The sequence below is a fragment of the Silene latifolia genome, chromosome 6 (genome assembly GCF_048544455.1).
Source record: "Silene latifolia isolate original U9 population chromosome 6, ASM4854445v1, whole genome shotgun sequence".
In the NCBI taxonomy this organism is placed as follows: Eukaryota; Viridiplantae; Streptophyta; class Magnoliopsida; order Caryophyllales; family Caryophyllaceae; genus Silene; species Silene latifolia.
Window position 1 is genome coordinate 92,310,434 of NC_133531.1, and position 72,089 is coordinate 92,382,522.

The 72,089-nt window shown below is 38.3% G+C and overlaps 1 protein-coding gene and 1 long non-coding RNA gene across 2 annotated transcripts; both read right to left on the minus strand.

The window, feature by feature from the left end:
• Window positions 1-28,393: 28,393 nt before the first annotated feature.
• LOC141588345 (uncharacterized) lies at window positions 28,394-31,098 on the minus strand. The gene is made up of 4 exons (XM_074409792.1): window positions 30,413-31,098; window positions 29,979-30,217; window positions 28,931-29,303; window positions 28,394-28,856 (listed from the first exon to the last, which is right to left on the minus strand). Exons 1-4 carry the CDS (start codon window positions 31,096-31,098, stop codon window positions 28,394-28,396), a joined length of 1,761 nt encoding a protein of 586 aa, XP_074265893.1.
• Window positions 31,099-59,623: 28,525 nt separating this feature from the next.
• LOC141658847 (uncharacterized) lies at window positions 59,624-61,516 on the minus strand. The gene is made up of 3 exons (XR_012549473.1): window positions 61,424-61,516; window positions 59,994-60,124; window positions 59,624-59,665 (listed from the first exon to the last, which is right to left on the minus strand). It is a non-coding gene; the product is annotated as an uncharacterized LOC141658847 (long non-coding RNA).
• Between the last annotated feature and the right edge of the window lie 10,573 nt (window positions 61,517-72,089).

Sequence of the window (72,089 nt, forward strand, 5' to 3'; positions counted from 1 at the left end):
ACGAAGCAAACACTAGCACAACTTGGAAGAGGATATCACCGACCCATTGCCGCCATAGCTGACGACGGAGAGTGGAGAGTAGGAGAAAGAAGTGTTCGATATTTTTGCGGAGTTTTACAGTTGAAGTGAAGCTGATGCAAAAATGGTGGATAGTTTGAAAGAATCTTCAATTTAGGGAGAAAATTAGGGTTTGTGTTCGTGAGAATTATTGGGGTTTACGAATTCCGACAATGGGGTCCGAAAAAGGAGCTTCGCCTGAGTTGTTTATGGAGGTTAATTTTTTGGAACAACAAAGGCGGTGAGTCGCTGGTGCGATTTGCGTCTCAAGCAACGTAAAAGGTCGTCTCCGGCGGTCGTCTGAACGGAGACGATGGGTGGTGGAGGGACAAAGGAATTTTGGGGGAATGAGGTGGATAAGGACGTTGGTTAAGGGGTAATGGAACTATAGCAGGGAGTTTGGAAAAATGGTTTTATCGGAAGAGTAAGTGAAGGTTAATGTGGATTAATTAGCTTGTTCTCACCGTTCTCACCGAGTGATCGTTCTCACCGGATCCTACCTCTCTCTCTATATATATATATATATATAGAGAGAGAGTAAAGTTCAAATGAGTTCCTTATATCTTTTGAGTCCATAAGTCCCTCCCACAATCCTTGGATCATGCATGGTGGAAGGTTGAGATTGAAAGCAAGAAACACACTTAACACTAATTAATTTACTTCTCTCTCTAGTTTTAGTAATACATTCACTAATTCATTATCATACACAATTAACACCACATTTTGTCTTATACTTCAAAGTTTGTGAAAATTTTGTTAACATTTTTCGTGGTTTGGTTTTTTCATTTTTTTTTCGAGACAAGTTTTCGACATTTTAGGATTTTACGAGTGTAATTCTAACAGCAAAAAGTGTAATTTTAAGGAATATTTTCGAGAATTTTGCGTTTTACAAGTTTAACTTCAATCTTTTCCGAGTGATTTTAACGAATAATATTTTGAATTTTTGTAATTTTATCACAAGTTATTGTAATTTAGCATTTTACGAGTGTTATTTTAACGACAAAAAGTGTTATTTTAGTCCAGGTAAGTGTAATTTCAGTCCAATGAGATTGTTATTTTTAGTCAAGGAAAATGTAATTTTAGTCCAAAAAAGTGTAATTTTAGTCCAGAAAAGTATAATTTCAGTCCACTGAGAATGTAATTTTAGTCCATTGAGAGTGTAACATTAGTCCAATGCGAATATGAGAATATGACCAAGTCCATTGAGAGTGTAACATTAGTCCAATAGAAGTAAGTGTAATTCTAGCAGAAAAAGTGTAATTTTAGCCGAAAAAAGAGTTATTCTAGCAGAAAAAAGTATAATTTTAACAGAAAAAAGTGTAATTTTAATGGAGAAAAGTGTAATTTTAACAGAAAAAAGTGTAATTCTAACAACAACGAAAAGTGTAATTTTAACAGAAAAAAGTGTAATTTTAATGGAGAAAAGTGTAATTTTAACAGAAAAAAGTGTAATTCTAACAACAACAAAAAGTGTAATTTTAACAGAAAAAAGTGTAATTTTAATGGAGAAAAGTGTAATTTTAACAAAAAAAGGTAGAGAGAGTGTAATTTTAATGGAGAAAAGTGTAATTTTAACAGAAAAAAGTGTAATTCTAACAACAACAAAAAGTGTAATTTTAACAGAAAAAAGTGTAATTCTAACAACAACAAAAAGTGTAATTTTATCAGAAAAAAGTGTAATTTTAATGGAGAAAAGTGTAATTTTAACAAAAAAAGGTGTAATTTTAACAGAAGAAAGTGTAATTTTAACAGAAAAAAGTGTAATTTTAATAGAAAAAAGTGTAATTTTAATAAAGAAAAGTTTAACTTTAATAATAGTGAAAAATGTAACTTTAATAGAAAGAGTGTAACTTTAACAGAAAAAAGTGTAATTTTAATAAAAAAAAGTGTAATTTTAATGAAAAAAGTGTAATACCTTAAAAATTCAACAAATAACCTTAGATCTAAGACTAAAATAAAACGATCTAATTTGTGTAACAACAATTGAAGAAAAATGAGGACATTTTAAATATATCTAAGATTAAAATTAAAAGATCTCACAAAATTAAACAACTTATGTGAGATCTTTTTTTTCGATCTATTTCAAAAACCTAGATCTAAAATTTAAAAAATAATGAGAAGCCAACAATCAGAAGAAAAAAAAAAAACTGAGAAACACAACGAAAGAACGAAAGAAACAAATTTATTTGTTTGTTTGGTGACACACAAAATGAGAAGATCTCCAAGATCTCTACCATCACACACAGAACGAAAGAAATAAATTTTAAAAAAAAATGAAAAGATCTCGTTTTTCTCAGAGATCTCGTTTTTTGAGCCCAAGTAAACAAGATGAGAAGATCTGATTTTTTGTTTGTTTGTTTGGTGACGGGATTTAATGTAGTCGTGTGGTGGTGGAGTTGTTTTGGAGGCCGAGTGATTAGATCCGTGGTGGTGGTGGTGAGGTTGTTGTCGGGATCAGGTGGGCGTGAGCAGGTGTTGTGAGGAGGTATTTCAGATCTGAAAAGAGGAAGAGAGAGGCGGCAGAGGAGGGTGGTGGTCGTCGTTCGGTGTACGTGGTTGTGCGTGGCTGTGGGGCGTAAGGGAGGGAGGAGTGAGGCAGGGGTGAGGCGTCAGATCTGGTGGTGTGGTGGTGAGGTGTGGGTGTTGTTGTGGTGTGTCGGGATGGTGGTCACGCGGGTGGTGGTGGGTAAGTGGGATGGTGGGTGACGGTTCGAGTGGTGTGGGTGCTGGTGGGTGATGGTTCGGGTCGGTCAGGGTGTGTCGGGGTCGCGGGTGGTGGGAGGGCGTGAAGGAGATGGTTTGTGGTGGGCTGGTGGTAGCCGTGGTGGGTCGGGGGCGTGGGTGGTGGTGTTAGGGGTGGTTGACGGAATAGGTGAGGGTGAGTGATTTATTTGGGTTTTATTTATTTGGGTTTTTATTTTGGGGGTTTTTTGAGAGAGAAGTTGAGAGTAATGTGTGATATGTATGAGATGAGAGATAAGTGGATGAGTGGAAAAATGATATATGGTGAATTAGTGATTAATTAGGATAACTTAGGAAAGGTAGAGAGAGATAATGTAAATTAGCTAATTAATCCTCTTTTTTTGGTTTTCATCCTACCCCTCCATTTCCCTCATCCAATGGTTCTCAAGAGAACTTATGGACTCACTCTTACAAGGTGGACTTACATGATCTTATTACTATATATATATATATATATATATATATATATATATATATATATATATATATATATATATATATATATATATATATATATATTAGGATCAAATGAGTCCACCTCCCTTAGGTGAGTCCATAAGTCCTAATTCTGACCATTAGATTTTAAAACAATCAAGGGTCAAGATTAAATCTGAAAATAGAGGCCCTATATAAAAACACAACTAAACCCTAAATATATCATTTGCCTCGCCTCACAACAACATTTATCACTTCTCTCTCTTCCTCCCCCACCTTCTCTCTACAACTCCGCATCCCACCACCAAAGACGCACGCCCCGCTCCCCACCACGGACCACCACCACCCACAAGATCTCCTTCCTCTCGTCCTCCTTTGCTCGCCTACCTCCTTTCCTCCTCTCATTTTTTTTTGTTGCTATTGGTGTCATTGTCTGCCAACACCGCCTCCCTCGCCTCTCGCCCACCGTGCCTCCGGCCGCATTCCCCGACACCCCACCGCGCGCCTAGTTCTGGCGCTCCTTCACGTTTCTCATTTCTCTCATTTTATTTTATTTATTCTTTTTTTTTTCTGGTGTGTGGTGTTGGTGTTTGTAGCCGTCGTGGTTGCTCCTGGTTGTGGGGTGTGTGGTCGTCGTGACTCGTGGTGGGTGTTGGTGCGTCTCATGTGTTGTCGGCGGCGTGAGAGGGAAGAGAGGTAGCAGTCGTGGGTCTCATAGACTGCCGCCTGCTTTTTTTTTTTTTTTTTGTTTATCAGATTTCTCGTGGTTAAGGGTGTTGGTGGTGGGTTACGTCGTTGGTGGTTGTGGCCGTTGGTGAGGGCTGCCATCCTCTCCATTATCTTTTTTTGTTTTCATTTTTTTTAGGATCTATCGTGTGTTGTTGGTGGTGGTTGGTCAGGGTGGTGATCGTGGTGGGTGTTGGTAGAGGTTGGTTGTTGGTGGTGAAGGTGTTTGTATGGTGGTAATGTCGTGTTGATTTGGATTAAAGTTTCAAAGATATGGACTAAAGTTTCACTGATATTGACTGAAGTTTCACTTGACATCACTAACAATTATTTCACTGGTATGACTAAAGTTTCTCATGCCATGGACTAAAGTTTTACAAGACATGGATTAAAATTACATTCCTAAGAGAATAAAGTTTCATTCGTCACCATTAAAGTTCCACTCGTTTAACATTAAAGTTTCATTCATAAATCAATGAAATTAAATAAATTTTAGTCACAATTACATCATTACATAAATTTAATTTTTATTTATTAAAATGGCCTAAAAAAATTAAAGTTTCACTTTTAAGCTTTAAAGTTGAACTCGTATACTGTTAAAGTTATATTCAAAAATCAGTTAAATTAAATTAATATTAATCACAATCACATCATTTCATAAATTTAAATTTTTATATTAAAAACGGCCTAAAAAAATTAAAGTTTCATTTTTAAGCATTAAAGTTTCACTCGTAAAACATTAAAGTTATATTTAAAAATACATAAATTTAATTTTTTATTTACAAAAAGACTTTAAAAAATTAAAGTTTCAATCATAAAGAATTAAATTTGCTCTCACATATTAAAGTTTCACTTTTAAAACATTAAAGTTTTATTTCAAAAATTGATTAGAAGTCTCAAATCTCAACCATCAATCTAAAAGATCTAATGGCTTAGATTAGGACTTAGGGACTCAATTATTTAGGTGGACTCATTTATATATATATATATATATATATATATATATATATATATATATATATATATATATATATATATATATATATATATATAGAGAGAGAGAGAGAGAGAGAGAGAGAGAGAGAGAGAGAGAGAGAGAGAGAGAGAGAGAGAGAGAGAGAGCAAAGTTCTCCTAAGTCCCTTGCATCAATTGGGTCCTTTAGTCCTATTATGGGCCTTTGGATGAAAGGGATGGAGGGGGGAGATTTCATCTCAATGGAGGGCTAGAAATGAATCTATCTAATTTCCCTCCCTAATCTTTCCTAATCCCCTCCTCATTCTAATCCCCTCTCTTTACCCACTCCCTCATCCCTCACTAATCATTCAGTCTCACAACTTTCATTTCCTCTCATTCTCTCTCAATAACAAAACCAAAACAAAACCAACCAAAAAAAAAAAACCCAAACCCACCCAAAAAAATTCCCCTCATCCCACCCTCACCCCAAACCCAACACCCACCACTGCTACCACCATCTCCCCCGACAACACCTTCCCCCGACATCTCACCCCTCTCTTCCTCAGTCACCCACTGCCACCACCACCCAACCGTGACCTCCCTTTCGTGCCTCCTCCCCCCTGTCCGTTGCTGCCCCACTAGCCACACCCACCACACATAACCACACACCACCTTTCTTCTTCCTCCTTTTCCGTCGCCCAGATCTGCCACCACCATTACCGAAACCACACCCCAACCCACGCTATTTCCTTTCTTTCTTTTTTCCAGATCTGGTTTTTTTTAATTTTTAATGTTGATTTTTGTTTGAGCCCTCTCACGCCTTGTCATTGCTTCAAGTCTGTTTTGAATCCTCATTTTCGATACATTGCTGTCAACTGTGCTCTCACACCATTGCTGTCAACTGTGCTCATTTATTTTGATTTTGGTTTTGTTATTAGTCATTTGTTATGAGTCATTTCTTCTATTTCTCTTTTAATTTTGGATTTTTTCCATTTTTTTTTCGTTTTTTTCCAGATCTGTTTTTTCGTTTTTTTTCCAGATTTTTTTTTCGGTTTTTTATTTTTTTTTTAATTTTCGTTTTTTTATTATTTTAGATCTAATATTGTTGGTGTTTATCTTGGTTTTTCATTTTTGTAATTACATATTAATGTTGTGGGTGTTGTATATTTTTTTGCCAGGTTATACGGACTATATTTTTTCATATTTTACAAATCTCGGCTTGTTAATATCAGTTAAAATTTTACTTTTTTTTTGTTAAAATTACACTTTTTTTTGTTAAAATTACACTTTTTTCTATTAAAATTACACTTGTTTATGTTAAAATTACACTTTTTTTCGTTAAAATTACACTTTTTTTTGTTAAAATTACACTTTTTTTCGTTAAAATTACATTTTTTTCTGTTAAAATTACACTTTTTTTCGTTAAAATTACACTTTTTCCTGTTAAAATTACACTTTTTTCGTTAAAATTACACTTTTTCGTTAAAATTACACTTTTTCCTGTTAAAGATTATCCTCTCAATGACTAAAGTTATACTCTTGGACTAAAGTTACATTAATTTGGACTAACTAATTTCGACTAATTTGGACTATTTGGACTGACTAATGGACTGAAATTACATAATTTGGACTAAAATTACACCAATTTGGACTGAGATTACATAATTTGGACTAAAATTACACCAATTTGGACTGAAATTACATAATTTGGACTAAAAATACACTATTTACGACTAAATTTGGACTAAAAATTACACTATTTACGACTAAATTTCGTATAAAGTTACACAATTCATTTATTTTGAGTCATTGATATTGTGCAATTTCAATCATTAACCACTAAAGTGTAACTTTAGTACATTGATAGTGTATATCTTTTATCATTTTATGAGTGTAATTTTAGTCCATAAAAGTGTAATTTTAGTCCAAAAAAGTGTAATTTTAGTCCACAAAAGTGTATATTAGTCCACGGAAGTGTAATTTTAGTCCATAAAATTGTAATTTTAGTCCAAATTGTATAACTATAGTCCAAATTTGTGTATCTTTAGTCCAAATTGTGTAAATTACAAATAACTCCATTAGTTAGTCCAAATTGTGTAATTTTAGTCCAAATTTGTGTAATTTCAGTCCAAATTCGTCTAACATTAGTCCAAAAGCGTAACTTTAGTCATTGAGATGGTAACCTTAGTAAAGATAAGTGTAACTTTAATAATAGAGATAAATGTAACTTTAATGAAGACAAGTGTAACTTTAACATAAAAAAGTGTAATTTTAACGGAAAAAAGTGTAATTTTAACAGAAAAAAGTGTAATTTTAGCCGGAAAAAAAGTGTAATTATAACGGAAAAAAGTGTAATTTTAGCCGGAAAAAAGTGTAATTTTAACAGAAAAAAGTGTAATTTTAACGGAAAAAAGTGTAATTATAACAGAAAAAAGTAATTTTAATAGATCCTAAATCACACAATACCAAGACAAAATTTTAAATAACCGGAAAACAAATTTGGTACTAAAATCAAACTATAATTTGTAAGAATGCCAATAACCGGAAAACAAAAGACCAAAACATCAAAATTGAAAAAAAAAAAACGGAAATGAAAAAAAAAGGTCAATGAAAATTGATCTATTTTAGTAGATCTAAGATTAAAATAAAAAAAAATCACAAATTTGAAACAATATTATATAGCAAGACGATATTTGAGAAAAAAACAACAAAAAAATAAAAACAACACCAAGATTAAAATTAAAACATCAAAAAAAAAATTGACGTCGTGGCGGCGTTGGAGGCGGTGGTGGTGGTGGCGGCGGCGGTGGTGGCGGCGGCGGCAGCGGCGGTGGCGGTTGGCGACTGTGGTGGTTTCCGGTGGGTGGTGGTAGGTGGATGGTGAATGAGGAATAAATGAGTAAATGATTTATTTGGATTTTTTGTGTTTTTTATTTGTTTGGTTTTTTGGGTTTTTTTCTTGATTTTTTTTGAGAGAATATGGAGAAGTGAGATCTAGAGAGAGAATGAGGAGATGTGATAATGAGATGATGAATGAAAGATGAGGAGGATTAATGTAGTTAATGAGAAAATTAAAGGAAGATGGCAAAATTAGAGCATTAACCTTAATTTTTTTTTTTCTCATCTTAGCCCTCCATTTTCAAGATCCAAAGGCCCATAATGGGACTTATGGACTCACATGTAAGAGGAGGACTCATTTGATCTTATATATATATATATATATATATATATAGAGGCCGGATCCGGTGAGGCACCTCATTATGGCGAGGGCGGCCGGTCTCACCAAATTCCTTAAACTTGGGCGGACTGATTAACATGGACTGATTATCAATATTCATTGGGCTGGATATTTGGGGTCATTCTTAACTTTTCATTTGGCCCAAATATTTTCTCTATCTAAAATAAACAATTAAGAGCACAAATACTGTACTCTCTCTCTAAAAAATATAACACACAACGTTTTAGCGACTTTCAAAATCTCGTTTCCAAAAATCCAATCAGCAACATCAATTGCAGCGATTTCCGGCAAAATTGTTCGTAGATTTCATCAGAACGACATGAAGCAACGCGATTTCAGCAATTTTCGAAGAAGATTTTGATTAATTTCCAGGTAATTTCATAATTTTGATCAAAATTGAGCATATTCATATAATTCTGTTAATTCACTCATAAATTGATGATATAAGGCTCGATTGATCAAAATTGAGCGATTTCCAAAAATATAAGGTTCAAATTTTATGATATGGTACACCAGTCATGGAGTTTGAGATTGTTAAGAATTGGAGTTTGAGATTGTTAAGAATTTTTTGTGAAATGGTACACTAGTGATGGTTATTTCATGTATTTGGATCTTTGCATAAACGCCACTTATTGAAGACGACCGACTACTAGAGCCGGTAAAAATGAGACCATGACTTGTTTGTGTTCGAACAAGCGAGGTTGAGCTCTGTCTTTTTGTTGCGAGGTTTTTACGGCGACATTCTCGTACCCACAAAGTTGCATCGAGTGTATAACAAAATTGGATAGAATGTTGATCATAGGAATGGAATGGAGGAGCATTTTACTTGGAACTAATTATAACTTGTGAGTTTGTACCTATTTGGTACAGTATTAACTAAGAACCGTGGTAGCCTCCTCGTTCTGCGACCAACAGAGAATGAAGCTTTTGGGTTAGTAGTTAAAACAAAGGTGTCAAATACAATAGGTGGTTATATTTTGGTTCAACAACCTTACACTCTTATTGGCCAAATGGCTCATTATGAATCCTGTTATCCTGCAAAAGTAGTAATATAGCGTAACTGGTACTCGTTTGTGGGTTGGGTAAGTTTTAGATTATGGCTTCTAATTTAGATCAAAGGGTGCATTCACCGTTCATGGGTATATTTTACATTATTAGGACAAATGTATCATCATGTTAGGGAATGGATCCAAAACAGCAAGCATGTGGAGTACCTGGTTCCACATTAGCGTACCCATTTTCCTCTCACATTTGCTATTTCTCTTATTTTGTGAATTTCACAGCCTGTTTTGTGAATCCTAGACCTTGTTTTGTGAATCCTAGAGCTTGTTTTGTGAATCTCAGACCTTATTCAGTGAATCTGAGAGCTTGTTTTGTGAAACTTGGTCATCATAAGTGGTTAAAATCACCTTTTTTGCTCTTTTGCTTATTTAGTGAATCTCAGACCTTATTTTGTGAATCTCATACCTTATTCAGTGAATCTTTAAGGCTTGTTTTGTGAAACTTGATCATCATAATTGGTTAAAATCACCTATTTCGCTCTTTTCTTTATTAGGTGAATCTCAGACTTTGTTTTGTGAATCTCAGACCTTGTTAAGTGAATCTTAGAACTTGTTTTGTGAAACTTGGTCATCATAAGTGGTTAAAATCACGTTTTTTCCTCTTTTCCTTATTTGGTGAATCTCATACCTTATTCAGTGAATCTTAAGGCTTGTTTTGTGAAACTTGATCATCAATAGTGGTTAAAATCACCTATTTTGCTCTTTTCTCTATTAGGTGAATCTCAGACTTTGTTTTGTGAATCTCAGACCTTATTCAGTGAATCCTTAGAGCTTGCTTTGTGAAACTTGGTCATCATAAGTGGTTAAAATCACGTTTTTTGCTCTTTTCCTTATTTGGTGAATCTCAGACCTTATTTTGTGAATCTCATGCCTTATTCAGTGAATCTTAAGGCTTGTTTTGTGAAACTTGATCATCATAAGTGGTTAAAATCACCTATTTTGCTCTTTTCTTTATTAGGTGAATCTCAGACTTTGTTTTGTGAATCTCGGACCTTGTTGGTGAATCTTAGAGCTTGTTTTGTGAAACTTGGTCATCATAAGTGGTTAATCACGTTTTTCCCTCTTTTCCTTATTTGGTGAATCTCAAACCTTATTTTGTGAATCTCATACCTTATTCAGTGAATCTTAAGGCTTGTTTTGTGAAACTTGATCATCATAAGTGGTTAAAATCACCTATTTTGCTCTTTTCTTTATTAGGTGAATCTCAGACTTTGTTTTGTGAATCCCAGACCTTGTTCAGTGAATCTTATAGCTTGTTTTGTGAAACTTGGTCATCATAAGTGGTTAAAATCAAGTTTTTTGCTCTTTTCCTTATTTGGTGAATCTCAAACCTTACTTTGTGAAACTTGGTCATCATAAGTGGTTAAAATAAATGGGGGTATGATTTCTTCAGTCGTTCCTCTAATGGCAGGGGGAGCAGAGATAAGGGAACAACTCACATGATGAAAACTAGTGGAATGATTTAATTATTTTAAAACCAATTAGCTCAAATGGCAGAGCGTTGTGCAATGCACAAGGTGTGGGTTCGACTCCCATGTTGGTTATTGACTGCTATTGTTACTTCAAAGCCTAATTGGTATTTCTCTAGTGGACTTTTGGGTTTTGGCCTTTTCTGTCATGTCCAATTGCAACCAATTTAGATAATTTCTAACATTGAATTTACAAAGGACTCAAAATTGTAATCCTTTGCTCCTTTAGTGGCTCTGCACGGCGTTTTGGCTTATGCACGCCGTTTGTGCACATCTGAGTTTGAGCTTCTTCTACTCATCCTCAATTTTGCACATCTGAGTACGGATTTGGCTAACTCATCCTCAATGTTATTGTATTTAAGTTTAATACACTAGATTCTTAAATTAACTAGGCTATATGAGATTCGAACTCATACCTTTGTGCAAGATTTGCACATTGCTCTCCCATTTGAGCTAATAGCCGTTAAGATATACGAGTACATAACAAAGATCAGAATCAAGGGTGTGCAAGATATTTAAGCCATTCAAATACAGTGAGCACAAAAATGAATTACTTTGCTCGTTGAAACTGATAAAATAAGTATAAACACACGTCACAGCGCAACAAACAAGACATGTGAGGACTTCGAAGAAAGTACGAGTACTATTGTACTCCGTATATTTTTTGCCCAAATATTAGAAGCTTCTTATATTGTAATAGGGGTCAAATGTTTTCATTGGAGAAAACAAAGTAAGTGAGCTGAATTGTGGCATAGTCCTTTTTCCGGGTTGTCAATAGATAAGTAAATGACATTGTCCTTATCACAATGTCACAGAAAATAAACTATAAAAGAAACTAAATATCTGCCAATAGCATCCACATACCTGTACATCATCATTAAACATTCTGTAGTTATGCCTATAACGTTGTAATAACTTGAAAGCCCATTTGCTCTGAAAATCTTCAAACTGCAGAAAATAAAACAAGAGGTCAAAAAGGTTGCGGGAGATCAACAAACTTCTTAATGTGGTACAGAAAGCAAAAGCAGGAACATCAAGAAAGTTTCACCTGAACATTAACATGAGGCCAACGTGTAAAAACAGCCTCCATAAATTCATCTATAACTGCAAGATACTCCTCACCTTCAAGACGGTGCTCCTGCAATCCCAAATCTGCCGATAGAAGTATAAAATGTTAAACATGCAATCAGACATCTGCAACTTAGGATATAAACAATGCAGCCTTTCTTTGCATCAATTTCTTTTTTCACATATTTGAAGTCGGACGTGTTATTCTTAATGCTAATTCACTATGCTTGCACTGCTACATCCTCTGTCAAAAGACAACTTTCTAACAGTTTGGAACTTGGTATAGTTAAAGGAGACTTACGGTAAAAGCAATCGTAATCCATCACCACTTGTTCTTTGTGAGGTGTTTCTTAACTCCCTCTCTTTTTACTTCATCCTCTTCGTCAGACAACTGATTCTCAAAATCGGTACACAATTGAATATAAAACCCATCAGATCCGGCTTCCTCTGCCAGCCTCATCCAATCATACTCCGGGCGAAACAAATTACCCAGATATAAACGTGCCTTAGTTTCCCTTTTGACGTCAATATATTTAAGGTAGTACCTGTATTGCCCACGGGAGAACACTTTGATTGGATCGAAAGATGCAGCCTTTGTGTGCAAAGCTTCCATGATAAGGGGAGAAACTGTAGAATTGAAATAAGGTTATGACCAAAACTTAAGAAAATAATTAAGAAAAATCGAAATTGATGTATGAAATAGTAAAGAAACGGAAAGAAACATACGAACAAGTGAGAAATTGATCAAAACCTGCAAATAAAAAGAGCGAAACTCGGTGATTAAACTAATTTATGACCAAAATTTAACAGAAATCGAAATCTAGGTATCAAAAAGTAAATAAAGAGAATGAAACATACGAACAAGCAGAGATCGATCAAAACATACAAACCAAGAGCGAAACTTACCAATTAAACTACTTGATTGAAAATTCTAACAAATTGAATAAGTTTATCGAAAATTAGTGTGATGAATATAGAATGAAATCGAGATGCATCAAAAGGAAAATTAGTTGATCGAAATTACCTAGATTAGGATGATAATGGCGATCAAAATTTAGGATGATAATGGCGATCAAAATTTGACTGAAAAAAGCGATCAAAATTTGAGTGGTACTGAAAAAAGAGAGACAGAGAGATAGAGAGAGAAAGTGAAGAGAGTGGGAGTGTACGGAGTAAATGAGTGAGTATGAGAGGGAAATGGCAGTAGTTAGATGTGTTTTGTAGGGGGGCACGTGGCAGAATCTGGTGCGTCTATAGTTTTTAGATCTAAGGGTTTAGAATGAGTCCAGCCGCCTCACCCTAAGAAGGGTGCCTCACATGATTCAATCTCTCTCTCTCTCTATATATATATTTAGGATCCGGTGAGAACGATCACTCGGTGAGAACGACTTACATCCATTGGATTATAACACAATCCAACCGCTGAACCTAATACACGCAACCCACACGTATAACTTACGTATAAAACAGTATTCTGCTCAAATCTCTTTATCTGTCCTCTCATTTTTTCGCTCACTTTATCTCACTACATTCTTTTCCGCAAATTAAATTTCCCCATTTTTATAATATTCCTCCTCAAACCCTAACCGCCTTTCACATTCCCCCCATCACTGCCTACCACCATGTCGTCGCCACTTACCATCTGCGGTCGCAGGCGACGATCGCCAACAACTCCGGCGCGCGAACATCCTTGATGCCGGCGCAACTCTATGGAATCCATTCAACATTTCGATCCTCCAATTTTCGAACTTCAGAACTCGATTTTCCGGCAAAATATGTGGTCCCCATACTCGATTTTCAGAACTCGATTTTCCGGCAACATTTCGATTCTCCAAGTTTCTTGCGGTGCGTCGATGGTGCAAGGTGGATGAAGATGCTGGTGAAGCATAGTGTTTTATGTGGTCGGGGTGACGGCCGGTGATGTCAATGGCGGTTGGCGCTGTTAATCAGGGATCTGTCGTGTTGGTGGGTTGGTACTGTCGTGGTAGTTGTCGTGATTTCATTTTAGAGATTAATATTTGTATTTGGGGTTTTTCTGGAAATAATTATGTTTTGTAATTTACAGTTATTTTTAATTTTATGTATCTAGATCTCTGGTGATGGCGAATCATCCGGCGTCGATGGTGCAAGGTTAGGTGTGCGTAGTGGCCGGATTAGTGGTCGAACAGTGGCGTATTTTGTTGATTGAATTTTATCTAATTAGGGTTTTGTAATTTAGGTTTTTTTTAATTGGATTTTAGATTTTGTAATTTGGGTTTTTTTAATTGGATTTTAGATTTTGTAATTTAGGATTGTCTTTTGTGTATCTAGATCACATTTTAGTGTATCTACATCGTCATAAAGTGTGTATAGAATTTATGTAAATAAGGTACGTATAAATGTATAATATTGTAAAGTGTATCTGGATTTACCCAAAAAAAAGGCGTATCTGACATGTATTTTAATGTATCTAGTAGCTGTAAAAAAAGGAAAAAAAAATATATCTGTATTGTTATAAAGTATATTTAAAATTCTTGAAAAAAGCGTACCTAGGAGTGTCTAAAGTGTATCCACGATTTGGTAAAAAAAAAAAAAAAACGTATCTGACATGTATTTTAATGTATCTAGTAGTTGTAAAAAAACGGAAAAAAATGTATCTGTATTGTTATAAAGTGTATCTAGAATTCTTGAAAAAAACGTACCTAGGAGTGTCTAAAGTGTATCTAAGATTTGGTAAAAAAAAAAAAAAAAAAAAAAGTGTATCTACGTTCTTAAGATTTGTATATAGAATTTTGGTAAAAAGTGTACCTACTCTAGTTAAAAGTGTATATAAGATTTGATAAAAAAAAAAAAAATGTATCTACATTCTTAAAATGCGTATATAGAATTTTGGTAAAAAAAAGTGTATCTACTTTAATTAAAAGTGTATATGAGATTTGATAAAAAAAATAGAAAAAAAAAGAAAAAAGAAAAAAAGTGCTCCTTTTATATATATTCTAATGTGTCTAGTGCGTTCTCACCGTTCTCATTGAATGGTCGTTCTCACCGGATCCCACCCCTATTTAGGATCCGGTGCAAACTATTATTCGGTGCAAAAAGTGAGAACGTACTACGGTACTACCCATAAAAAAAGTACTCCGTATATCCACAGTGAGAACAAATTAATTGAACAAACTTAATGAACTCACGTGTAAGTGTAATGCCCCCAAAATCAAACTCCAACCTTACATTTTCTCCTCCTCATCCCTGATTAAAGACCACCACCACCACCACCAATGATCTTACTTTCCAGCCCACCAACAATGACGGCAACGTCGGTGACCCTGTTAGAAAACTAGATCTCTATACTCAACATATTCATATTATGTAATGATTTAATTTAGTCATAAAATTAAATGTTGATCTTATGCATGCAAACAATAAAAATAATAAGGAAGAGATCTTCATTCTTACAATGCTTTTTCGGATCTTAAGGGCACAAGAGAGTTCTCCTACTCTCTTGTTCTTGAGCTCTCCTTAATGGATGAACTAGGATTCAAGTGTAGAATCCCTCCCAAGGAATAATACCCAAGATATACTCTTAATAAAATTAATATTATTAATACTAGAATAACATTAATTTAAATAAAATGACCCAAAAATATTTTTGTCCTCTTTGGATTTCGGTCAAGAGGAGGAAGAAGAAGGAAGAAATATTTTTATCTCTCTAAAAATATTTTTATGATGTTAGAATGAATAATAATTCACACACTTTTGCATGTAGTGAATAATGAAAAATATTGAGCAAAATACCCTTGGCTCTTTACAAGGGAAACCGGGTAGGAGGGTGGGAAAATGGCCAATGCATGAGCTTGGTGCTCTTCACAAGAGGCACTAGGTTTGCATGCCTAGCCTTAGGAAAAATAATCATGTTTTCCACTAACTCAATTAACATAATATATATAGTTAATACCACCCAATATTTCGGTCCATATAGAGATAAAATGGATTCCATTTTATCTTTGTCAATTTGTCAATTTGTCACATGTCACATGTCATGTAAAATTGTTATGTATTTTTAACATATTAAAAATCAACGCATTAATAAAAATACGTCATATACAAAATTGACTTAGTAATTCACAATTACTTGTACCAAAATAATTTACCAATTATAAATCACAACAGTACATCTTGTATTTATAATAATTTATTCATTCAATTGCAATTGTTTCCTTAAACAATAATTTCATCTAAGTAATAAAACAATTCGACCACTTAGACCGTATCTTATTTAATCAGATTATAATGAGATACGTAAATATTACTTCCAAAATCGTCCGTCAATTTTTAAGTAATTTAATTAACTCGTATCGTTATACGATTAATTAAATGATCAATTAAGAGTATTATCCTTTAGGTATGACCTAGGGGATCAACTGATCACCACCGTCGCACGATAGTAATGTCAAACTCTAGTCAGCCAATCATTACCGATATGTGTGGACCGATTGTGATAAAAATACTTCCCAATTGTATTCTTTAAAATGAGACTTAAACATGTGATCATCATGATCAACAGTTGTGATCGCATTATTGTCGGAGGACACATATTCCAACAATCTCCCACTTGTCCTCGAAAAGTGTGCGTCACCAATTCTCTTGTCCTATTACTATCTCCCACTCAATGCAAGGTGTCTTTCAGGTCGTACTTTCAAGTGATCATATCGAGAGTGGTTTCCTCGATCTGAAGAATAACTGATTGACCGGATTTATCCACCATGGATTCATTCCGAGCGTGGCCACGGATTTCCAGTTCATTACTCCTCGAGTGGCCCTGAGATATTGTTATAACCCTGACTAGGGGTGGACAATTCCTATCGCACTCATTCCCTTCGACTAGCCACAACCATCATAACCCAAAATATGCCCATTTGACCCCATTTACGAAGGTTGTAGTAACACAAATCAAAGTTAATCTGAAACTGTGCCATCTTAGGTGAATAGTCTTTAGTAAAAAGAATCGACTCATTTGAATACTATAGTAGCTCTCGCCACGACCGGGCTATATAAATTTGCCAGAACTCTATAAGCGGTCATAAGGCCCGACAAAATGTTCCTAACAGCTTGCCTATGTGATCGACTAGTCATCTCACATGACTCTATGGCACTTGAACTTGCCATAAATCACATCACACTCTAGTCACTTCGAGACGTCACCTCATACAAGTGACTATGGGCAAATACTATGTTAATCCGTGTTCACTTTAACGGGGTTCAATTGTCACTACAACCCGTTTGGATGTAACAATGTATAAATTAAAGATAAAAGACAAATTCAATTATGAACATGAACAAAAACAACACTTTTATTTCATTTCAAAATCTAACATAAACTTGGTACACGTTTAAGTCCCATGGACGTAACATGTCCATCATGCTTGGCCTGCGATAAGGGCTTGGTGAGCGGATCGGCTATGTTGTCATCCGTCCCAACCTTACAAATCGCAATTTCCTTTCTTTCAATGAAATCTCTTATTACATGATATTTTCTAAGTACATGTCTAGATCTATTACTAGACTTTGGCTCCTTAGCTTGGAAGATCGTCCCACTATTATCACAATAGAGAGTGATGGGATCATTGGCGGTAGGTACTAATCTTAGACCTTCCGTGAATTGCCTGATCCATACAGCTTCCTTGGCAGCTTCTGATGCTGCAATGTACTTAGCCTCCGTTGTTGAATCCGCGGTCACAGCTTCCTTGAAGCTTCTCCAGCTAACGGCACCACCATTGAGCATGAAAACGAAACCAGCTTATGATTTCATGTCATCTCTATCCGTTTGGAAACTTGAGTCCGTGTAACCATTAACACGAAGTTCGGTGTCTCCTCCAAACACTAAGATAGAATCCTTAGTTCTTCTCAAGTACTTAAGGATGTTCTTGACGGCTATCCAGTGACTCTCCCCTGGATTTCCTTGATATCTACTCGTCATACTCAAGGCATACGAGACATCAGGACGTGTGCATATCATGGCGTACATGATTGATCCAACAACGGAAGCATAAGGGATCGTCTTCATGCGTTCAACATCATGGGGTTCGGAGGGAGATTGAGTCTTGCTCAATATAGTCCCAGTTACCATAGGTACCAAACCCCTTTTTGATTTATCCATGCTGAACCGTCGAAGAATCTTATCAACATAAGATTCTTGACTTAGTGCCAATATCCTCTTGGATCTATCTCTATGGATCCGGATACCTAATATGCGTTGTGCTTCTCCTAAATCCTTCATTTGGAAGTGGTTACCTAACCACTTCTTAACAGAAGACAACATTGGAATATTATTTCCAATGAGTAGTATGTCATCGACATACAAGATTAGGAACACAACATTGCTCCCACTAAATTTCATGTATAAAAATGGTTCCTCAACACTTCGAGTGAAACCATTCTCCTTTATAACATGATTGAATCGATGATTCCAACTTCTAGATGCTTGCTTAAGACCATAAATGGATCTCTTAAGCTTGCACACTTTGTTAGGATTTTTAGAATCAACAAAACCTTCGGGTTGTATCATGCACACCTCCTCTTCTAAATGCCCATTTAGAAAAGCGGTTTTGACATCCATTTGCCATACTTCATAATCATGAAATGCGGCAATCGCTAACAAAATCCGTATGGATCTTAGCATGGCTACGGGGGCGAAGGTCTCATCATAATGGAGACCTTGGACTTGGGTAAATCCTTTTGCCACTAGCCTAGCTTTGTAGACATCATCATGTCCTTCTATGCCATTCTTGACTTTGAAAATCCATTTGCATTGAAGAGGTCTTGCCCCTTTAGGCAAATCTACCAAGTCCCAAACTTGGTTTTCATGCATAGAGTCCATTTCGGACTTCATGGCTTCAAGCCATAAGGAGGAATTAGGACTAGAGATTGCGGACTTGTAGGTGGCGGGCTCGTCGCTTTCCAAAAGCAACACATCGATTGTTCCATCTTCTTCGATAAGTCCCACATATCGATCGGGATGGCGAATAACACGGCCCGTTCTTCTAAGTGGTGGAGAGACAACCGCGTTAGACGACGAAGGAACATCTTCTTGCGTCTCTATCTCGGTTTGTGGCTCTTGAACTTCATCAAGTTCAAAATTTCTCCCACTCTGTCTCTTAGAAATAAATTGACTTTCTAAGAAGACAGCCTCGCAAGACACAAACACTTTGTTCTCTTGAGGTTTGTAGAAGTAGTATCCTCGATAAGTCAAGGGGTAACCTACAAAGATGCATTTTTAGGACTTTGGGGCAAGCTTGTTGCCGGTCTTTGCCTTGACGTAAGCATCACATCCCCAAATCTTCATATAGGATATATTGGGAACTCTTTCCGTCCACATCTCATATGGAGTCTTTTCGGTGGCCTTACTGGGACTATTATTCAAAGATCTTATTGCGGTTTGAATCGCAAATCCCCAAAACGAGTTTGGTAACTCGGTTTGACTCATCATGGATCGAACCATATCAAGTAGGGTTCGATTTCTCCTTTCGGCAACACCATTGAGCTGTGGTGTTCCGGGTGGAGTAAGTTGTGATATAATACCACGACCTTTCAAGTGTGAATCGAATTCAAGGCTAAGATATTCTCCACCACGATCGGATCGTAGTGCCTTAATCCTTTTGTTCAATTGGTTCTCTACTTCGTTTTGAAATTCTTTGAATTTCTCAAACGCTTCACTCTTATGATTTATCAAATAGATATACCCATATCTACTCAAGTCATCGGTGAAGGTTATAAAGTAGTCATAATTACCACGAGCGGTGATACTCATCGGTCCACATGCATCGGTGTGTATGAGTCCCAATAGTTCACTAGCTCGTGTCCCTTTACCACTAAAAGGATTACGAGTCATTTTGCCAAGTAGGCAATATTCGCATGTACCATATGATTGATAATCAAATGGTGTAATCACATTAGTCGAAATTAATCTTTTGATGCGATTCTCGTTTATGTGACCTAATCGACAATGCCAAATGAACGCTTCACTTGGGTCACTTGATTTGAGTTTCTTTGATTGAATGTTATAGATATCATTAGTCGGATTTGAGGTCTCTAAAATGTAAATGCCATTTATGGAAGAAGCTTGGCCTATAACCAATTCATTCCTTGAAATAGTACAACGATTGTTCTTAATGACAAAACAAAAACCGTCCATGTCTAGCATGGCGATTGAAATAATGTTTTTAGAGAGTGTAGGCACATAAAAACAATTATGTAAATACAACTCAAATCCGTTAGGCAAAGCTAATACATAAGTTCCTTTGGATTCGGCCGCTACTCGAGCTCCATTTCCAAGGCGTAGATCCACATCTCCCTTGCTAAGCCTCTTCACGTCTCTTAAACCCTGTAAATGATTACAAAGGTGAGAACCACAACCGGTATCTAGTACCCATATCGTAGTGGAAGTATAATTTATATCAATAACATAAATTTCTTTAGGAATTTTACCTTTTGGAACGATGATTCCTTCCCTTATATTTCGCAAATATACGGGACAATTCCTTAGCCAATGTCCCATGCCATAGCAATAATGGCACTCATCATTAACTTGTTTGAAGTTTTTGACTTTCTTTCCGTTCTTCTTGAACTTTTTGCCCTTTGAAACAAGAACTTGATTGCTTGAGCTCCCACTAGTTTTGACATCTTTATCTTCCAGAGACAAAGACCCTATAGATTGTATGAGGTAGTCTTCCTGAGACGGGCTCACACGAGATCTAGTAGTAGTAGGTGGTCTAGAAGAAGTGATGAAGTTAAAGTTTCCATCCGAACCTATCCCAAAATGAAGTTCTCTAGTGGTGTCGAAATCATTGTTGGAGCAAACGTCGTCAAAAACATTGTGATATGACTCAAAAGTTATCGGTGCGGTCGCATTTGATGGATTCATTGTAATGAACTACAAGTATGGAGGAAAAGGAAATGTTAACATTTGTCTTTTAATATCATACTTGTAAATAAACAAGGTATGAGCATTTATATAGTGACCTCTACCCAACTATTATAAATGATTCCAAGACCCAAATTCATATTAACTTGGGCACGGTGTGGCCGATGAATCCCTTATCAATATAACTCGGTGGATTAACGCTTAAATCGATTCTACTTTTAGAACTCTTGGTCGATAAAATTACATTAACATTTATCTTTATCCCAAAACACATCCGACAAGGGCACGGTGTGGCCGATGAAACCCTTATCAAAAACCTTTGTTGAGTTCAATCCAAATTTTGAATAAATGTGTCCATGATCCAAACCCACATTAACTTGGGCACGGTGTGGCCGATGAAACCCTCATCAACACGAATTCGGTGGATAGAAATTTATCACCCACTTCCCCTACATAACAAGGTTTGTGCCCCGGTGTGGCCGAGTGCACTCCCTCACGAAATAGGTTTTCATGGTTTCTACTCTTTGGTAAGGCTATGTCTCAATTGACTATTTTAGCGAGAGGTCATGTCAATTTATTATCTATCACGTTTTAAGTGAACTAAAGCGGTGAACTACGATAATTTTAATTGACACGGTCGATAAACTCGATTGAAGATGATGCATGTTTTAGTTATGGCGATTTAGCGATGCATGCAACATATAAATAAAATGCAATGCATAAAAATAAATCCTAGTATGGCGTTCCTAAAATAGAAAAACTATTTAACTATTACATATTCGGAAACCAACTCCATTGGTCCCTTGAACTTCGGTTATGTCACGCATCTCGAGGTAACACCGTCTTTATGTATCGCCTTCTTGAATGACACCGTCTTCAAGGAACTCCGGAATAAATAAATTACATAACAAATTACATAATTTCCTATTATACATTTGTAATTAAAATAAAATAAATCTATTAAATTACAAAACGGTGATACGAGATCACAATAAATTACAACCGAATCGATATTCCCATACATTTCGGGTAATACCAATTAAAAAACTAAGGCCATACTAAGTAAAATTACATAATTCAAAATTACATAAAATAAAAATTATGACTATCATAAATAAAATGCAGCATTATAATATGTATGAACATGCCCAATTTTATGCTAAATCGCCTTTAAGGAGTCAATATCGTATATTACACGGTTTTTACGGATTTGCGTGATTCAACGTTTTATAATCACAAAAATTACATAAATTCATATTTATGCACAAATTAATTACCCTAATCTCTTAGGACTCAAAATTATTCTTCACTAATTTTTTGACTATAATTAACTCATATTTCTTAAAATTGTTCATTAATGGACTTAAAATTACAATAAAAATGCTATAAACTTCAAATAAATCACCAAAAATTCAAATAAATTCAAAATTTGAAATTTAAACTCATGAACATTCTGGAAAAATACCATGACACTCATAATGTTCAAAAACTTAGGTTAAAATTTCGAAATTTATCCGGAAAAACAATGTTGCGGTTTATCGGTTTTAACAAATATAATCATAAAAACATGAGAAAAATTATATTCATCAACTTTTCAACTTTAGATCTGAAATGGGTGATAAAGTGCAACATATGACGTTTTTCCTTAGTCATGGAGTATGTTTTAGCAATTATTCACTAATTAAGTCACTATTTATGCTATTTTTCATCAAAAATCCATAAATCATGCATAAAGACTTTAATATAGCCTATTATTTTACACACATCTTGTAAAATTGCATGTGACAACATACTAAATTTCTATGACCAGATTCGAAATTTATCTCATATTAACCTATTTATCATCTAAATCCGATTTTTATCATGAAAAAACCATATTTCGAGCATAAGAACTCCAAAAAATATGAAAAATTACAGGTCGTCTCAAAATAAAACATGTGATAACATATCCAAAAATCACTAGAAAATTCGAAGTTTAGCTAATTTTAGTCCGAAAATGACATTTTAATCATAAAATCACATTTTTAATGCCATTATAATATTAGATGAACAATACAAATCCATAAAATAACCAAAATGTCCTAAATACATTTTAGGACAAGAAACTTTAACATGCATAAATTTATTTTGTGATATATCATAATAACACAAATTTACAAGTTTTATATGTTAATCGTATAACTCGGAAAAACTATAACCGATTTGCATGCAAACAACCAAGGCTCATGATACCGCTTGTTAGAAAAATAGATCTCTATACTCAACATATTCATATTATGTAATGATTTAATTTAGTCATAAAATTAAATGTTGATCTTATGCATGCAAACAATAAAAATAATAAGGAAGAAATCTTCATTCTTACAATGCCTTTTCGGATCTTAAGGGCACAAGAGAGTTCTCCTACTCTCTTGTTCTTGAGCTCTCCTTAATGGATGAACTAGGATTCAAGTGTAGAATCCCTCCCAAGGAATAATACCCAAGATATACTCTTAATAAAATTAATATTATTAATACTAGAATAACATTAATTTAAATAAAATGACCCAAAAATATTTTTGTCCTCTTTGGATTTCGGTCAAGAGGAAGAAGAAGAACGAAGAAATATTTTTATCTCTCTAAAAATATTTTTATGATGTTAGAATGAATAATAATTCACACACTTTTGCATGTAGTGAATAATGAAAAATATTGAGCAAAAGACCCTTGGCTCTTTACAAGGGAAACCGGGTAGGAGGGTGGGAAAATGGCCAATGCATGAGCTTGGTGCTCTTCACAAGAGGCACTAGGTTTGCATGCCTAGCCTTAGGAAAAATAATCATGTTTTCCACTAACTCAATTAACATAATATATATAGTTAATACCACCCAATATTTCGGTCCATATAGAGATAAAATGGATTCCATTTTATCTTTGTCAATTTGTCAATTTGTCACATGTCACATGTCATGTAAAATTGTTATGTATTTTTAACATATTAAAAATCAACGCATTAATAAAAATACGTCATATACAAAATTGACTTAGTAATTCACAATTACTTGTACCAAAATAATTTACCAATTATAAATCACAACAGTACATCTTGTATTTATAATAATTTATTCATTCAATTGCAATTGTTTCCTTAAACAATAATTTCATCTAAGTAATAAAACAATTCGACCACTTAGACTGTATCTTATTTAATCAGATTATAATGAGATACGTAAATATTACTTCCAAAATCGTCCGTCAATTTTTAAGTAATTTAATTAACTCGTATCGTTATACGATTAATTAAATGATCAATTAAGAGTATTATCCTTTAGGTATGACCTAGGGGATCAATCGATCACCACTGCCGCACGACAAAGTAATGTCAAACTCTAGTCAGCCAATCATTACCGATATGTGTGGACCAGTTGACAGTAAAAATACTTCCCAATTGTATTCTTTAAAATGAGACTTAAACATGTGATCATCATGATCAACAGTTGTGATCGCATTATTGTCGGAGGACACATATTCCAACAGACCCCTCATGCACCGTCTGCCGATCTGTACTTGCTGGAGAATCTCATGGGGGCGGTCCACTAATCACCACTAAGCCACCTGTCGACAACGACACGACTGTTTGTTCCGATGCCGGTGAGTTATTGATAAAACCACCGATCGACACGAGTTATGATGGTTTCGTCGACGTCAAGGGGTTCCTCGCGCTACTTATGGTGGTTGATGAGATTGTGTGATGCTAGGATGACGAAATCAGACGGGGGAATCTTTGGTCGAATTGGTAAATGGCAGATGGCAAGTCGCCGGCGACGACTACCTTGCTTCCTCCCCTTTGTTGGTTTCCTGTTGATTTCAATGTATGTACACTAGTTTTTGATGTATCTAACCACTAATTAAATGTATCTTAACATAGATACACAAAATTAATTGGTAGGTACACTAAAATTGGTTTGAGATACATCAATTTAGAAACGAGGTACATTAATTTCGTGTAGCTCAATTTGAATTTGTAGCTCAAATTGATGACGGTTGGAAAGAGGAATCTACTGTGATGATGAATAAATATTTGTCCAGTGGTGCGTGCGATAGGGCCTGAGATTGTTGAAGGTCGGTTGACGATAGTGATTTTCGATGAAACGTTGCTTACCAGAGCTCCAGCGGCAGCCATGTTGATTAATGTGATGCTTAATAGAGGTTGGGGGTGTGGTATACTGGCATTATCTTAATAAAGGATTCATATATTAAATTAAACCCCATCACTTTTTGCATCGGGATGCTCGATGGTGTTCGCCAACGTTGCTGTTTATCGCTGTCACTTGCGACGACATCAGATGGGGCGTGATTGGGGAGAGATAAGGGGTACGTGGTTTGGGGTTGAAGAGATACGGAAGCTGGCGTCTGGTGGTGGTGTTTATTTGACGGTGGCTGTTAGTGGTGGTAGTTGGTCGCAATGTATCCAAGGTGGTGATTGCCGGCGGTTGTTGGTGGTGGTCGTGGATGGAGATAAAGGAGATTTGGGTTTGGGGTACGGGTAGTGTATCGCGTTAATAATGGGGTTGGTAGTGTCAGTGTTGATATTTTTTGGTTGAAAAGGTAATGTCAATGTTACTGTGTAGTTCGTTCTCACCGTTTGTGCCGAGTGGTCGTTTGCACCGGATCTTGACTCTCTCTCTCTCTCTCTCTCTATATATATATATATATATATATATATATATATATATATATATATAGAGCAAAGTTCTTCTAAGTCCCTTTTTTTTTTTGAGTCCATAAGTCCCTCCCACAACCCTTGGATCATGCATGGTGGAAGGTTGAGATTGAAAGCAAAAAACACACTTAACACTAATGAATTCACTTCTCTCTCTAGTTTTAATAATACATTCACTAATTCATTATCATACACAATTAACACCATATTTTGTCTTATACTTCAAAGTTTATGAAAATTTTGTTAACATTTTTCATGTTTCGGTTTTTTTCGTTTTTTTTTTCGAGACAAGTTTTCGACTGTTTCGTTTTCTTCGTTTTTTTTTCGAGACAAGTTTTCGACATTTTAGAATTTTACGAGTGTAATTCTAACAGGAAAAAGTGTAATTTTAAGGAATATTTTCGAGAATTTTGCGTTTCACAAGTTTAACTTCAATCTTTTCCGAGTGATTTTAACGAATAATATTTTGAATTTTTGTAATTTTATCACAAGTTATTGTAATTTAGCATTTTACGAGTGTTATTTTAATGACAAAAAGTGTTATTTTAGTCCAAGTAAGTGTAATTTCAGTCCAATGAGATTGTTATTTTTAGTCAAGGAGAATGTAATTTTAGTCCAGAAAAGTGTAATTTTAGTCCAGAAAAGTATAATTTCAGTCCACTGAGAATGTAATTTTAGTCCATTGAGAGTGTAACATTAGTCCAATGAGAATATGAGAATATGACCAAGTCCATGGAGAGTGTAACATTAGTCCAATAGTAGTAAGTGTAATTCTAGCAGAAAAAGTGTAATTTTAGCGGAGAAAAGTGTAATTTTAACAGAAAAAAGTGTAATTCTAACAAAAACAAAAAGTGTAATTTTAGCAGAAAAAGTGTTATTCTAGCAGAAAAAAGTATAATTTTAACAGAAAAAAGTGTAATTTTAATGAAGAAAAGTGTAATTTTAACAGAAAAAAATGTAATTTTAATGTAGAAAAGTGTAATTTTAACAGAAAAAAGTGTAATTCTAACAACAAAAAGTGTAATTTTAGCAAAAAAAGTGTTATTCTAGCAGGAAAAAGAATAATTTTAACAGAAAAAAGTATAATTTTAGCGGAGAAAAGTGTAATTTTAACAGAAAAAAGTGTAGTTCTAACAACAACAAAAAGTGTAATTTTAGCTAAAAAAGTGTTATTCTAGCAAAAAAAAATATAATTTTAACAGAAAAAAAGTGTAATTTTAACAGAAAAAAGTGTAATTCTAACAACAAAAAGTGTAATTTTAGCCCAAAAAGTGTTATTCTAGCAGAAAAAAGTGTAACTTTAATGGAGAAAAGTGTAACTTTAATGAGTATAAGAGAAAAAAAAAGTAAATCTAAACCAAAAAATAGATCTAAAATCTAAAATTTGAAAAATGTAACAATAATATAAGATCTATTTACTAGATCTAAGACTAAAATAAAAAGATCTTACAAAATATGAATAAGATCTAATAAAAATTTATAAACGAAATTTTTTTAAAAAATATGTGTAACAAAACAAATTTAGAAGGAGGGGTATGAAAGAAAAAAAAAACAATAACTACATCATAAAGGAGAAAAAAAAAAGAAAAAAAAAAAGGAAAAAAAAAAGAAAAGAAAACAATAATAATATCAACCAAAGTGGTGGACAGTCGACAAACACACTATTTAAAAAAAAAAAAAATCAACTACAAACAACAACAACCAGCTAACATCAACGACCAGCTAACGAAATACCCACAAAATCTGGAAAAACGAGATGAAGAACTCGAAATCTTAAATTACCCCACTTTACCACCATTAAAACTATAAAAAAAAAACAAGTAGATCTTAAATAAAAACGAACTGCGGTGAAGGGGACAAAGATAAAGAAAAATATGGAAGGTGGTGGCCGGATCTGGGGTTAGAAGAGGCGGCGTGACATGCGGCAGTAGGGGAAGATGGTGGGTGGAGGAGATGAGAAGGTGGCGGCTGTGGGGTTTGGTGTTGTCGGTGTCGTCAGAGGAGGAGGAGGGTGGCGTCGGGAGGAAGGCATGAGTCGTGGAGGTGGTAATGAGGGGCGTGAGTAGAGGAGGTGGTGGAAGTGCGGTGGTGGTTGTGGTGGTGGGTTGCCGTCAGGTGGAGAGGGCGAGAGAGGTGAGGCTGTGAGTGGTTGGTGGTTGGTGGTCGTGGTCGTGGGGTCGGATCTGAAGTGGTGGGAGGGCGGGTGTTGTGGTTGTGGGGGGATGGAGGGTGGGTGGGTGGTGAGGGATGGAGGGTCAGGGTAGTAGGGCCGGTGGGGGTGGGTGGGAGATGAAAATGGGGGGAATTTTTTTTATTTTTTAGATTTTGAATTATTTGGGTTTGTTAGGATGAGAGTATTATTTGGGTTTTGAATTAATTTGGGTTTTAGAGAGGGAGTAGAGAAGTGAATTGTGTGAATGAGAGAGAAGTTGGTGGAAAAATAAAGGTTATATAGTGGATTAATATTTGATTAGTGTGGATTAGTAAAGTAGAGAGGGGGAGTGTTTTATTAGGCATTAATCCTCCTTTTTTTGCTTCCAATCTCAACCCTCCATATTCCTCATCCAATGGCTGTAAAGGGAACTTATGGACTCAAATGTAAGAGGTGGACTTAGATGATCTTATTACTATATATATATATATATATATATATATATATAACCTATTTTATTCCATACACATCATGTTGTATTCATCTTATATTTTTTGTGTTTCCTTTTCATTTGTTGTTTATTTTCCAGGTTGATTCTTATTTCTGCAATGGCCCGTTAGAGCGTTGGTGACGTAGTGGAGGTGATGTTTCCCGAGCCGGGCTTTATTGGTTCCTATTTTCTATCAACCATAGTATATTTATTGGGAGATGCTGAAGTGTATGTTCAGTTTCATCAGCTTTTGTCACCCACTGGTCCTCGCCTTCTGAGAGACGTTATTGGGGTTGAGCACATACGTCCTTTGGCCCCTTTCATTGCGAGGATGGAGTATGGTCTCTATGATCTCGTTCACGTGTTTGTCAACGATGGCTACTTGCCATTCCTCGTCTCCGTCTAATAGGCCAAGAGCATTGCAAGCTGACTTATATGTAGAGTGAACAATTTTGTCCACAGTGCGGATATCTGCAAAACATTTTGCCCCTTCACAATGTTTAGTAGAAGACGTAAGTAGTACGGCTCTCCAGAATTTGGGTTAGCGAAGTATATCCTTCCGATTTTGAAACCCTTTTTCCGCCTTGTCCATACTTTACCGTTGTTGTCCCAAACCCATTCAGTCGGGAACTCAGCGTATGTTAATGAGCGTGCGTCTTCATGTTTTTGGTTTGTAGCCATCCATTCAGTAAGGGTGGTTTTTGCATCCCCCACTCTTTCTAGGACGTCATCTGGCGCCTCGGAATCTTCAAAGAAAATATCTTGTTTGGATTCTAAGTGATAAGATAGGCGCTGTACCGGCGGTTGCTTGAATTGTATTTCAAATGCGAACACCCTCCAGCAAGCTTCGGAAGCAGACACATATCTGCATTTAAGATATGTTTCAATTTCATCAACTATCTGTTCATTTACATTCCCTTCGTTTATGTGAGGACGTACTTCATGCAGGCTTGCGTGTGCCATATCCGGCCCTTTGGAAATGTACTTGAATAGGTATTTGACTGACCTATGTTTGTTACACCATTCCACATCAAGTGGGCTTGGTATTTCACTAATAGGTCAATGTTGTGAGGGACAACAAATCTATTGTCAAGAGTGTGATCGTTCTTCTCCGCTTCTTTACCATGTTTTCTTCGACGATATACAGGGTAGCCGTCGTCGCTGACAGATGTGTGAGAGCAAAAATCTCTTGGATAGTACTTCAAGCACTTGCCATCAACCATATAGGGTGAGTTGGTCTTTGCCTCTCCACAAGGGCCATGTAGCATGAATTGCACGACCGCTTTATATCCTGTAGGATCTTGTGCTTTATCTGGTAATTCAGCGCTGATAATTTTATCTATCTCCGACGGGTCAGTTTGTTTACTTTCAGGCCGCAAAAATAATCAAATGTGTGCATGCGGCAACCCTCTTTTCTGGAACTCCACTGTATAAATAACTGAGTGGTATGGACAAAGTTAGTAATAAGGTACATATGATCTGCTTAAAGTTTGCTTAAATTGTGGCTGCTACCTATACGGTGGTATCAACCCTGTAAAGTACTGTATAACTTGGTTTCCTTAGTTTTTAGAATATCACATTTAGCATGTAGGCATTCAATTTATTTTGGTGGGTATGGGTAGCGGGATTAACCTAAACAAATTTTAAAAGAAGTAGAAAGAGAAATAAAAAGGATGGTAACAAATGAATTTTGTGGTGTTTCTGGTAGTGGTAAATTTAGAAAACACTGGTGGGTCATTGTCTTTTTATTCATTTTTCAGAAATAAGACTACTGTCGCATGTGGTACCCCACTTTTGTGGAACTTTAGTGTATAACTAACCACCTAATATGAACAAAGACATTGCTTAGCGTAAATGTCATCTGCTCACAGTGTCAGATATTTCGGCGGTGTAATTTTTGGGGATACAGTTCCAGTGCACGTGTACAACGGTGTATATTGTGTTGAACATAAGTTATATTGAATATAAGTGATGATTAACGTAATACCTGCAAGTGTTTCACCAAACAAAGCTCTCTTGGTCAAGTCCACAATGAGTTCATCTAGCTTAATTTTGAACACTCTACCAAGGATGTCGGGACGGTCTTCAGGCCGTTGGCCAGGGATGGCTTTTAGGAATTTAGAGATCTCATCCCATTTTGGGTTGCAAGTGAAATCGATGAACAAATCTGGCGGGCCTGCCCATCGGCATATAGCCAGTCCGTCTTCGTATAGTTGGAAGAGGTTTCTGAAACAATTGGGATAAGATGGGGGAAGAACAATGCGTTGACCAAGTGAAGCAGGGGTTAGTTCACCAGCGGCGACAGCATTAGTTAAGCCACGTAGGGAGTATTTTCTAATTGTTTTTTGGTTGTGTCAGACGTAATCCAATCGAGTCTCCTCAACACACGTAAATGCGTCACACATAAACTGCTGTCTTAACCTCCCACAGAGAACACATATCCCGTTAATAAGTTTCCCATTTTTCCACCGTTCTTGGAACCTATAAGAGTAATACTCCCGCATTGTAACAGTTTTTCTTTTCTTTTTGCTTGTTGTGGCTGCATCTGAGTGCTCTATGCCTAATCTATAGCCGTCCTCACCGTAAGGAAACATTAGGGGATACTGCATTGCCGTGAATTTCGGGTGAAGTTCTGAGATCCGTTGCAGCCCTCTTACACGTTCTTGGATTACGATATCACGTGCCCCTTTTTCAGTATCCCCATTCCCGATAATGAGTGTTGCAAACTCGTTCACTGTTGGGAGATTGAACTGTTGGTCGTCTTTGCTATGGGCTGTCCTGAGACGTAGTTGAACATGTTCTAGGTCTTCGTTTTCCATACGCTCCCTGGCCATCTTGCATACCTTTGCGATTTCGTTGTGCTCGTACATCATTTGGGAAAGGCCCTCCACAATTTCCGGTTGAAGGCTGTTCTTGCCTTCCCCATTCAAGGATGTCACCCGGTTGGTTAGTTCGTTATCGGTGTCATGAAAGTATAGTTGCATGAACCATGGTTGTTTCCCCAATGGTGGTAGGAGTGAGCCGATATTATGGTTGTTTTGGCCGCCTAGTCTGAAGCAGTAAGGCGCACCACCTTTGTTAATAGCGTTGTCGACTCTGCCACCCATGGATGTGAATGCGTATATAGTGTTGTACGACCGGATAAGCCTTCTAAATTCGGCCGAACGTGTGCCACCCAAGGGATCTAGTAATTCTTTTAATAATTTTGGAGGCTCTTTGAGTATTGTGAGTTTTACCTACCCCTTTTGGCAACATATATTGAATTTTGGTCGGCCATTTTTTGGGGGTCTCGCCTATGGATTCCTCCTTCCAGACAACGGCGTCACAAAACTCACAGAGTTCGGTAGGGCCACCGAAGCTCCATGTTGTTAAATATTTTCCTGTTGGTTTTGCAGCATTAATTTAGACAGTGCGTATTTCGTTTGCTCTTCGTGGTGGTTACGTTTCACGGTTTTTCTCTACTTACAGTAGAGTAGGAGGCAGTTTATATAGGCGTAAATGCTTAAAGGAATTGGGGCTTACATGTAGGTAAGATGACCGCTGGGGTTGTGCTCTCCAGAGATGTGTGCTCAGAGGTTGTAGTTGAGGGGCCTGAATGTTTACCGGAAATAATTTTAAACTAATGTTATATATACATTAGTTCAGTAGATCAATTTGTAAGTAAGCGTATTGGAAAAGGTAATACCTGGTGAGGTGTTTTCACAGCTTAAAGGTTCTGTTTAGGGATGTCAATGGATCGGGTTCGGATCGGGTGGAGCCTCATCCGTCATCCATCCGTCTTTTTAAAATCTCATCCAACCCGTCCGTCATCCGTGAAACCTATCATCCGTCATCCATCCATCCATCATCCATGGATGAAACGGGTGGATCGGGTGATAAATGGATATTGTGTATTTATAAGTTTCAAGTTACAAAAAGTGATGATTTTTTATTTTATACAAAAAAAATGTTAGATAATTATTTTAGTTTAACTTTCTAATGGGTAGTTTCACAAAATATATATTTGAGAGTAGAAAATTTTGAAATTTTGAATATTTTGTATCATAATAATGTATTATATGTTAAAAAAAATTAAATTAAAAGTAATTAAATCGGGTGATGGATGGATGGCGGGTGAAATTTCATCATCCAACCCATCCGTCATCCGTTCCATCCGTCATCCATCCATCATCCATTTAAATCGGGTTTTCATCCGTCTTTTAAAATCGGATGGATCGGTTTTTGATCGGGTGCGGGTGAAGTTGACATCCCTAGTTCTGTTGTCTGCACGCTGCTGTCTGTCGGGCATTGGCGTAGGTTTCCTGGTAGTTTGGCCTTGCGTGGTCGGCCTATTTGGCGATGAGTCACAGCCTTGCGAGCGATGCGTTTAATTTAACGCGTTGGTAGAAAACACGTTTACTGCATGCCTCTCTTCAGTTACAGTTTTTACGAAAGACTGAGGAAAAAAGAAGGGCATACCTGCAGGTTTATTCCTGGTAGATGCTTTAGGCGGTTTCTGAGTTATAGGCCCTGAGGTTGGCTCTGCGGCACCTGCTTTGTTGTGGTTTAAAGTTAATGTTAAAATGTTTTGTGAACTCCGTGTGGCTCAACTGTTTTTCTCTACTTACAGTAGAGTAGGAGGCAGTTTGTATATGCGTCAATGCTTAAAGAAATTGGGTGTTTCAATGTTAAGTGAAGTGGGGCTTACTTGTAGGTAAGATGACCGTTGGGGTTGTGCTCTCCAGAGATGTGCGCTCAGGAGTTGTAGTTGGGGGGGCCTGAATGTTTCCCAGAAATAATTTTAAACTAATGTTATAAATACAGTAGTTCAGTAGAGCAGTTTGTAAGTAATCTTATTGGAGAAGGTAATACCTGGTGTGGTGTTTTCACAGCTTAAAGGTTCTGTTGTCTGCAAGATGCTGTCTGTTGGGAATTGACGTGGGTTTCCTGGTAGTTTGGCCTTACGTGGTCGGCCTATTTGGCGATGAATCACACCCCTGCGGGCGATGCCTGTTTAATTTAAGGCAGTGGTAGAAAACTCGTTTAGTGCATGCCTCTCTTCAGTTACGGTTTCTACAAAAGGCGGGGGCAGAAAAGAAGGGCGTACCTGCAGGTTCATTCATGGTAGATGCTTTAGGCGGTCCCGGAGTTGTAGGCACTGAGGTTGGGTCTGCGGCACCTGCTTTTTTGTGGTTTCAAGTTAATGTTAAAACGCTTTGTGAACTCCGTGTGCGGGTAGTCATATTGAATTATAACTTATCTCACCTGTTTCGTTTACGTGGGCGCTGGGAACCCCCGCAGTCTTAGTAGCACAGGTAACATGTTTGGCAGCAGCTGGAGTTGGTCAATGCATGGACCTCCTCTCTTACGTGACATGTATTCTGTCTCATCACTGCCTTTGTTTGAACTGTTTACAATGCTGGATGGGTTTGTTGCATCTGCTTCTGAGTTGCTGCCAGCGGTTTGTGTAGGAGGCGGGAGGTTTGCGTTCGGAGTTGATTGACCGGCTACCAAGGGGAATCTTGGTTCAATTGCCATGTTGTCCGCTGGTATGTCAGATAGGGTACCTGTTTGGCAGGGTATGTTTAGTATGTGCGCAAATTGGTACAAGTACCTGTGAGGGGAGGGGAAAAAACTTGTGGAATAACCGTACTTGTTTTTTTGTCGGAAATGACTGCTTTATGGGTTAGGGTGCTTGGGCTGGAGGAATTAGGGTTGTCTGACGTCCTGTTCTTCCTTGGGCGGCCTCTTTTACGATAACTATGCTCCATTTCAGTTGTTGCTGTTTTTACATTACCTGTGAAGCAACCACTTCTATACAGTAGACATGTACAGATGTGAAGGAATTTTAAAGGTAAACTCGTACTTCCTTACAATGCAGGTCATTCATTTTTTTCATAGGTAAATAAGATGATCAAAGTACTATCCTTGAGAATAAAAAACGACTCAACTGTTTCATAAGTCAAACAATTTTTCACTGTAAAATCAATGCTAACAAAGTATGATTCCTCGCAAACATAGAAAGAGAAAAGAAAAACCACACAACAAAATTGAGGCCATTGTTAGAAGAACTTGAAACTGTACACCAACTGCCATTTTACCATTGAAATTTGATTTCGGCATAATAAACCTAGGTTATCATTCTAGACTATCATTTGATGGATCAAAATCATCTAAACTAACTATAATAGGACATAGCAAAGGAAAGTAAAATAAATACTCAATTTGCAGGATAAAAACCGAAAGTAGGATCACCCAATCAAGTTGATAAACGGTCTCTACATTGATAGTTAACAGTCATGATTTACCGTCATCAACAGTTGCTCGTTATTGTTTCCGTATTATGCTACTCTGATTGTCCACAGCTTTTGGTCTTCCCGTGTTTACTGCACATTGGACAACAATCGTTGTGTTAGAAAGTAAGAGAATTCGGACAATAGAGAAAACCCAAAACTAAGTTTGATATCAATATAATGTTGTTTAATACCATCACACTGGGGGTATTAAGTAGTAAAGAATAGAATATATGAGAATAATAAGAGGGACTGATAATGGTAGTTGGGAAATATATCGGCAGCCAAATAATCACGTGTGTTGTCAGCAGTTATTTACATTTACTACCCAAACACCCAACCACCCTATATACGGCTCCAAGGTACCGTAAAATGATGAATTAACGCACCTGTAGATACCCAGTATCTGCTGAGACTCCAACAAACACCCGATGATTATCGGACTACAACATGTTTTGGGATTGCAGCGTTTGATCGACAATTTGTGTACAACTTTACGTCGGAAAACTTAAAACGATTTCGAAAACAAAACATTTCAAAACATTTCAAAAACACCTGGAGTGTTTAATGCACGGCGACGGGGTCGCAATGACACTAACTAGAGTCAAAACCGACACCGGACCAAAAACCGACTCAAAAATTCAAATCCCGACTCCAACAACGAGTCAAACCGAGTCAAACACAAAAACCAAAACATTTCAAACCTTCTACCTTAAGTTTTCCCGGATTCATGAATGGTCAAGTACCAAACATGTGACTACAAAACCTAGGATAGAACAAATCATGATTGCGTTTGTTGTGAAAGCGACAACACAACTCGAAGACCCGCGACTTGGCTCGCGCCTCTTTGAGCAGCCCAGGTGGCCACGTCGCTCAAAACTCACACAACCACTCATTCTCCTATAAGTACCCCTCAAATGCCACCCATTTGAGACTTACGCGAGTGTCCGCCCCCTCTTTTCTCCCTTAAAATTCTCGACTCGACTTCTTAAGTCACAATCCGACGCGTATTTACGACCTACCGATCGTAAATACGAGCCTTACACATTGTTTGGTACCGTCATCGTGCATTAAACCACTTGTCCGACCACTTTGACCACTACACCATCACTAAACATTAAAACACTCTTTTTACTTACCAAAACGGTTTTAAACCGAGTTTTTTTCCGATCAAACGAGTTGTTACACTTACGTCGGTCACTCGCCCTAACCAAACATGTAAGTATGAGGGTGTAAAAATCCTCTTTTATTGTGTTTTCATTTGTTTCATGATTTTAACATGCTAAAACTTGGATAACATGAACCAAAACATGGAATAAACGAGCCAAAACTGATTTTTGGTCTGAGGCAGAAGCCCCTTAGGTCGCCAACTGGCTCGCGCCTAAATGGGGTACTCAGACCAGAGATCAACCGTGTTTGTTCTCGTCATTTCCCTTAATCCATTTTTCATATTTGTAATCGGTTTTTACCATTTCAAGTATTTTCGAAACCCTTTTTTTTCATTTCACATGTTTTAACCATAAAGCATTTTTCACCCTTGGTTCTTCATACCATGACGGTTAAATCCGTGTTTCGGTTATAATATTTGGTTAATGACATCTTAAAGGTATTTTAAAGCCTTTTATTTCATTTCTTTACATTTTCAAACAAGTATATTAGTCACCAACACAAAATCATCCTTGGTTCTACATACCATGCCGGATTTTAACCCGGGTACGATGACGAGTATCGACTAATTACATTCAAAATGGACTTAAAACAATTAGTCGATAATCATTTTCAAAACTATTCATGTCAAGTTTTGTCCAATCGAACCCGACACCGAATATTATCAAATAATGATGATTATTCGAGTCTAGTTCTTCAAATCAACAAATGCGGTCTAAAACGACCCTTCCAAATGAAACCGGGTTCAAAAACCCATTTTTAACACGTTTTGTAACGTTTTCTAAACAGTCAGAACACGACATACAACCGTTGGCTAACCCGCGCCTCAAGCAGGCCTGTTCTTTCTCATTTTCAAAACCAGAGGGAGGCCCCTTACACCGCCGGCTGGCTCGCGCCTCTTATAGCCGTCTGGTACATGGCCTGTTCCCTTCCAGCATTATTCTAGGACGATCCCGACTCCGGTTAACCCGGATATAGGACGGATCAGACGACTATTCAATTATTCAAACCATGTTTGCAAAATGCCTTACTAAGACAAATGGATCATGTTATGCACCCTAAACCTAATACGGTAAATGGATGTTTAGTTTCCGTCTTGCATGCAAATCAATCATTAATCCAACTCGACATCTTATACTTGATACTTGGATTAAATCAACCGACTTAGAAAGCTCTTACATGTTAGGTTTAAATCATTGGATGCGCATTCATGCATTTAAACCGTTTTATCAACCTTTGCATTCAACCAACCAAGATCGATCAGTAGAGGCCGCTAAACGCGGGCGGGATTGGGTGTCTGATTAAAGGGCTTCCCAATACGTACCTTCACTTCTTACTCAGAAACTTTGGATAGTGGACGACCTTATCCAGAGCGTACGAGAGTCATTCTAGAGATAGGATGCTAAAGAGGGACGATTTCCTTATCTTTAGTACCTATGTCAAAACGCTTTTATGTGCTTCGATTTGACCGAGGTATAAAGTGGAATTCGAACGGGTTCCAGGCATCCCACAAATGCTTGGTGGCGACTCCGAACATCTCTAATCATTTCGAGACCCTTACCGAGACGAAACCGACCGATCTAAAGCGATCCGATCGAAGGCATTTTTACGCCGCCGAGCGTGGCTTTCAAAAAGACCGTTGTACGTCCACAGATCGAAGTGGGCTTGCAGGTGGGCCATGTCCACAGATTGGCGACTCCGCTGGGGAAAACTAGGACTTACGTCTTTGTGATCCCTAGATGGTGAGACTCGAACGAGGTCTTGGTTGGAATGCATTGATTGATACTACGGTCACGGTCGGGTTCCTTGTCCGGGCCCACAACCTAACCCCTTTCGACAAATTGGCTCGTTTCGTCGGAGTGAGTTTTCTCATCCCCGCGTTTCGAATCCCGATTGAGTCAAGCATACCGTTGACGTTACACATTTCTGTTCCGTCAAAGAGCTTTCATCACTTTCGAGCACGAGGCTAGGGCACCCTCCTTACACATTTTGTTTGGATTGGTATCCCTCTCGCAAATCGGGGTTTGATTGCTTGGTGTGTAACCCACCCTTTTAAGCCAAAACCCGTCTCAGCATAATGCATAATATAATGAACTGTGAGTGCTTATGTGCTAATTGATCATAAGTCCTTCCGTGTCATTTTTCAACTTTCAAAAAACACCTTTTTGCGCCATTATAATGGCCATTTCAAACCTCGGTCTTACGCCGACCAATGCACGCCTTTCTAGGCCGTCGTAATGACGATTTTCAAACTCGGTTTTGTATAACCATTTCAACACGCCTTTCTAGGCCGTCGTAATGACGATTTTCAAACCTGGTTTTGTATAACCATTTTAACACGCCTTTCTAGGCCGTCGTAATGACGATTTTCAAACCCGGTTTTGTATAACCATTTCAAATCACCTTTTTACGCCGTTATAATCGCCGCGTCTAGACACGGATTTTAACCCGTTTCGCGCCGACAATGGCTCTTTCAAAACCCGAGAAAAGCACACACCCTTTTCTCGAGACACTTTCGGATCCCGAGGACCATACACCGTCCCCGAGACCTTTTCAAACATTTCAAACTCGATTTTCAAAACATACAATTTTGAATTTCAAAACAGTCTTGGGAAGTAATGCACTGTTTTCCGAGCCGACTCAAACTGAAACCGTCTTTTGCAGATAAACTTAAGACAACCCTTTTCAACTGATCGACTTGCGGAGATCTTTATCTTCGGAAGCCGCCCAATTAAAGCGACAAATGAATCTTTTTGAAAATTTCTATTTTCGAAAATTCAGTCCACCATTCCAATCCCGCCTCGTGTCTATCGAGTCGAAGCAAACGTACTTATGGGTCTTTACTTATGAGTCGTCTCACCACGAGACCCGTCCAATGGCGTCACGCCGTCATGTTGGACTCGTGTCAAAAGTTCGGTCAAACACCGTCACATCATAAATCGAGTCAGCACCGAGGGACCACACACGGTCGCCCCGTCTTGTTGAGTCGATCTTTACCTCGTCCTCTGCGTTCAGTCTTGGAACCGTGTCGGATTGAGTTGTAATGTGAGCCGTTTTTCTACCTCAGAACCATGGCCCCGTCTTCAGCTTCGTCCAAGAACAACAATGACAACAACAGAGATGTCACAACTGATCTGCTAGCCAGCCTTCTTACCGCTCTTAAGGTCACCCTTGATCGCGTCGAGACCCGTATCGACGCCCTAGAAAACAAGGAAACTGGGGAACATAATACCCCACCTCGATCGAAAGCGAGAAGAGGTGAAACTTACGGAAGAGCGCTCCTAGCAGGGGCAACAATATCCACCTCGAGAATAACCGAAGGTTCGAACCTGTTGGGGACCAGTTACCTGACAATTTCACACTGAATGATGTGCCTAAGTTCAAGGGAGTGGAGGACCCACTCAACCACATCCGTGCTTTCAAGGACTACATGGCCATTAAGGGGGTCAAACAAGAGCTCTTTACCCGGATCCTCCCGTCCTCTCTGGAGCCGATTCCTCGCCAATGGTACCACTCCTTGGACCCGAAAAACCTCACCACCTGGGATGAGATCGCAGTCGAGTTCGCCAAACAGTATGCCGACAATGTCGAGATCCAGGCCAACACCCGTACTCTCGAGGTTCTAACCCAAAACGACAAGGATGGATTCACTGAGTTTCTGACTCGTTGGAGGAGGGTGAGTACTCAGTTGGTCAGTAAGCCGAGTGAGTCGACTCTGGTATAAAAATTTGTCAACAACCTCCGCCCGGTTTATGCCAACCTGCTGAGGTATCAGAATATCAAAACTTTTCAAGATCTGCAAATTCTGGGGACACGTATTGAGGACGACCTCAGAAAGGGTGTCTTAGCAAAGACTGCGCGGGGGTTATCAAGGATCCACCTCAAGCCGGATCTCGCCCTTACGGTCGGACAAACAAGATTGATGAGGTTAACCTCGTCGAACCATCGCAAAGAAAATCGAACGCCCAGAGAGTGTTCACCAACATAGGGTCAACTTATGCGAGTGCCCTGAAAAGGCTTATGGGCCAAGGGAAGTTACAACCGATCGGGCCCACCCCGGACCCGGCCGATGCCAAGAAATCCCGATTTTGGAACCCCAACGCCTACTGCCAGTATCATCGAGGGAAGGGGCATGATACTGAAAATTGCTTCAAGCTCAAACACCTCATTCAGGACATGATTGAGAAGGGAGATTTGCCTATACCCCCACCAACTAAACCGAACAACAAGACGAATCCTCTGGGAATTCACGCCATCTCTGACGATGAGCCGACCCTAGACTGCTCTCATCTCATCTTGCTGATTGACGACGGGGTGAATGTTCTGGAAGAGGACCCTTCAGACGGAGTGTTTGTGTTCAGTGCTGCCACCATGCTCACTATGTTTCAGCAAGTTGAGGAGGCCATTGTCAGCCTTTCTGAGAGAATCACCCGACTCGACGACACCTACCGTCGACTCATCTTCAGTCCACCTACACCGCGCCCAAGGGAGAATTCCCCAAACATTCAAAACTACCCACCCCAGGATGGATTGCTCCCGCGACCATTCTGGCATAGACCTCACGAAAATCACCCTCAAAATAATCACCCTCAAAATAATTACCCTCAAAATAACTACCCCCACAAAAACCGCTCTCACAAAAGTATCCCCCACAAGAACTACCCACCAAGGAACACCCCTCCAAGGTATCCTCGAGACCCTGAAATTAACGGCATATGGCGGGATGATGCTGAGGATGTCTATGTCATCCCGGGGAAGGAAAAGCGGGCGAAGGAAATCGGACATCTCACCCGATCCGGACGTCCCTATCAGAATCTGAACAACCCAACGGTCATTCCAACAACGAATGACCAAATCGTCCTAGAGACAGACACTCAACCAAAAGCTCCTGAAAACTCAATCCTGAAACAACTTCAGAAAGCAAGGGCCGAGATCTCGATCTGGCAACTAATCGCAACATCGTTTGAGCATCCACAGGCCTTGCTGCAGGCCTTGGGAAAATTAACCGTGCCCTCCACCTCTTCCCCAGAAGAAATAATGGCACATATGACGAGAGACGCCCCTGATCTGAGTAACCCGGTCGTCTTCTCCGACAAGGATATCCACCTGTTCGGAGCCAACCATAACCTGGCTCGATACATCACCGTACAATGCCTCCAAAAGAATATACCAATGGTCCTTGTGGATGACGGTTCCGCCGTGAACGTCATTCCTCTCAAGACTGCCCACATGCTGGGTATTAAGGAATCTGATTTGATCCCGACAAACCAAGGAGTACGCGCCTACGACGGCACTCGTCGCAAGGTCGCTGGGCTAGTCACTTTGACCGTTGCAACCGGGCCACTGGAAAGACAAACCAGTTTTCAGGTGGTCGACATCGACGCGTCCTTCAACATGCTCCTGGGACGTCCCTGGATTCACGCCGTCAAGGCGGTCACCTCAACTCTCCACCAGAAGATCCGGGTCCCTTTTAACGGGAAAACAATCACGATCCCCGCTTCCCCAATCAAAGCAGTCATGAGAAGAGGGGCAGCCTCCCAAGCCATTGAGGAGGACGACAATGAAATGTGGGGTTTCCAAGCCGTGAACGCCATAACTGATGAATCAGACTACGACCTGTTCGCCAACCTCACGATAAACCGTATCATGATGCGTCAGGGTTATTTCCCGGGTTTGCCGCTCAATCCACTGAAGGACCCATTGCCTCCCTTGAAACAGGCTAAGGTCCCCAACATCCCCTTTGGACTAGGATACGAACCTACTGACGAAGATATCCGGGAGATGAACCTCCTAGTCCGAAAACGCAAGAAGCACGGGGTTATCCTCCGTCCCTACCACCTGACTCTCAACGGATACTTTGTCCCCGAGGGAGAGTCTGAACTCTACCACAGTTTTCCGGAGCCAATATTTCACTCTGTGGCCAGGGCTAGATACCCGGGAGTGGAAGTCTTCCAGGAGTGCGACTTTATTCCCGACAACATCGAAGCTGCATCAACTGAGTCCAAGCCGTCACCATGCCTTGACGGACAAGCTGTCACACTACTCTTTGGGGAAGATAACATCAAGCGCCTCGACTATGAGGACATCATCAACATCGCCGTGAAAGACAATCAGTTTGATCCAACCGCCTTGATCTCCGATACTGACCCGGAGAAAGCTACCCAGGGCTGGAGGAAAACCATCAAGTGGACCGATCGCCAAGGCCGTATTCTCAAGATAACAACTGGAGAAGGCCCTATGTTCAAGGAGGGAAGTGAAGAAGGGTCTGAGTCTGAGTCTGAGTCTGAGTCGGAGTCAGAGTATGTCGTAGCTCCTAACACTCCGGATGTCCCAGTCAAGGTCCCCTTCCCACTATTCTACCACAAAGTCGTGGCTGATTCAGAGGCCGAGGTCACCCCCACTTCTATGAAAGGTGACAACCTGGAGCCTGTTCCAGGGGCCACTTCCTCTGTCGTGTCGCCTCTGACTTACCACGAGATGTCTGTCTTCTCCGAGCTTTTCGCTCGTGTCAACTTAATGAACGCTAAGTTTGCTTATGACTCGTCTCAATTTAACTGCAATGTAATTCTGAATGATTATGAGGAATTTGACTTGAGTGACTACCCACCTCACTTAGCCAAAGAACTTGACAAACGGGAAACCAGAACCCCCATCATTGAGGAAACCGAGCCTATTAACGTAGGAACCGACAATACACCTCAAGAACTTAGGATAGGGACAACCCTGGACCCCTCGGAAAGACAACAGTTCATTTACCTCCTCCACGAATACAAGGACGTATTCGCCTGGTCATCTGAGAGACATGCAGGATTGAGAGAAATTGCAGAGCACCGGATACCCATTAAACCCGGGGCTAAACCTGTGAAACAGAAGCTACGCCGTATGCGTCCTGAGTGGGCCCTAAAAATCAAAGAAGAAGTGCACAAACAGTTCAAGGCTGGGTTCATCAAAGTGTCTGAGTACTCGGATTGGGTGGCCAACATTGTACCCGTACCAAAGAAAGACGGAAGAATTCGGGTTTGCGTCGACTTCAGGGATCTGAACAAGGCGAGTCCAAAAGACGACTTCCCTTTGCCACATGTTGACATTCTGGTGGACAACACTTCCGAACATGCTCTCCTATCATTCACGGACGGGTATGCCGGGTACAAACAGATTAAAATGGCTGAGGAAGACATGCACAAAACTGCATTCACTACACAGTGGGGTACATATTGCTACACGGTCATGCCTTTCGGCCTCATCAACGCCGAAGAAACCTATCAAAGAACCGCTACCACTCTCCTACATGATATGATGCACAAGGAGGTAGAGGTATATGTCGATGACATGATTGTCAAATCAAAAGAACGGGACGGCCACATCAATGCCCTCCGGAAATTCTTCGCTCGTCTGCGGAAATATAACATGAGACTAAATCCTCAGAAGTGTGCATTCGGGGTTACCTCCGGAAAACTCTTGGGACATGTCGTCAGCAAAAGAGGCATTGAGATTGATCCAACCAAAATCAAAGCCCTTCAACAAATGCCTCGACCTAGGAACGAGAAGGAGATTCGGGGATTTCTCGGTCAGGTCCAATACATCAGCCGGTTCATTGCCAAGCTCACTATGATCTGTGAACCAATATTCAAGAAGCTTCGTGCCTCCGATCACACCGATTGGGACGACGACTGCCAGAAAGCCTTCGACAGGATAAAGGAAATCCTATACAAACCTCCTGTCCTCATGCCACCTCAACCAGGGATTCCTCTATCCCTCTACCTGACTGTAACCGACATAGCCATGGGAGCAATGTTAGCACAAACAGTTGGCCACGAGGAGCGAGCCATCTACTACATCAGCAAAAAGTTCATTGAATACGAGACGAGGTATACCCAACTGGAAAAGACATGCCTTGCCCTAGTATGGTCAACAAAGAAGCTGCGGCATTACATGCTCAGCTACTCGGTCCACATCTACTCCAAGATGGACCCGGTCAAATACATCTTCGAAAAACCCGTACTAAACGGAAGGCTGTCTAGATGGACACTCATGCTGTCCGAATTTGACATCAAGTTTGTACCCCTCAAGGTTATCAAGGGAAGAGCAGTCGCCGATTTCCTGGCAGAAAATCCCGTCAACGAGGATCCAACGACCGACACATGGTCACTTCCTGACGAAGACATCCTTTGCGCCGTCTCCGACGCATGGGACCTATACTTTGATGGTGCATCTAATCTGAGAGGCGTCGGAGTAGGAATCCTTCTAATATCACCAGAGGGAGAACATGTTCCAATCTCGGTCAAGCTAGACTTCACCGTCACCAACAACGCCGCTGAATATGAAGCGTGTCTCATCGGCCTACAAGCAGCCATCACACTTGGCATCAAGAGACTGAGGGTCCACGGCGATTCCTCACTCATCATCAATCAGGTATCCGGATCGTGGAAAATCCGATCTGACAGCTTAGCTCCCTACCGAGCGAAGATCAATCAAGAGGATGAGTTCTTCGACCAAGTCGACTACTTCCACTTGCCACGAGAGGAAAATCAATTTGCTGATGCCCTGGCAAAACTTGTTGCGCTCGTCAACATACTTGACGACATGACATCGATGCCCCTATGTGTCGAGAGAAGGAGCGAGCCAGCTCACATTTGTGCCATTATCGACGACGAGGAAAACCATGGTGAACCTTGGTACCAAGCCATCCTCAATTACAAAACCAAAAACGAATTTCCTCCCAACTCTGACCAAAGAGGACAAAGAGCCATCCGTTTACTTGCATCGCAAATCGTGATAAACCAAAACCAACTCTACAAAAGAACACCCCAAGGAATTCTCCTCCTTTGCATTGACCATCACAAAGCCAAAAAAGTCATGGGAGAGGTTCACGACGGAGAATGTGGCCCTCACATGAGCGCAATGATGCTTACACGGAAAATCATGCGGCTAGGTTACTACTGGACAAACATGGAAGCCGATTGCCGTAACTACGTCAAACATTGCCACAACTGCCAAATCTTCGCCAACATACAACATATACCACCATCCCTTTTATACACCATGACGTCACCCCGACCTTTCTCAACCTGGGGCATTGACATCATCGGGAAGGTCAACCCGGTAGGTACCAAGGGGCATTGCTTCGTCCTCATCGCCATCGCCTACTTCACCAAATGGGTGGAAGCACAGTCATATGCAGTCTTGACCGCCAAACAAGTGGCCAAGTTCATTCAAAACAACATCATCTGCCGATATGGGGTACCCCATGAGATCATCAGCGATCAAGGCTCTCACTTCCGGGCGGAAACTCAAGCCTTGCTGGACAAATACAAGATCAAACGACATCGATCATCCCCCTACCGTCCCCAAACCAACGGAGCGGTGGAGGCTGCGAACAAAACTCTTGTTACCATTATCAAGAAAATGCAAGACAACTACCGCGATTGGCCGAGCAAACTCCCATTCGCACTCTGGGGATACCGAACCTCCATTCGAACACCGACAGGCGCCGCACCCTTCTACCTAGCATACGGTATGGAGGCGGTTCAACCGGTAGAGTTAGAGGTCCCTTCTCTACGCATCCTACTAGAAAGTCAAGTCCGTGAGGCGGAATGGACCCGTCGAAGGTACGAGCAACTCACTCTTCTAGACGAACGACAACTCAACGCCTTGCACAACGTCCAGCTATACCAACGACGTATACAACGGGCATTCAACAAGAAGGTTAAACCCAGAAACATCCAGGAGGGCGACTTGGTCCTCAAGTCAGTTCGAGCACCATTACCCGTCGATCCGAGGGGAAAATTAAAACCCAACTGGGCCGGGCCATACCTGGTCAAGAAGATACTTTCGGGGGGCGCAGTGAGACTGAGTGACGTAGACGGGGAGGACTTTACAAACCCGACCAACCTAGACCAACTCAAGAAATACTACCCTTGAACCCTATCAATCAACAACCTAGCCTAGTTTTGCAACTAGCATCGACCTCAACCCTTTTCAAGTCAAGTTCCTCAAATACGTTCTGATTTGAAATTGCATGTTTTATCGAGTCTAAGCTGTGGCACCTTGCCCGTTTCGAATGTCCTTTGATCCGTCAAAGGCAACGTCCATTTGCACTACAAAAACAAACCCCCTGAACTACGAGCATGGTTTGATTTCACCTCTTCAGGTGGATACGTAGGCTGTCCCTCTTATGCCTGAGGGATACAACCACAAAACCCAATTCAAATTCACAAACATTTCGATCTACGATCATGGTTTGATTTCACCTCTTCAGGTGGATACGTAGGCAGTCCTTTCTTACACAAGAAGGATACAACCATCCCCATACAAAAAAACATTCCAAAAAAAGAAAGGGAAAACCATTCCCTTTCTCCACCAAAATCAAAATGAGCCTTTCTCCCTTTCCACAAAATACCACTTTCCCAAGTGCAAATGTTTAGGACGATTCAAATCGAATTGCCTTTACAAAACGGATGGAAGAAACAAGCGTTCACAAATTTTCGACACGGGCAATCCTCTTATTTAATTAATAATGGGAGGGATTACACTTTCAACAAATAATAAAAGCCCGACGAGTCTACAACTTGTCAAGGCTAAGGTGTCCACTAACACATCTCACATAGTAAAACTAGCATAAAACATACAATAACTAGCTAGTACAACATAATAAAAACTCACAACAATAATACAACATAATAATAAAGTGGGTAATGGAGGTCTTCACTCTTCCATTCTACCCTTACCTTTTCCCTCGGGGTACATCTTCCCCTTGTTCTTCTTGTTGGCCCTCCTAGCATGGACTTCCTCCTCGGAACGGATCCTCAACGGATCTAAGACGGCGACGGCCTCCGGTCTAGCACAAGACCCCATGTTCGACCCAAGACGAGCCAAGGCACGGCCCACCATACCCTTGGGGCCGGATTTCCTCCTCTTCGGTGGTCTCATCACATCGGGAGTAGCTCCATCAACATACTCTTAAAAGAAGGCACGGTTGGCCTTGCCAACCTCTCGATACTTCAAATCGACAACCTCGTCCTTACGAAATTTGGATCTCTCTTCCAAGGACGGAGCATGTGACCATTTGATATAAGCGGGGGTCACCCATGTCGTGGCAACAGGGTTTGGCACCTCCCAAAGTGGCCGAGTGGCCCACCACCTTTCAAAGAATTCCACAAGCTCGGAGTTCCGGAAAACATTCTCTTGGACAAGAGTATCTTGAGTAGGCACCTTTTGTTGGCGCCCCATTTGCCTCATGAACCTTTCAGGATAAATGAAGGAAACAACCTTCAAGCCCACCACCATCAAAGAACGAGGACTAGCACCCGAAGCGGGCAACCCCGTGAAGGACCTCAAGTGCCACCACGGCACCACCCAACGGATATGAGGACCACCCTCCTCCGCCAATCTTGCGGCCCAATAGGCCTCGGTGGAAGCAAAACTATCCGGGTACAATTTCTTCCTCATAGTAAGGTGACGGAAGGAGTAAGAAGAAGGATTAACCGGAGGCTCTACATACCTTAGCCTCTCCAATAGCCACACTTGGAGGATCCTTGGCGATCCAAAAGAGGGAGCTTCTCCACAAGAGCCTTCCTTGTCCAAAGCTTGGATAATCTCCCCAAGCACCAACCATGATGGATCCCTACCGTGCTCCATTTGCTCGATCACATGAATAAGGGTCATGCTACCATGACATCTTGGCCCTTCCTTCTTCAAAACATCAACAAAGAGGTACACATGGACAAGGCAAAATGCAAGAGCCCTTCTCCTAGCAACCTCCGAGACATTAGCATCTAACCGATTCGAGAAAATGTTGATAAGAGCCAACATATCCACACCATGTGGAGCAAGAAGAAAGTTGACTTGGCTTGTTAACAAGCCCAACATGGAGCGGAATTTCTCTTTGTAGCACAACCGAGTCGGGGGAAGCACCGGAGCACAACCCGACCACCCACCAATGACTCCGACTTCTTCGGCAAGAGGACAAATTTCACCCTTCGGGAACACGAAAACATGATGTTTCGAATCCCACAACCGAGAACATGCTTCAAGAAACGAAGGTTGCACCTTGACTTGGCGAAGCACCAACAATTGACCAACTCCCATGCAATCGAGTTGATACTTCTCGGGAGGCGGCAAATCCCGGCACCATTGTCGCAATCACTACTACAGATACAGGCTATAACAACGGTTGAAAACCGTTATTATATAAAAAAGCGGACGTTGTTAAAGCGTCCGTTGTAAAAGGTTTTAACAACGGTTGGTTTTCTTAAGGAACCCGTTGTTAAAACTATTAACAACGGTTTTAAGTATAAAAACCCGTTGTGGAAAGTGTGACTCAATTTTGGGGGGAAAGTTATAACAACGGTTGTAATATACAAAACCGTTGTTATAACTAAAGACAACGGTTTTTTAATAAATAACCGTTGTTGTTTTTTCTTAAAAAAAAAAAAAAAAAAAAATTAAATATTACTAGATGCATGCATAATTACGGCACGTTATAATTCTGATGCATGCATTATTACTGCCATCACTGTGCATATGAACGGACAATATGGAATGAGAAGGGTTAGTAATAAGATTTGAAGCAGCATTGAGAGATATGATGATGATTATGGCACAACTTCCTAACATATATATTAATTAAAAAACAACTCAACCCACACATTGCTTAGTATAAATACATTGCATTATCTCAACTAACATTTCCATTATCTCAATATATACATCTCCAAACCCTAACTGCTAAAACAAACTCCAAATAAATTAACCCTCCTTAATCTTTCAAAACAAACTCCAAACTCCAACAAAATGAATGATATCATCCTTAAGGCTCTTACTATGATCGAGAACAACAACAGTTTCATCCGCCGGTTGCTCCATATTGAGGAAAGTTTCAGGAGCTACCTTGCGGATGCTCGATCCCATCTTGACGGATGCCAAAGAAGATGGCTTGACGGAGCGAGCGGCGACGATTGCGGCTATATGACGATATAGCAGATCTTTGAACGGAACCTTCAAATAGCCAAGGAGGAGAGGACGGATATGATAGAGGAGAATAAGATCCTCTATGAAAATATAAGAATTGCATTTTTATTAATGTAATTTTTTTTTAATTTATGTATTTATAAATATATATATATATATATATATATTAATTATGTTTATCTTGCTTCTTCATCTTGCTTCTTCTTTGTTTTACTAGCTAATTATGCGAACAATACTTAAAGAAATAACATAATGGTCGATAAAAACACATACATGCAAATGAAATAATTAGAAAAAGAAAATAATGACGATGAAACTAACAGTGACGGCGAGATTTACGATAATTACGAACGTAAGAGACGATGAAATCAATGATGTGACGAGAAGATAAAGCGACGATGAGAAAGAGAGAAAGAGAGAAAGAGACGATGATAAAGTTGGTGTTTTGTGTTTGTGTTTGTCTGCTGTGTTTGTGTATTAAGGTTTGTGTTTTGTGGCTGCAGCAGACTTGTGTTTGTGTGGTTTATAGTATGGAAGGTATTGACAACGGTTATTAAACAACAACCGTTGTCAAATAAGTTTTAACAACGGTTGTAAATCAACAACCGTTGTCAAATAAGTTTTAACAACGGGTTCCAAAATCAACCGTTGTGATTACTTTTCACTAACTTTGCGTCAATTTTGCGCCATATTATTAACAACGGTTGTGCATGTGTAACCCGTTGTTAAAACTAATAACAACGGTTTTTATAACCATACCCGTTGTAATTTATTTTAGTAAAATTCGCGCCATACATTCTACAACGTCTATTGTGATTTTCGTGAATACTCGTTGTTAATGGGGCGTTGTAGTTGCCTGGATTTGTAGTAGTGAATGCACTCTCAAAAGCATCCATGAAATATTTTTGTGGAAGAAGAAGGGGTTTTGTAGAGATGTTTTTGTGTTTCGGATGATGAAACAATGAAGCGAAAACGTCCCTATTTATACAAAATGATCAGCGCATTTTTCAGAAAAAGGGGAGAGCCGGCTTCCATCGCCAAACTGCTCGCGCCTCTTTGGGGCTGCTCCAGGATTCCCGCTGTTGACTTGTCTCTTTCAACATGTGTTTTCTCCTGATACCTCAAAACTCTCGCCAGGAACCTCGCGCCTCTTCGGGATGATACGGGAAATTTTGTGTTTCTTCTCACTCACATTTCCTAGTTTTCGCGTTTTACGAAATCCGACACGGTTTCCATGACGCAGCTTTAAACATACGGATTTTTCTTTCTTTTTTTAAAAGGGGGAAGGGCTAGTCGCCCCGATCCGCGATGGATCGTTTCCATGTCAATCGGAATTCCGAATTTTTTTTCGCTTTTTCGCAAATTAAAATTCGAAAATTGATAACACGACATCAATTTTCCTCAAAATTCAAGCACTCACAAATTCGAGTCTTGACCTCAAAAGCCAAATGTACTCACAAAAATCCTTTTCTAAAATTCTTTCCTGACGGTTTGAGTTTGATTTTTTCAAGTCATTTTCAATAAATTTCGACGCAATTTAATTCACGACACGAGTTAATTGCTCAAAATTTTCAACAATTCCTTTTGAATTCCGAACGTGACGATTTGTCACGGAATTTCCAAAATTTTCAAAATTTCAATTTTAACTTCAAGTCCCCTTGGTTAATTTTGATTTTCAATCAAATGCTTTACGCGCTTTCAATCGAATGCTTTTACGTGTTTACGTTTTGCGTATGTGCTATCTGTTGCCTGTTTTCTACAACTAACGATGCAGGAACTGGCGCAAAACAAAAGGAGAATCGACAGCCAACAACGCTCCTCCGAAACACAATACAAAAAAAAGCCAAAAATCACAAAACGAACCACAATCGAAAAGCACATGTATACAAACCGCCTTACGCGAAATACATAAACAAACGTCTATCATACAGACACTGGCCTAAAAAAAACGTCTATCATACAAACACTGGCCTAAAACAAACGTCTATCATACAGACACTGGCCTAAAACAAACGTCTATCATACAGACACTGGCCTAAAACAAACGTCTATCATACAGCCACTGGCCTAAGACAATGAACTGGGGGCTATCTGCCACCTACCGAACTAAGCATCTCTAGCCACGGTACCCTGTGAGAAAAACAACAAAAAACGTCAGCCGGAATTTCGGCATTACGACGGCATGAAACGGGTAAATCCCAACAAAAAAAAACAACCTGCAATACAAAAACACGGGGCAGTCCCGCCCCGAACCATTCACAAAAAATCACACAAAAACGACTCGCCCCTCTTTTCAAGCAAAAGACGAGTCAAAACCCCCAAAAAAAAAACGGCGTTTCAAGACCCATACAAGGTCCGCCAACAACCCAAAATACATTCCCGACACAATGGGGATTTTCCTACGGCTCAAAAAGGCAACTCATACGCTAATTTGAGTCCAAGCCGGTCAAAATTCAAAAACGACCGCAAAAAGGCAAACGTGATTTTATCACGCCTAAAGGTGACCTAAAATACCAATAAGGCCCCTTTCAAGGCAGACTGACTCAATTCAAGCCCAAACAGGCGCTTATTTTGTCAGACGTAAGACCGTCGCAAAAGGCAAAAATTCAATTTTGCCCACAAACACCCAACGAAGGTCCTTAGATGGCAAACACGGGTTTTCTCAACTACAATGCAACCTAGTGGGACCCACTACCCAAGCAAATAAACTTGGCATTGTGAAATGAGACGGTTTTTCGCCTCACTCACGTTTTTCGAGCATAGGGAGCGGAAACGGGGACCAAAATGCAAACTAAAAGCACCCCTATACTCCTAAACAGGTTTCTAACCTAATGCAAACATCAATTTCACTCGAAATTGGCTCAATAAAAAACGCCCAATTCGATTTTTAGGGCAAAATTCGCCCTAAATCAATCAAGCTAAAAATCAACAAACTTGAAAGGATTCAAGAGGAAATACTTACCTTGAGATGACATTTGTTGACAATGGCACAAGTGAAAACAAGCTAGAAGGTCCTTTAATGGCGATTTTGCGAGATTATTGAGGTTGAAGATGAATAATCATCCGCAACTCAACCTCGCGTCTTTTTAACAGAAAAAAGGGAAGCCGGCTTCCATCGCCAAAAGGCTCGCGCCTAAACCAGGCCTCCCCTTTGTTTTTTCAGCGAAATTTGGGCTTTGGCCCAATTTCCCACAACAAACCTCAAATTTTCGTTGACGATATGAATGTCGTCGCTCCCGCGAAAACAAACAAAACAAATAGCGAAAATTCAAAAAACCGCTATTTCTCCAAATTTTAAGCCAACGGCGATTAAAACCGTCATTTTCAAAATAATAGTTGGAAATTGAATTCCACTATTTTCACCACATATGTCAACGGCGGCACATAAACCGTCACTTCAATCAACAGTGAAGATTCCAAATTCACTATTCCTTACACATGTCAACGGCGGCACATAAACCGTCACTTCAGTTGATAGTGAAGATTCCAAATTCACTATTTCTTTCAAATGTCAACGGCGGCATATAAACCGTCACTTCAAACGTAATAGCAGGTTTAAAAATTTGTTATTTCCTTCAAAAAATTCAAACAAACGGCGATCAAAACCGCCACTGCAAATTCAAACCGAATGGTGAAAATTTCAAATTCACTATTCCTTCAAATACCAGCAGGGGGCATCCTCGCGGAACCCACTCATTCCAAAAACAGCGATAGTGAGAATCCATACTCACTATTTCCACAGCGGCATCACGAGTTCGCTACTTTCAAAACAAGCCCATTTGACGCGGCTATGCACATGGTCCATTAACCGACCACACCTCGGCTGGCGAGCCTTTATCCGCAACCTTCCGAGGATAGATCCCGAAGATGCCTTGGGTACATTTCCTTGCCTCGGCTGGCGAGCCTTACAACGCACCGCGGCTGGCGAGCCCTCCTCACATACGCACCATGGCTGGCGAGCCTTTGTCCGCACCCTTCCAAGGACAAATCCCGAAGATGCCTCGGGTACATTTCCTTGACTTGGCTGGCGAGCCTTACAACGCACCGCGGCTGGCGAGCCTTACAACGCATCGCGGCTGGCGAGCCCTCCTCACATACGCACCTCGGCTGGCGAGCCTTTATCCGCAACCTTCCAAGGACAGATCCCGAAGATGCCTTGGGTACATTTCCTTGCCTCGGCTAGCGAGCCTTACAACGCACCGCGGCTGGCGAGCCCTCCTCACATACGCACCACAGCTGGCGAGCATTTATCCGCAACCGCGCAAGGACATATCCGAAGATGCCTCAGGTATGACTCCTTCTTATGGTTGGCGAGCCTTTATACGTAGTCTAACGGACTTTAAACGACCCGCACGGACAGTCGACAGACTCTAAACTGTTCCCGACGAAAGGTCCTTGGCTCGTACCCTCGAGTCGCCTTGGCGTCGCCCTTCCCGACGGCAGGTCCTTGGACCAAATCCTTTCGAGCCGCCTCGACGCCGCCTGGGTCTTCAGGTTGTAATCTTCGATTGACCTGGGGACTCTACTTTGACTTTCGCCCTGTCCAAGCCTCAGTTAAAGTGGGGGCTTTGTAGATACCCAGTATCTGCTGAGACTCCAACAAACACCCGATGATTATCGGACTACAACATGTTTTGGGATCGCAGCGTTTGATCGACAGTTTGTGTACAACTTTACGTCGGAAAACTTAAAACGATTTCGAAAACAAAACATTTCAAAACATTTCAAAAATACCTGGAGTGTTTAATGCACGGCGACGGGGTCGCAATGACACTAACTAGAGTCAAAACCGACACCGGACCAAAAACCGACTCAAAAATTCTAATCCCGACTCCAACAACGAGTCAAACCGAGTCAAACACAAAAACCAAAACATTTCAAACCTTCTACCTTGAGTTTTCCCGGATTCATGAATGGTCAAGTACCAAACATGTGACTACAAAACCTAGGATAGAACAAATCATGATTGCGTTTGTTGTGAAAGCGACAACACAACTCGAAGACCCACGACTTGGCTCGCGCCTCTTTGAGCAGCCCAGGTGGCCACATCGCTCAAAACTCACACAACCACTCATTCTCCTATAAATACCCCTCAAATGCCACCCATTTGAGACTTACGCGAGTGTCCGCCCCCTCTTTTCTCCCTTAACATTCTCGACTCGACTTCTTAAGTCACAATCCGACGCGTATTTACGACCTACCGATCGTAAATACGAGCCTTATACATTGTTTGGTACCGTCATCGTGCATTAAACCACTTGTCCGACCACTTTGACCACTACACCATCACTAAACATTAAAACACTCTTTTTACTTACCAAAACGATTTTAAACCGAGTTTTTTTCCGATCAAACGAGTTGTGACACTTACGTCGGTCACTCGCCATAACCAAACATGTAAGTATGAGGGTGTAAAAATCTTCTTTTATTGTGTTTTCATTTGTTTCATGACTTTAACATGCTAAAACTTGCATAACATGAACCAAAACATGGAATAAACGAGCCAAAACTGATTTTTGGTCTGAGGCAGAAGCCCATTAGGTCGCCAATTGGCTCGCGCCTAAATGGGGTACTCAGACCAGAGATCAACCGTGTTTGTTCTCGTCATTTCCCTTAATCCATTTTTCATATTTGTAATCGATTTTTACCATTTCAAGTATTTTCGAAACCCTTTTGTTTCATTTCAAATGTTTTAACCATAAAGCATTTTTCACCCTTGGTTCTTCATACCATGACGGTTAAATCCTTGTTTCGGTGATAATATTTGGTTAATAACATCTAAAAGGTATTTTAAAGCCTTTTATTTCATTTCTTTACATTTTCAAACAAGTATATTAGTCACCAACACAAAATCATCCTTGGTTCTACATACCATGCCGGATTTTAACCCGGGTACGATGACGAGTATCGACTAATTACATTCAAAATGGACTTAAAACAATTAGTCCATAATCATTTTCAAAACTATTCATGTCAAGTTTTGTCCAATCGAACCCGACACCGAATATTATCAAATAATGATGATTATTCGAGTCTAGTTCTTCAAATCAACAAATGAGGTCTAAAACGACCCTTCCAAATCAAACTGGGTTCAAAAACCCATTTTTAACACGTTTTGTAACGTTTTCTAAACAGTCAGAACGCGGCATACAACCGTTGGCTAACCCGCGCCTCAAGCAGGCCTGTTCTTTCTCATTTTTAAAACCAGAGGGAGGCCCCTTACACCGCCGGCTGGCTCGCGCCTCTTATAGCCGTCTGGTACAGGGCATGTTCCCTTCCAGCATTAGTCTAGGACGATCCCGACTTCGGTTAACCCGGATATAGGACGGATCAGACGACTATTCAATTATTCAAACCATGTTTGCAAAATGCCTTACTAAGACAAATGGATCATGTTATGCACCCTAAACCTAATACGGTAAATGGATGTTTAATTTCCGTCTTGCATGCAAATCAATCATTAATCCAACTCGACATCTTATACTTGATACTTGGATTAAATCAACCGACTTAGAAAGCTCTTACATGTTAGGTTTAAATCATTGGATGCGCATTCATGCATTTAAACAGTTTTATTAACCTTTGCATTCAACCAACCAAGATCGATCAGTAGAGGCCGCTAAACGCGGGCGGGATTGGGTGTCTGATTAAAGGGCTTCCCAATACGTACCTTTGTTAGAAATATATATCTCATTATTTACATATTCATATATGTTATGAATTAATTTAGTCATAAAATTAATTACAAATCTTATGCATGCAAACTAAAATAAATAAGTGAAGAAATCAATTTCTCACCATATGAATTTCGGTCAAAAGGGCACCAACAAGATCTCCTTCTTATTAGTTCTTGAGCTTTCAAATATTGGATGAACATACATGACCTCAAAATAGAAGCCCTCCAATTAGTAGCACCCAAGACTATCCCTTAAACCCACAAACTAATATGTACTAGATATTTATATTGTGGTTTACCTTAAAATTGATTACTAATACTCATATACTACTACTATTATTATTAGTGTTTGATTTCTACAAATTTGATTCACAAAAATGAATTTTATGAAGAACAAGAGAGAGAAGTTTATGTTTTCTTAGAACATGAGACAATGATAAAAATAAGAAAAAAAAAATCCTCTTACAATGCACACCAAAACCGGTTGGTGTATAGTATATGGACCAATTTCTCTTTTTCTTTTTGTCTTCACAAGACAAATTGGTGTAAGGCTTTTGCATGGTCAAGTCACTATCAAGTGTCATAGACAAATAAATAAGACAAATGAACAAAACAAAATTTCTCACAAGCTCACCCATATTTCGGTTTACATGTTGTAATATGGAGTCCATTTTATTTTTGTCAATTGTACAATTGTATGTCATGTGACATGTGACATGTCTTATGTCATGTTTTAATTTAAAATGCATATTTAACAAATTAAATATCATTTACAAATTAAATAAATCATATTTAACAAATTGACTAGTAATTTAAAATTACTTTCTCATAAAATGGTCATTTAATTACTAGTTAGTATAATTCACAATATCTTGTAATTATAACTAACTTATCATTCTCATCTCGCGTGTTTCGTAAACACCGATTAATTTTAGTAATATAACTTCTTAAATTACTAAATAAAATCTCATTTAATCACATTATAATAAGATGTCATTTTCTCTCTTATGATAATAATTTGTTCAATTTTAAGGAATTAATTAATCTGTATCGGCATACGATTAATTAACCTTTTCAATTAAGGGAATCGTCCTTTAGGTGTGACCTCAAGGGATCAACTGATCACCACCGTCGCACGACAGTAATGTCAAACTCTAGCCAGCCAATCATTACCGATATGTGTGGACCAGTTGACTATATATGTAATGTATCATCCCTTTCGTATTCTTGGTATGAGATTTAATAATGATATTTAAATCATGTGATCGCACTATTGTTGAGGACACATTTCCCAACAATCTCCCACTTGTCCTCGACAAGTGTGCGTCACCAATTCTCTTGTCCTATTACTATCTCCCACTCAATGCAAGGTGTCTTTCGGGTCGTACTTGCAAGTGATCATATCGAGAGTGGTTTCCTCGATCTGGAGAATAACTGATTGACCGGATTTATCTATCATAGATACCTTCCGAGCGTGGCCACGCATTTCCAGTTCATTGCTCCTCGAGTGGCCCTGAGATATTGTTTTAACCCTGACATGGGGTGGACAATTCCTATCGCACTCATTCCCTTCGACTAGCCACAGCCATCATAACCCAAAATATGCCTATTTGATCCCATTTACGAAGGTCGTAGTAACACAAATCAAAGTTAATCTGAAACTGTCCCACCTTAGGTGAACAGTCTTTAGTCAAAAGAATCGACTCATTAGAATACTATAGTATAGTAGCTCTCGCCACGACCAGGCTATATAAATTTGCCAGAACTCTATAAGCGGTCACTGCCCAACAAAGTGTTCCTAACAGTCTGCCTATGTGATCGACTAGTCATCTCACATGACTCTATGGCACTTGAACTTGCCATCAATCGCATCACACTCTAGTCACTTCGAGACGTCACCTCATACAAGTGACTATGGGCGAATACTATGTTAATCTGAGTTCACTTTAACGGTGTTCAATTGTCTCTACAACCCGTTTGGATGTAACAAAGTTTAAAAAAAAGTTTTTAAGATTTAAAAACTCGAACGATAAATGTGATTATCACATATGAATAGTCAATGCCTGATTACTATTTCATGTTCTATAATCTAATTTGATCTTGTATGTAGTTGTTCATCTCAATTTAATTGAAATGACATGACTCATCATGTTAAGCCTATGAGAAGACTTTGGTTAGTAGGTTTTATCAACTTCTTGTACCTAACTCAACCTTACTACATACTTGTTTTCCTTTGTAATGTATACATTTGCATTACGAAACTTTCTGAGTACGTGTCGAGATCCAATCAAGACATAGGCCTTCTAGCCTTAGAATAGCTCCCACTGTTTTCACAGTGTGCGGGACTCATCCTTCTTGCACATCTCATGATTGCAAGTGTACTCAATTTCCGTTATAAATAACTCTCATTGTTCTTTACTGCCTAGAACGATTCTAGAAAATCTATTTCTTAAACAACATAGCCACAATGGTATCTTAACCATCCTAATGCGTTTTGATTATGGTTTTGTCGGAAACCATGCGCAATCTCAATTGTCAATTGTCACTTGTGTAACACCCTTACACAAAATTGCATCAAAAACACTTTGCATTATATCCTTAATGCTTTTGCAAGCACTTAAGGGTAATATTTATGGCTTACTAGGTAACTTATTACTTAAATTCGATTTTGAAACAATTCATCATACTCAAAGTATATCAAGTGTTATACATCATTTCCTATTTACACTACTACAAAAATCATCATATACATCAGACATTTTCATCAACAGGCATCGGATTTTCTACTGATGCACAGTTGACACATGTATATTCTATATGCTTATACATCAGTCTTAAGTCTGATGTCTATTCGAAAATAGGCATCAGACTTTCATGAAATGCGATGTCTATAGGTTTTATAGACATCAGATGTTTATAAAAATCCGATGTCTATTTGAGACCATAAACATCAGATATCTAAAAAAACTGATGTCTATACTTTTTTTTTCATAAAAAAAATAAATTACGCTATTGTTATACATTAATCCTACACATGATCACAAATGCAAGATAATTGGATAATCAATAACAAATATCTTTATACAATTAACCGATTATTCCAAGTCAATTACCAAAAGATCGTTAACCAACTAACCTATCAACAAAAATACTGCTTCATCAACAACTCATTTTCAAATTCATACTTAAGCCGTAAGAGTATCCATATGCCACTCTCAAACTCATACTTAGCAGTAGGTTGTTACAACTCCAACTCCTCTTCCTTTCTGAAGATGGAACATGCTAGGAATAAAATTCAAAAGATCCTAGGATAACCCTGTCACTCAATCTCGGGATACCGTTCCAAACCATTTGGATTAATGCGGGGCTAGGCACGGCCGGGTGATCGTCTTATCTCTCCTACATGCCTGATAAGAAGTGAAATATTTGCAAAATTTAGAGTTTACCCGATTTATCCACTAATCCAGCATACACAGCTTTATCCTTTAACAATACATGGCAATATGGCATAAACAATAAACAGAGTCAATCAAATAAGGAGTATTTACAACAACAACAACAACAACAACAAAAAAAGGAGATTTGTCATGTGCGTAGTGGAATATAAGAATGGGAGTGAAAGAAGTCTTTGAAATTTACAATAAGAGATGTGTGTAAGAAGTCAGTTTCAATACTTATCAGAATATATTTGTAACCTTCTGAGAGGAACCATCACATTAATGACCTCTATGTTACTCAGACGTCATAAGTGTCATTTCCGAGTCCAAGTAGCACAGGCAAAAGCATAATTGTGTGATAGAGCTATCTCCAGCTAGGTCAAGATAGGTTTTTTTTAGTTACATGGATAGAATTGTGCTCTTGGTTGTCACCATTGTCGTCAACCATTGAAAAGCTTGGAATGAAAGAATGTTATCAGGTAACCCAGAGAGAACATTCATGTTAATTTAAAAAGACTCTTGCTTCTAGCAATAGACGAGGATGGATGATACAAGAACAACGGCTATTACCTGGCCTGACAAAATCAGAAAGACCAAAATCTATCATGTTCAAGAGAGAGAATCGTCCTTTTGCGGCGAACAAAAAATTCTGCCAATAGATAAGACAGTCTGATGGTTAAAACTTTATAAAGTTTACAGGCCAGCCTGTATTAACTAAGAATAGTGAACTATGCAATAACTAAATACTCAACGATGGCATACCTCTGCTTTTAAATCCCGGTGCACAACACCTTGAAGATGGCAAAATGCCACCGCAGATAAAATCTGCCCTATGATTCCTTTAGCATCGTGCTCATCATATATTCCACCTCTGAACCAAATGAAAAAGTAAACTGAATGACGTTTTATCTAGCATTTGCATAGGGAGAAGGCATCCAAAAAATTATATGGAGAACAAGCTAAACTGAAATCTTTGCAATTTGGAACTAAAAAGTGTAATAAAAAATCGAGAAATTACAGCTAGTGACCATCCAACTCATTATTCCAAACCACCTTTCTAAAAAATCGAGAAATTACAGCTAGTGACTATCCAACTCATTCCAAGCTTTACCTTGACAATATCATATCCAATAATTCACCGCCTTCACACAACCTGCAAAAAAATTCATGATTTCAGAAAGTCCTCACAATATACTTAAATGTATTGAGCAGAGAACTCCTGGGTATCTGGGTGAACTTTGCAACACTGTTTGGTCAATTTAGTATAAATCCTTTGGTTGGGGGAGAGAGGAGTACAAAACGACGCCAAACGATAACAGATGCTTACCTACTTTTGGGTAGATCTTGCAAAAGTTTCAGCTTAAATCAATATATCGTGTCTTGTACGAGCTCTTTGCTGACAGATGCGTAACATTGTTTATCGGGCTGACAAATGACTCAATGTTTGAACAAAGTAAAACAATTCAGAACGAACAACTTACTCCATGACTAAGTAAACGTTGTTAGAATCTTCAAGTGCTTCATAAAATTTGAGCATGTGCTTGTGTCCAGACAATGCTTTGAGTATTTTTACTTCCCTGCGAACATCTTCAATGGCAATTGCTGAAGTCATCTGCCAAAATGTCAGCATAAGCATTATTCCACATGTCATGTTCGTACGATTTTAAGAACTAGAAGATCTAGCCCTTCTCGAAGCCAACAAGTCGACTTTCCTAAGCAGGAAGATTAACGTTCACAAATGACCATGAAATTTTCCAATATCTCTGTTTTCTAGTTGCAAAAGCTAAACATTCAAACAAATACAAATTCTTCTAGATTGGGTCATTTACACGAACATAGTCAGCCACTAACCTACAAAATTTACATCAAGACCATAAGAGCTGGTCATGAGCCCATCAAACGCAACTAGGTCGATCTATATGATTTTCAATGATCCTATTAAGTACGAGTACCGTTGTAAGAAAAATACTACTACTATAAGGTAAGAATCTTATCTAACAACTATCAGTCATAGAAAACACGCAAATTTTATGTTGATGTACTTATATAACCAAACCCAATATTCATGACAACTACAAGTGCGCGACTAAATTAATAGAACTTGGGATTAATGAAAAAGAACTAGAATTTCACAACAAAACAATTAGTCAAAACAAGTCAGTGTATGCTTAACCCCTATCCAAGAGGCAGTAAGTCAGTAACAGCTAAATTTCATTGTAGAAATGACATTTACAACAATCGCGGACAACATAAAATGTTCAATACGAGTACATGAATAAACCCAATGTAAGTATCTACAGTAACATTCATTTGTGATCATCAAAAATCCTTCTGAAGAAGAGTTAAAACCCAATACCTACAAACAACCTCCAATCCCAAAACTTCTTTAACCTAAAACCCATCTTTTAGGTATATACCAACCTCCAATCCCAAAAAGTATAGTCAACAACTAAACAGTGCAATACATGCATCAAAGTATCAAAACAAGGATTCTAAAACAACAAAATCTCAAGACTTCCTAAATATAGCATCTTTTAACAACCTTGACAAATGACAACCAACCAACTAAAAGCCTAAACCCTAATCTCAAAACTTTAGCAATACCAATCAAATCATGCTCAATATAGAACCCAAGATTACTACGACATGATATTTGTTCGAAAACATAGGAACTATGGCTCAACATGATCTATTATAAACAAAAATACGATTTTAAGTCGTTTTTGGATTTTTCTTTTGAAATTACTCTCTTAACACATAACTAGTTCACCCTGTATTCAAAACTTCAAATCCCGACTCCGCCACCTACATCTAAAACCTTGACTAACATCTCATGATACATTCATCTAAAACAAAACAAAACAAAACGGAATCGAAACAAACATAAACACATGCACACAGAACACCCCACCTTAGCTTTAGAAATGATCTTAATAGCAACACTTTGACCTTTAAATTCTCCTTTCTTAGCAATAGCCCAACAAGTATGACCAAAATGCCCTCTACCCACTTGAAACTTGCAAACTCGGCCAATTATTGAGCTTCAATCAGACCAAGGTACATAACAGACCCCAATTTTCAAATTAGAGAACATAAGTTTGCATAACTTTAAATTATATTAACCCTGAATTTCAAATAATATATGTATGAAGTCATTGATGGTAAGTCCCAAGGGGGAGTAAAAATAGTCCTTGCAAATTTGTTGAAAAAAGAAATAAGTGAGAAAAGATGTTGGAATAATACTTTCGATATCTATTGAACATGATTTCAAACAAATACACCAGTTGACACTTTGCGAGGGTAACTAATACTTAGTACTAACAAACCAACCAACTATGTTACTCAAAAGGTCTCAAACAATAAAGTTATTATGAAGAGATGTCCCTTCAGATTGAGGTGACCTTAATAGAAGCGGTACAGAGAGAACTTGAAGCTAGAATATGTCACATGCCAGAATACAATTATTTTACTCAAGCAAACTTGTATCTCTACAAAGTGAAAATGAATCATACCGGGCGAATAGCATTATCGATTACGTTCTTGTACCCTAGCTTAAACCTGTGATGCTTTCATCCTGCAATTACAGAGGCCACAAGAGTTTCCTATAAGAGTTTTCTAGTAGAGAAAACTATCTATAACTTATTTTACTAATCAAGCAGACCATATGCTGAGATAATTAAATTTAAACTCACCAAGTTTCTAGATTATGTTCATGACCAGTAGAATCTACAACAGCGGATAAAAGGTAGAGCAATACAAGGAACATCTGAAAGGTATAAAAAAACATGATCACCACAAATATTCAGAGGCTGGAAAACTACATTCAGGATGCAAACCACAAATAAACTGCTTTCACAAATATAATGGTTGAGCCAAAAGTTTCCCATTGCTTTCGTACATTTAGAGGCTAGAAAATAAGCTGCATTTATTGAGAAATTAAAAGGGAAATAAGCTGCAACAACTCTAGAAGAATAGCTTCTTTAACATGAAAGCTAAGTTCAATTACATTAACAGTACATCAGCAATAAACAATAATGGTACACAACCTAATTCAACCAACTTGAAAAAATAAATCGCAGCTTATGAAGCAAGGAATTAAATGGAAAATAGCATACAGAAGACGAAATGAAGCTCCAACTACAATTATCATCACTAACATTTGATTAACTAGTAGAATTGGAGATTTGTTATGTTTATTAGCTTCAACTACTACTTCAGTATCAACACAACCCAATATTTGTTAAACGTAAACTACTCCTTTGAATACGCAAAAGAGTCAATAAACGATCCCAATTATCAAATTAGAGAACATAAACCCTAAATTTCAAATAATCGTAACCCTAAATCGAACCAAGAAAAAATATAGAAGATTAAAGTAATTAGATTCGAAAATACCGTGGTTGATTCTGGTAGAGAGGCTGGCGGCCAGAAAATCGCGGTGGTCTAAAGGTGAAAGCTAAAGTCGGCGGCCAATGGCGAAGGAAGGTGTTGGATTGTTAGCTATGGATAACGATGGTCTTCAGACAATGGCGGCAAAGGTTTGACCCAGGCGAAAGCGGTGGTCGTCGGCCGTGCTATGTAGTCTCTAGTGTTATGGTTGAGAGAATGAAAATGATGTAGGTGGGAGAAAATCAGAAAGGGAGATGGTTAGAGTATGAGTAATACGGACTTGAGAAGAGAAAGGGGGATTTTAAACTTATCTCGAAAATCACAGGCATCGGATGTTGAAACGTCCCATGTCTATTAAAGTTGAGGTTAATAAGCATCAGTCTTTTAAAAACATCGATGCATATTGAATTTTATATGCATCGTTTTTTTTCAAAACTCTGATGTCTATAAATGGACATCAGTTTTTTTTAAAAATCCGATGTCTATTGAGTGATGTCTATAACGTTTTTTGTAGTAGTGTTAATTGATTCGGCAGCGGAAGCAAATGGAATCAATCAAATATGTTCAATTTGATTGAACTAGTCATGAATCTTATCAACTTGACGCTAATATCGTGTGGATTTATCTTCATAAATCCGGATATTAAAGATGTATTATAATACTCCAAAAGTCTTAAATCATTCGCAATGACCAATATGTCATCCACATATAAGACTACTAAAATTTCCGTAACTCCCACTAAACTTTATGTATAAACACAACTTCTCGTCTTATCGAGAAATGTCTTATCACATGATCAAAATGTTGATTCCAACTCATTGATGTCCTACTTCAGACCCTCTCTTAAGTTTCACATTATCTTAGGATTGTAAGAATCTACAAAAGTCAAGACATGTATTGAATACATTCCTTCTAATTGAAGAAGTGGGTTTTAGATTCACTCGCTATGTATTTCATAATAATGAAACACAATCGCTAAGAAGATCCAAATAGACTTAAGCATTTTAACTAGTGCAAAACTCTTTGCCACCAATCTTGCTTTGAAATCTCTCTTTATTAGTGCAAAAACCCTTTGTCACTAATCAAGCCTTTTAATTTCGGATTTTCATGACTCTAAGCCTTATATTGAGTTGTGACTTAAACACTCTCATGTAAGTCATATGTTCATTACTTTCCAGAAGTAATCAACTTGAATCAAACAATTTCTTTGTAAGTTGCAAGCTCTTCACTTTCTTAAAAGTAGCATGAATTCATCATCTTTAACAAGTGACGATTTTAACCTCCTAGGTTTTAAAGAAACAACATCTTACACAAAACGTCTCATGTACCAAGAAAGACTAGTTTCTTGCGACATAACATTCTTTGTGGCTCTTGAATAATTTCTCCCACTCTGTCTTCTAGAAATAAACTTGTATTTTAGAAAGACAGCTTCACGAGCCGCAAACCCGTCGTTCTCGTGATAATTGAAAGGGAAAAATGAGCATTTGTTTCTTGTGAAAACTTACAAATATGGCTCATTACCATTTCATATCTTATATGATTCGTTTTAGATTTAGTGGGAAAAACAACTTAGACAAAATGATAAAATCCCAAAAAGGATCAAGTAACTCAAAGTAACTTGATAGAAGTCCAAACCATATCGAATAGCGTTTGATTTCTTATCCAACCACACATTATCCCATAATGTGTGTTAAGAGAGATTAATTTGTGATATTATATCACATTTCCTTTGGCTTATATCAAAGTCTTCACTTTGATAATCCCATCACGACTAAATCGTGTGTCTTAGAACTCTTTGAACTTCTTCAAAGATTTCTCTATTTACCTTATTAAGTGAACATATTAGCGTCAACTTAAATTGTTGGTAAAAGAAAATGATCAACCTATTTTGGATCAATGATTTACAATCTCGATCTCCTTTTGAACCAAAAGGCACGAGACATCTTGCTTTGAATACAAGATACGCATATACCATAAGATTAACAATCTAATGGTTTCAAAAGTACTCGATAACTCTTTGCGTTCATCATTCCAAAATCTAAGGTTTAATCTTGGGTTACCAATTTGAGTCTTGCATCATCTACATGATATATCATTCTAGTTTGGTTTAGAATATAATCACCTTGATAATGGGCTAGCCATACATCAAATTGTGGTGTGTAGGGCCACAAAAGTGAAACCTCTTTGTATCTTAACAAGCTTATATTCTCATTTAGAGTTTATGCACTTAATAGTCATAATTAAGTACAACTATAAACCCAAAACTAGATTGATTACACAATGACTTTATCTCTCAACATCATTGTTGCTAGTCGCCATATTCTAATCATCCTATGTATCAAGTACAAATGATGAAAACCACCACCGGTTTCTAATATTGACGAAGTAGTACTACAAAATTTATGTTTAATCAAATAAACATTTAAAGAAGAAGATCCCATTAGATGTCCCACAACTAACTTGTTGATCCTTCAATAATTTGGGGTAGTTTCCTTTCTAGTGTCCAACATTTAAGACAATGGAAACTTTATTGGTCGGGATTGATAGGTTTAGTATCGTCATTCTCAACAACTTTACCTTTAACATTACCTTGTATCAATTCCATTATAATCTTTACTTCTTGAACCTCGTCCTCATCTTAACGGTTTAAGAGAATGCTCCCACTCATTTCAATGAGTCTTTGCTTTGAGAAACAAAATTGAATTCATGAAGATTACTCTTCATTTGTTCGTTTTAGTCTTAAAACTTTCATTGAAGTGGTTGCGTTATTTTGGTCAATTACGAATTCTGACAAATGTAATTACCAAAACAATTTATTGCTTCAAGGTACTTAATTCAATTAAGTATATAAAAAACAATCCATTGTAAGTAGATGTGTTAGTCAAGAATCAAAAACCTGTTTGATTATGAATAACTTTTATCTATACTCTCCACAAGAGATCCTTCCAATGGATAAATCGAGGTTTTTAGAAGAAAAATTCAAATTTTGTCTTTAGTAACGATGTTTTAATGGAGATTTGAGTCAAAAATCGAAATGATATCATATATGAATTGTGGTAAAGAAATAGAACAACATAATAACGAAATAGTGGAAAACTTAACATTTATCGTTTTATAAATACTTGTAAATAACAAGTAAAGCATTTACATAGTGACCTCTACCCAACTATGATAAATGATTCCAAGATCCAAATTCATATTAACTTGGGCACGGGGTAGCCGATGAAACCCTTATCAATATAACTCGGTGGATTAACTCTTTAATCGATTCTACTTTTATAACTCTTGGTCGATAAAATTACTCTAATATTTATCTATAGCCCAAAACACATTCGACAAGGGCACGGGGTAGCCGATGAAACCCTTATCAAAAAACTTTTGTTGAGTTCAATCCAAATTTCGAATAAATGTGTCCATGATCCAAACCCATATTAACTTGGGCACGGGGTAGCCGATGAAACCCTCATCAACATGAATTCGGTGGATAGACATTTATCACCCACTTCCCCTACGTAACAAGGTTTGTACCCCGGGGTAGCCGAGTGCACTCCCTCGCGAAATAGGTTTTCATGGTTTCTACTATTTGGTAAGGCTATGTCTCAATTGTTTATTTTAGCGAGCGGTCATGTCAATTTATTATCTATCACGTTTTAAGTGAACTAAAGCGGTGAACTACGATAATTGTAATTGACACGGTCGATAAACTCGATAAAATGACAATGCATGTTTTAGTTATGGCGATTTAGCGATGCATGCAACATATAAATAAAATGCAAAGCATAAATAAATTCCTAGTATGACCATCCTAAAATAGAAAATCTAATTAACTATTACATATTCGAAAAGCAACTCCATTGGTCCCTAGAACTTCGGTTGAGGCACGCATCTCGAGGTAACACCGTCTTTATGTATCGCCTTCTTGAGTGACACCGTCTTCATGGAACTCCGGATTAAATAAATTACATAACAAATTACATAATTTCCTATTATATATTTGTAATTAAAATAAAATAAATCTATTAAATTACAAAACGGTGATTCGAGATCACAATAAATTACAACCGAATCGATATTCCCATACATCTCGGGTAATATCAATTAAAACTAAGGCCATACTAAGTAAAATTACATAATTCAAAAATTACATAAAGTAAAATTATGACAATCATAAATAAAAATGCAACATTATAATATGTATGAACATGCCCAATTTTATGCTAAATCGCCTTTAAGGAGCCAATATCGTATATTACACGGTTTTTACGGATTTGCGTGATTCAACGTTTTATAATCACAAAAATTACATAAATTCATATTTATGCACAAGTTAATTACCCTAACCAACTTAGGACTCAAAATTAGTCTCCACTAACATTTGACAATAATTAACTTATATTTCTTAAAATTGTTCATTAATAGACTCAAAATTACAATAAAATGCTATAAACTTCAAATAAATCACAAAAATTTCAAATAAATTCAAAATTTTAAATTTAAACTCATGAACATTCTGGAAAAATACCATGACACTCATAATGTTCAAAAACTTAGGTTAAAAATTTCGAAAATTTATCGGGAAAAACATTGTTGCGGTTTATCGGATTTATTAATTAAAATCATAAAAACATGAGAAAAAATATATACATCAACTTTTCAATTTTAGATCTGAAAAAGATAATAAAATGCAACATGTGACGTTTTTCCTTAGTCATGAAGTATGTTTTATCAATTTTTCACTAATTAAGTCACTATTTATGCTATGTTTCATCAAAAATCCATAAATCATGCATAAAGACTTCAATATAGCCTATTATTTTACACACATCTTGTAACATTGCATGTGACAACATACTAAATTTCTATGACCAAATTCGAAATATTTCTTATATTAACCAATTTTTCATTTAAATTCGATTTTTATTATTAAAAATCCATTTTTCGAGCATAAGAACACCAAAAATTATGAAAATTTCCAGATCAACTAAAAATAATATATGTGAAAACATATCCAAAAACCACTGGAAAATTCGAAGTTTAGCTAATTTTCGTCCAAAAATGACATTTTTATCATAAAAATCACATTTTAATGCCAATATTATATAAAATGTACAATAAAATCCATAAATTAACCAAAATATCCTAAATACATTTTCGGATCAGAAACTTTAACATGTATAAATTATTTTCGTGATATATCATAATAACACAAATTTACAAGTTTTATATGTTAATCGTATAACTCGGAAAAACTATAACCGATTTGCATGCAAACAACCAAGGCTCATGATACCGCTTGTTAGAAATCTATATCTCATTATTTACATATTCATATAAGTTATGAATTAATTTAGTCATAAAATTAATTACAAACCTTATGCATGCAAACTAAAATAAATAAGTGAAGAAATCAATTTCTCACCATATGAATTTCGGTCTAAAGGGCACCAACAAGATCTCCTTCTTGTTAGTTCTTGAGCTTTCCAATATTGGATGAACATACATGACCTCAAAATAGAAGCCCTCCAATTAGTAGCACCCAAGACTATCCCTTAAACCCACAAACTAATATGTACTAGATATTTATATTGTGGTTTACCTTAAAATTGATTACTAATACTCATATACTACTACTAGTATTATTAGTGTTTGATTTATACAAATTTGATTCACAAAAATGAATTTTATGAAGAACAAGAGAGAGAAGTTTATGTTTTCTTAGAACATGAGAGAATGATAAAAATAAGAAAAAAAAAATCCTCTTACAATGCACACCAAAACCGGTTGGTGTATAGTATATGGACCAATTTCTCTTTTTCTTTTTGTCTTCACAAGACAAATTGGTGTAAGGCTTTTGCATGGTCAAGTCACTATCAAGTGTCATAGACAAATGAATAAGACAAATGAACAAAACAAAATTTCTCACAAGCTCACCCATATTTCGGTTTACATGTTGTAATATGGAGTCCATTTTATTTTTGTCAATTGTACAATTGTATGTCATGTGACATGTGACGTGTCTTATGTCATGTTTTAATTTAAAATGCATATTTAACAAATTAAATATCATTTACAAATTAAATAAATCATATTTAACAAATTGACTAGTAATTTAAAATTATTTTCTCATAAAATGGTCATTTAATTACTAGTTAGTATAATTCACAATATCTTGTAATTATAACTAACTTATCATTCTCATCTCGCGTGTTTCGCAAACACCGATTAATTTTAGTAATATAACTTCTTAAATTACTAAATAAAATCTCATTTAATCACATTATAATAAGATGTCATTTTCTCTCTTATGATAATAATTTGTTCAATTTTAAGGAATTAATTAATCAGACGGCATACGATTAATTAACCTTTTCAATTAAGGGAATCGTCCTTTAGGTGTGACCTCAATGGATCAACTGATCACCACCGTCGCACGATTTAAGTAATGTCAAACTCTAGCCTTGACCCAATCATTACCGATATGTGTGGACCGATTGACTATATATGTAATGTATCATCCCTTTCGTATTCTTGGTATGAGATTTAATAATGATATTTAAATCATGTGATCGCACTATTGTTGAGGACACATTTCCCAACAACCTTCACCTCTTACTCAGAAACTTTGGATAGTGGACGACCTTATCCAGGGCGTACGAGAGTCATTCTAGAGATAGGATGCTAAAGAGGGACGATTTCCTTATCTTTAGTACCTATGTCAAAACGCTGCTTTGTGCTTCGATTTGACCGAGGTATAAAGTGGAATTCGAACGGGTTCCAGGCATCCCACAAATGCTTGGTGGCGAATCCGAACATCTCTAATCGTTTCGAGACCCTTACCGAGACGAAACCGACCGATCTAAAGCGATCCGGTCGAAGGCATTTTTACGCCGCCGAGCGTGGCTTTCAAAAAGACCATTGTACGTCCACATATCGAAGTGGGCTTGCAGGTGGGCCATGTCCACAGGACCGTAGACAATGTCACATATGATCAAAAAATACTACATCAGGAAACCATCTATTCATATTGTCCACGTGATATACATAGCTATATAGGATAACCCATAACTCGCATACACAGACTCTTCATTACTACATACTTCATATTGTTAGGAAATTACAACTCACCACCTACCTAAATAAAAACCAAGTTATAAAGAAATTAAATGAACAGCTCATCATCTCCCTCTCATGCGTGAGTTCCTTCTTAAATTCAATACTAACAAACAACAAAATTGAGGCCATTGTTAGAGGAACTTGAAACTGTACACATACTCGTTATGAATAGTCTCTGTGACGATCAATGACGGGTTACCAATATTTCAGCGTAGTACCACCTTTACGAGAAAATCAAGGTACGATAAAATAACACAATAGTTAAATTAGTAACAACCAAAACAGTCCAACAGACGGTTATACGGAATTGAACGAAGTGAATAGCTACAAAATCAAGGTACGATAAAATAACGCCATAGTTAAATTAGTAAGAACCAAAACAGTCCAACAGACGGTTATACGGAATTGAGCGAAGTGTATACCTCCAAGGGTGAATAACGCAGCATTGAAGGGAGGGAAAAATTGAGACGTTGAAAGCGGGGTGAGAATGAAACAAAAGGGAAGCGAACCGAGAAGGAATTCTGGAATGCAATAAACTAACAAATTTAACCATATAATAGCATGAGGACGGTTTAGGAAGACAAACGGTGCCAGCCATACGTAATCAATACGTATTCAATTTAACATTTAGTGAACACATTAAAGAGGAATATGAAAAAATGGAACCAATAAACTGGTACCTGACACCCGTCGACATTCCGTAGCCACAACGGCCGTGAAGGATAATCGGGAATAACCCGTGGCATATCGGCCGGCGAGATTGGGATTTCCGGCAAGGTAGTCGGCCGACGAGATGGGGAGGTTGATTGGCTCTTCCCCGTCAGATAAGACGATTTAATATGGGTGGTGGGTGGGGTGTTTCAGTGGACGGACAGCATTAACCTTCGCCGGTGACGGGGTGAGCTATTGGCAGGTGGTTTCCGGCCATACCAACAATGGGACGGAGAATCATAGGTAATACGGGGTTCATAGGATTGATAATTGGGGAGGGATTAATGGGATTGATGTCAAATGATGCAGCTGGCAATATTTGTGCAGACGTGGCAATCTAAACTCAGACATGGCTTTTCTTAAGTCTACATGGATTTGTCTATGTGGCCTTTATCATTCATTTTAGATTAGGCTTTTAATAGTATTTTATGGATTCATTTTGTTTGATACGATTTTTTCCTAACCCGCTCGCAGAAACAGCAGAAAACGTTTACAACAGCAGTTTGATATATATGACAACAAGACAATAATTATACATGATGTAAGATATCTTGATTGGATTCCTGATATTTTCAGGGCTGCCGAGAACGTTTTTTGGATTTGCTAGTCACTTCATTAACCCAAATACCTTCATCATGATCATCCCGTGTATATATGTTTGGAATGTTAACATTTTCAACATCATTATCAAATTGCGATATAGCACTGTGATCAAGTTCTTCAAATTCGACGTCTTCATCATCTGGAATTCGGCGATGGCAAGATAGAACAACTGATCTTATCCAAAGGATCGGTAACGTAAAACGCTTATTTTTCTTGTGACGCTAATATAAAAGGATCGTCCTTGTTTCCAACCTTGTCAAAATTTACTAATGTGAATCCTAAATCATCCTTTCTAACACCATTGTTGTTGTCAACCTACTTGCACCGAAATAGAGGTATCTCAAAATCCATGTAGTCTAAAACCAATATCTCTTGAATAACTCCATAATATTGCACTGTACCCAAAATAGGATTTTATCCTTTGAACTAGCAAAGTATATTGCTGTGGACATGGGCCACATCTCGGTCTGTGGATTTGGGCCACCTACCGATCTACGGTCACGGGCCACCTGCACGCCAAGCCAATCTATGGACATGCAGCGGTCTAGAAAGCCACACTCGGTGGCGTTTAAATGCTTTCGACCGAATCGCCTTAGATCGGTCGGTTTCGTCTCGGTAAAGGTCTCGAAACGATTAGAGATGTTCGGAGTCGCCACTAAGCATTTGTGGGATGCTTGGAACCCGTTCGAATCCACTTTATACCTAGGTCAATCAAGGCAAAAAACGGTGCTTGACATAGGTACGAAAGATAAGGACTCGTC

Excerpts from the sequence above, each read along its gene's own strand:
- LOC141588345 (XM_074409792.1), bottom strand. The coding sequence starts at position 31,098 with ATGGGTGGCAGAGTCGACAACGCTATTAACAAAGGTGGTGCGCCTTAC. Across the intron at positions 30,218-30,412 it reads ATATGTGTTCTCTGTGGGAG|AAACCTCTTCCAACTATACG; the intron begins GTTAAGACAGCA and ends CAATTGTTTCAG. Across the intron at positions 29,304-29,978 it reads GTTTGGTGAAACACTTGCAG|ATAAAGCACAAGATCCTACA; the intron begins GTATTACGTTAA and ends CTGAATTACCAG.